Source organism: Neoarius graeffei, chromosome 19 (genome assembly GCF_027579695.1).
Source record: "Neoarius graeffei isolate fNeoGra1 chromosome 19, fNeoGra1.pri, whole genome shotgun sequence".
In the NCBI taxonomy this organism is placed as follows: domain Eukaryota; kingdom Metazoa; phylum Chordata; class Actinopteri; order Siluriformes; family Ariidae; genus Neoarius; species Neoarius graeffei.
The window spans coordinates 19,395,082-19,457,684 of record NC_083587.1 but is presented as its reverse complement, the minus strand read 5'-3'; the positions used below and the strand labels follow the sequence as shown (position 1 = coordinate 19,457,684).

Below are 62,603 nucleotides of genomic sequence, written 5' to 3'. Positions count from 1 at the left end.
CAGGAACACTTTCAATATTTTAATAATAATTTTAGACAAGATCCCCTTAAGGTCAGACAAGGATTAGTTTCACTTTCCCAACCAGCCTTTAACAGTGGCTTTGTTTGTCTCTTAGGAATGGAACTCCATCCATCCATCCATCCATCCATCCATCCATTATCTGTAACTGCGTCGTAGGCAAGCTGGAGCCTATCCCAGCTGACTACAGGCGAGAAGCCGGGTACACCCCGGACAAGTTGCCAGATCATCGCAGGGCTGACACATAGACACACACAACCATTCACATTCACACCTACGGTCAATTTAGAGTCACCTAATCTGCATGTCTTTGGACTGTGGGGGAAACCGGTGCACCCGGAGGAAACCCACACAGACACAGGAAGAACATGCAAACTCCACACAGAAAGGCCCTTGTCCGCTTTCCAACTTAAGGGAAATGGCCTAATGCTTAGAGAAACAGCTTTAAGCTCAAAAGGTTGCTGGTTCGATTCCCTGGACCAGCAGGATTGGCTTAAGTGCCCTTGAGCAAGGCACCTAACCCCCAACCGCTCTGGCAAGAGTGGTGGCGTACCTTGTGTCTGATTAGCCAAAGAAAAACTGATGATGTGATTAAGATTGAACCTGACTGACTGACTGCATGTCTTTGTGAGGAAACCCATGCAGACACAGGAAGAACATGCAAACTCCACACAGAAAGGCCCCTGTCGGCTGCTGGGCTTGAACCCAGAACCTTCTTGCTGTGAAGGGACTTCACTATGCCGCCAGGAATGGAAAATTGTGTGAAAATAATCTCATCTCATCTCATTATCTCTAGCCGCTTTATCCTTCTACAGGGTCGCAGGCAAGCTGGAGCCTATCCCAGCTGACTACGGGCGAAAGGCGGGGTACACCCTGGACAAGTCGTGAAAATAATCTCATCTCATCTCATTATCTCTAGCCGCTTTATCCTTCTACAGGGTCGCAGGCAAGCTGGAGCCTATCCCAGCTGACTACGGGCGAAAGGCGGGGTACACCCTGGACAAGTCGTGAAAATAATCTCATCTCATCTCATTATCTCTAGCCGCTTTATCCTTCTACAGGGTCGCAGGCAAGCTGGAGCCTATCCCAGCTGACTACGGGCGAAAGGCGGGGTACACCCTGGACAAGTCGTGAAAATAATCATAGAAGAAATTACATATGAAAAAAAATCACAGCTGGAAACAAATGAATCATGTAGACAAAACAAAATCACACATGAAACACTAAAAGTCCACTAACATAACTTGATTTTTTTTCCTCTAATGGTCAGTAAATTCTAATGAACTAATCTGGTTACAGTTGATTCAGTTAAACACAGTAATTCACATTACAATATTATTTGTTTACTATAATTCAGTTTCTACCCACTGAAACAGAAATAAACTAGATTTTGACATTAGGGTGATTCAGCCAGTAATTTCATGCCATTAGAAGACTATTTCGTCAGTGCCGCCACGGAGTCTTGAGAACAAATGAAGACACGTGTTGAGTTGGCTATCTAAGGCTGTGATGTACAGTACTGACATCAGATGTATGAGGGTGGATACACTTTGAAACTTTCACTGAGAATTAAAGTTGAGTTTCAGTATAGGAGTACGTCACACTAGGAGCTGAAAGCCATCAGTAAACACCCAAAGAGAAATGGGTGAAATCATCATCATCATCATCATCATCATCATTATCATCTTCCTTTTATCATCAGGTTTCCCCAAGTTCAGGGGGACAGACTTTTGATTCGATGCTCCCATTCTCTTTGATCTACAGTATCTTCTTCAACAGTATTCAACTCTTCTAGATCTTCTTCAATGCATATTTTCCAGGTCTTCCTTGGCCTTCCACAATTTCTTCGACCATCAACTTCTAATCTGTAAACTCCACCAAGTGCCTCGTCTTCTCTAAAATGATCAGATTAATAGTTTAGGTGGGTTAAAAGTAGAAAGAACACTAAGTCCTTAAGTATTTAATGCAAATGGATTCACATACAATAGAGGGGGCTATTACCATCTCCCACTTCTGTAACTCCAGATTGACTGATATTAACATATTTACCAGCTTTCCGGATTTAAGACAAGTACATAATCTCCAGATCTGATCTGAATCTGTGTTCTCAAACCTTGTAATGAAACACTCCTACACTGCACACTTTAGTGTTTACACAGGACTAACACTCATGAATGATCTCATCAGATGATTACCGACACTTTATTACTGTGAATCATGATTATGAAATGTTGCCCAAACTCTAGGAGAAAGATTCTTGCCCATTAAATGGGTTTCTCTCAATCCAGACACATTTAACCACTTTATGATGTCTCATTGGGATTATTCCAGATTAGAAAATAAAAGCATATGGTATGTATTCTAAATCTAGACAGTCAAACTCTGCTGTAAGAAAATCAGTTTTATAATGATTTCAGTTTTTTAATGGAAAGTCCTTCTGTCTCCAGCCTATAGAGTTTAATGAGCGAAATATATTAATTCATTTTGCGCAGAAACACTGGAAGTCATTAATTACATTTTTAAGCATACTGTGATGGGCCAAAGGTCCCAGTAAAAAATCAAAATGTCACTACATGCCCAAAGGAGCGTGCGCGCACACACACACACACACACACACAGAGTAGTAGAATGGTAATAAATACCCTAACTCAGTGTAGTAGCAGTTAATCATTATTTTCTAAAGAATTTTAGGACTGGAGTAGGTATAAACATAAACACATGAGGCCACACCTCATTCACTGGGCTTGATACACATTACATAAGAGGCATTTAGCAGACACTCTTCTCCAGTGTGACTAATAACATACCAAGACCAGCCAGGGGTTAATTGTCCTGCTCAAGGGAATTTCAGCCATTCCTGCTGTTATAGGGAATTGAACCAGCAACCTTTTGATTCCAAAGCTACATCGCTAACCTTCAGGCCACGGCTTCCCTTACATAGAGGGCACACCTCATTCACTGGCACTGACACACCAAAGCCACACCTCCTTCACTGAGACTGACACATCAAGGCCACACCTCCTTCACTGAGACTGGGACTGATAGACAGAGGCCACACCTCCTTCACTGAGACTGACACATTGAGGCCACACCTCCTTCACTGAGACTGACACACAGAGGCCACACCTCCTTCACTGAGACTGACACATTGAGGCCACACCTCCTTCACTGAGACTGACACACAGAGGCCACACCTCCTTTACTGAGACTGACACATCAAGGCCACATCTCCCTCACTGGCACTGACACACAGAGGCCACACCTCCTTCACTGAGACCGACACATTGAGGCCACACCTCCTTCACTGACACTGGGACTGATACACAGAGGCCACACCTCCTTCACTGAGACTGACACACAGAGGCCACACCTCCTTCATTGAGACTGACACACAGAGGCCACACCTCTTTCACTGAGACTGACACACAGAGACCACACCTCCTTCATTGAGATCGACACACAGAGGCCACACCTCCTTCAGTGAGACTGACACATTGAGACCACACCTCCTTCACTGAGAACGACACATCAAGGCCACACCTCCTTCACTGAGATTGACATATCAAGGCCACACCTCCTTCACTGAGACCAGGACTGACACACAGAGGCCATACCTCCTTCACTGGGACTGATACATCGAGGCCACACCTCTTTCACTGGGACTGACACACAGAGGCCACACCTCCTTCATTGAGACTGACACACAGAGGCCACACCTCCTTCACTGAGACCAGGACTGATACATCGAGGCCACACCTCTTTCACTGGGACTGAGACATTGAGGCCACCCATCCTTCACTGAGACCAGGACTGACACTCAGAGGCCACACCACACCTCCTTCACTGAGACCGACACATCAAAGCCAGGCCTCCTTCACTGAGACCAGGACTAACACACAGAGGCCACACTTCCTTCACTGAGACTGGGACTGATAGAGGCCACACCTCCTTCACTGAGACTGGGACTGATACACAGAGGCCACACCTCCTTCACTGAGACTGACACACTGAGGCCACACCTCCTTCACTGAGACTGACACATCAAGGCCACACCTCCTTCACTGAGACCAGGACTGACACACAGAGGCCACACCTCCTTTACTGGGACTGACACATCAAGGCCACACCTCCTTCACTGAGACCAGGACTGACACACAGAGGCCACACTTCCTTCACTGAGACAGGGACTGATAAAGGTCACACCTTCTTCACTGAGACTGGGACAGATACACAGAGGCCACACCTCCTTCATTGAGACTGACACACAGAGGCCACACTTCCTTCACTGAGACCAGGACTGGCACACAGAGGCCACACCTCCTTCACTGAGACTGGGACAGATACACAGAGGCCACACCTCCTTCATTGAGACTGACACACAGAGGCCACACTTCCTTCACTGAGACCAGGACTGACACACAGAGGCCACACCTCTTTTACTGGGACTGACATCAAGGCCACAATCACAATTAGCCTTGATTTAAAAAAAAAACTGAAAGATGCAGGTATTTTGTATTTATTAAGGTGGGAAATACACTCAGTATAATATGTATTTATCACAAAAATACATGCATGTATTTATTATTTTGAAAACCCACCAGCCGGCTGATCTGGCACATTTTAATTGTGTGACAGTAATGACGTAAATACCACCGCAACGGACAAGTGTCCGAAAGCATTTTTTTCATTTTACCAATGAGCTCACTATATAGTCCTCTTTATAGTAATTCCCTATATAGGGAGTAGGGAGTAGTGAATGAGTGAGCGATTTCGGACACAGGGCAGGACGGACACACAGAGGCCACACCTCCTTCACTGAGACTGGACTGCTACACAGAGGCCACACCTCCTTCACTGAGACTGGACTGCTACACAGAGGCCACACCTCCTTCACTGAGACTGGACTGCTACACAGAGGCCACACCTCCTTCACTGAGACTGGACTGCTACACAGAGGCCACACCTCCTTCACTGAGACTGGACTGCTACACAGAGGCCACACCTCTTTCAATGGGACTGGACTGTTACACAGAGACCACACCTCCTTCACTGAGACCAACAGAGGTCACAGCCCTATAAATTTATTTGTACATAATAAACATAATAGAGCAGATCAAGGCAGCATGGTGGTGTGGTGGTTAGCGCTGTCGCCTCACAGCAAGAAGGTCCGGGTTTGAGCCCCGTGGCTGGCGAGAGCCTTTCTGTCTGGAGTTTGCATGTTCTCCCCGTGTCCGTGTGGGTTTCCTCCAGGTGCTCCGGTTTCCCCCACAGTCCAAAGACATGCAGGTTAGGTTAACTGGTGACTCTAAATTGACTGTAGGTGTGAGTGTGAGTGGTTGTCTGTGTCTATGTGTCAGCCCTGTGATAACCTGGCGACTTGTCCAGGGTGTACCCCACCTTTCTCCCGTAGTCAGCTGGGATAGGCTCCAGCTTGCCTGCGACCCTGTAGAACAGGATAAAGCGGCTAGAGATAATGAGATGAGATCAGATCAATTCAGACACATTTTCCTCCCAACTTATTCCAATATACACTGTTTTAAATTAGTATAGCCACACTATCTTACAAACGAACGTGGCATTTATGTGAAATTGTGAGCCCTTACACCCCTATAATAAGTCAAACTGTATTTTGAATTATTTCATAACTTTGGAAGGCATAAAAATGCACTGAAAATCCACAGCAAATAATATGAAAACGTGTTCCAAGTACTAACAAGTGGATGGTGACTCCTGTTAGTTTTGCCTCTGTCTGAAAAATAAACTGCAATTTAATTAATTTTTGGAGTTGTTTTAAAATCCACTATAGTCCTGTGATGGAGATCTCCACTGGGTTTTGCTGCGGCTGTCTCGCTTTTATACATCTGCTGTCTGACACTAAGTGTGGCGACCAATGTGGGAAATAGATCACGAGAATTCCTACGTATTTCATAAGCTGTTTGTTGTGCTACATAAATTCGAGCCAATCACTACAAAACGTATTATCTCCTGGGGAAAGTAAGACAAGGCCAATTCATAACTGGGAATTGATTTCCTTAAAGAGCAGTTGCGTCAAGGCAAAGCATTCAGAGCACGTACTGTTGTGGTTAGCATAATTGAGTTTTTATACAGCTCTAAAAAAGTAATCACAAGACATGATCAGCAAATTTGCAAGTGCTCAATTTATCAAACACACAACATAAAAGCATGTTACTCTAAACAGTTAGACTGGTTTGCTTTTAAGAGCATATAATAATGTCAACCAATTCAGTACTGGTGCAGCAAATATTTCAGTTTAGGGGCTCAGATCAAGCAAAAGGGATAAGCAAAATATATAACAATATTATAAAAGGATAAACTGTAGATAGATAGCCTTGAGAGGAAGAACAAAAATTGTTGCAAAGATGTTCAAATTAAAAGTATTTAAAATGATCATAAATTCTGCTTACAAGCAAGCAATAAGGCAGAAGGAAGACGCTGTAAAGGGTGATTGATGTCATGTTGAATCACTCATCACATTGCATTATTACTTGCGGTTGTGGTTTACTTCAGATATTTACAAAATGAATATATCATAGTGCATTTTCAGTACAGATGAATCACTTTATTTATACAGTGGTGCTTGAAAGTTTGTGAACCCTTTAGAATTTTCTATATTTCTGCATAAATATGACCTAAAACATCATCAGATTTTCACACAAGTCCTAAATGAGACAAAAATATTATACTTGGTCATTTATTTATTGAGGAAAATGATCCAATATTACATATCTGTGAGTGGCAAATGTATGTGAACCTCTAGGATTAGCAGTTAATTTGAAGGTGAAATTAGAGTCAGGTGTTTTCAATCAATGGGATGACAATCAGGTGTGAGTGGGCACCCTGTTTTATTTAAAGAACAGGGATCTATCAAAGTCTGATCTTCACAACACGTTTGCGGAAGTGTATCATGGCACGAACAAAGGAGATTTCTGAGGACCTCAGAAAAAGTGTTGTTGATACTCATGAGGCTGGAAAAGGTTACAAAACCATCTCTAAAGAGTTTGGACTCCACCAATCCACAGTCAGACAGATTGTGTACAAATGGAGGAAATTCAAGACCATCATTACCCTCCCCAGGAGTGGTCGACCAACAAAGATCACTCCAAGAGCAAGGTGTATAATAGTCGGCGAGGTCACAAAGGACCCCAGGGTAACTTCTAAGCAACTGAAGGCCTCTCTCACATTGGCTAATGTTCATGAGTCCACCATCAGGAGAACACTGAACAACAATGGTGTGCATGGCAAGGTTGCAGGGAGAAAGCCACTGCTCTCCAAAAAGAACGTTGTTGCTCATCTGCAGTTTGCTAAAGATCATGTGGACAAGCCAGAAGGCTATTGGAAAAATGTTTTGTGGATGGAGGAGACCAAAATAGAACTTTTTGGTTTAAATGAGAAGCGTTATGTTTGGAGAAAGGAAAACACTGCATTCCAGCATAAAAACCTTATCCCATCTGTGAAACATGGTGGTGGTAGTGTCATGGTTTGGGCCTGTTTTGCTGCATCTGGGCCAGGATGGCTTGCCATCATTGATGGAACAATGAATTCTGAATTATACCAGCGAATTCTAAAGGAAAGTGTCAGGACATCTGTCCATGAACCGAATCTCAAGAGAAGGTGGGTCATGCAGCAAGACAATGACCCTAAGCACACAAGTCGTTCTACCAAAGAATGGTTAAAGAAGAATAAAGTTAATGTTTTGGAATGGCCAAGTCAAAGTCCTGACCTTAATCCAATGGAAATGTTGTGGAAGGTCCTGAAGCGAGCAGTTCATGTGAGGAAACCCACCAACATCCCAGAGTTGAAGCTGTTCTGTACGGAGGAATGGGCTAAAATTCCTCCAAGCCAGTGTGCAGGACTGATCAACAGTTACCGGAAACGTTTAGTTGCAGTTATTGCTGCACAAGGGGGTCACACCAGATACTGAAATCAAAGGTTCACATACTTTTGCCACTCACACATATGTAATATTGGATCATTTTCCTCAATAAATAAATGAGCAAGTATAATATTTTTGTCTCATTTGTTTAACTGGGTTCTCTTTATCTACTTTTAGGACTTGTGTGAAAATCTGATGATGTTTTAGGTCATATGTATGCAGAAATATATAGAAAATTCTAAAGGGTTCACAAACTTTCAAGCACCACGGTAGCTGTATGAGAACTAAGGCAAAGCTCAGAGCCTTGACTAAAAGATCATGAACGTAGTTACTGGGTGAAATAAATACTAAAATCTACAGTTAAAGCTATTTTGACTGTATATGACATTGAGACGGGTTCTCAGCTCCATGCGTATAAACACACTGAAGACAGTCTGCAGTTCTGGTCAAGTGAATTATACACAACAAACAGCTTCATTAATTGATGAGACAATTATTTAATTACTTGCCCAAAGCCTATCAATCTGCATTGAGGCTGGACACGGGAAGCTTCCAGCCGGTGACGCAGAGGTTAACTGTAGCAGTGAGTGTGCTGCAGTATTGACTGCTGGGTAATTACACTTAAGTGGTGACTGGCAGAGGTGAATGGCAGTAACGGATTATCTGTTTTGAGGAGAGGCATTCTTAAAATCAATAAGAGTCCATTTGTGAAAATATAGCAATTTGGGGAGAAATACGTCTGGTTTCTGGCTCTCCTAACGGTGTGGTCTCTTCCATAATGACTCCACCCCCATCTTCAGGGCACTAAGGCTAACTGAATGGTTTGATGAAGACGAAAATTATGTAAATGATATGCTACAGCCTTCACATTCACCATATCTCAACCCAACTGAACACCTATGGGAGATTGTTCAGACTTGTAGAGAATTAGAACTGATGTTAAGGTATATTAAAGCCATTGTGGTAGCTTTTGGTTGCCCAGCTCATTACTACCTGTTGCTTTTCCTTTAATTTGTCACCCATCAGGGATTAAATTATGTGTTGTTATTTAATGGTGACGAAATACACTGATATGGTGTGTAAGTTATGGAAGGAGTCTCCAGTGTCACTGCTTTGTATCAATCAGGGGTGGGTTTCCCAAAAGCATTGCCGCACAAAGATCATCGCAAAATAGTAGAGCAAGCAGCACAATAAACACTCTCTCTCTTAGTTAAGATGTTCTAAGCTTTTGGGAACCCCACCCCAGTACGTTTTCATGAAGTCTTCAGGATGGAGAAATTGATAGATAGAGTGATGGATGGAGTACAGGATGGAGCTAGCATTCTTTATTGCCTTTATTCTATCACTAATAATTAATATAATGAATAAATGGCAGCAGGAATTGTAAAAAGTAAGGAAAATGCATAACTACTGTCTTTATTGGATCAGTTTGATTGTATTCAATTTTCAGGTGTTTGATTGTCATGCTCCAGCAATGTTGAGCCGATCCTCTGGGCAGTACTGTAATTACTGATTACATTTCATGAATGAGGGCGGCACGGTGGTGTAGTGGTTAGCACTGTTGCCTCACAGCAAGAAGGTCCTGGGTTTGAGCCCCGGGGCCGGCGAGGGCCTTTCTGTGTGGAGTTTGCATGTTCTCCCCGTGTCTGCGTGGGTTTCCTCCGGGTGCTCCGGTTTCCCCCACAGTCCAAAGACATGCAGGTTAGGTTAACTGGTGACTCTAAATTGACCGTAGGTGTGAATGTGAGTGTGAATGGTTGTCTGTGTCTATGTGTCAGCCCTGTGATGACCTGGCGACTTGTCCAGGGTGTACCCCGCCTTTCGCCCATAGTCAGCTGGGATAGGCTCCAACTTGCCTGCGACCCTGTAGAAGGATAAAGCGGCTAGAGATAATGAGATGAGATGAGATTTCATGAATGCTTGTCATGAGCGGATGTCAGACCAAATAGAGCAGCAATGCATGCTGGAGGAGTTACTGACCAATTTGAGCTCGGAGACATTAAGTCTCAGAACAGCTGTAAATAGGCAAGCTCTTTAAATGGGTTCAGTTCCAATGTACTTTTATTGCACTTTCACTTTTTTAATATTTTACAAAGGTCCTATTCAGAGTTCTTCCTCAATTTCCTGGAACAAAATCCCTCAAGAGATCTTAACTCGTCAATCGTATTTACAACTACTGCCCCGGGACGGATTTTTCTAAAATCATTGGACACCAACTTGTCTTTGTGTGCAATATGACTGCATGTCCATATAATATTCAAGATGTGAAAAGATCACTTTATTTTTATATGTAATGGAACCGGGATGGAGAGTTGGACTCAACTCATAGATCTGAATGCAGTATCTCTTTATTAGCTTTCTGTTACCTTTTCTTAAGGTTCTCCTAATCTCACGTCACTCTATAATCCAATCAGGGAAGAACAGATTGTGTTCATTTACCCTACCCAGGTCCTCTTTGGGGTCAAGTCATCTTTCTCCCAGCATGTCCTGCAGTGCCATTTTTTGTGGACATCCATTTCCATGCTTTCAGAGAAATGCAAGAAAAAAAAGAAGACAAAGATCACTACCTCTAATAAACAGAATGCATGGATATCGAGATGTTCCAGTTTCCTAAAATCTTTCCCAGACATGTTTTTTTTAATCTCATGAATAAAAATTCTCAAATCTTGTCAAGCTGTCTTTATAACATGGCTATGATGAACGTCACTTAGTCAAAAGTCAAAGGTCAAAGGTCTATGTCCTCAGGAAGGCACTTCCACACTCCATTCTTTCATTTTAGACACTCCAGATGGCTCCCTGCTTTCAAACAGGATATGAACATTCATCAGTGTCAGAGTCTGAGCTGTCACAGCAGGATTTCAAAGTCTTTATGGTCAATCATTTATAATGTCCCTCAGCACAAAGGCATATAATAAGCACATGACTGGCTGCTTCTAAGTGCACTATCAAAATAATTTCCTCAAAACCAAACCATGCTCCAGACATTTCAAATCCGATCAATAATATCTCAGATTTTGTTGCTTGCAATAAACTCCTCGTGCTGAGTTTTATGTTTTTAGATGCTTTGCTGAAAAGAGGTCACAGAGCACTATAAGGAATATTATCATTATCAATTATCATTAAAAAAGGATTCCTGTTCTTGGCTGCGGGACTGGAACCCAATGTGTTCTTCTGCTGTTGCATGCGGAGATGCTTTTCTGCTCACCATGGTTGTAAAGAGTGATTATATGAGCTGCTATATCCTTCCTGGCAACTCGAACCAATATGGCTATTTTCCTCTGACCTCTCTAATCAACAAGGCGTTTGTTTCCACCCACAGAACTGTCGCCCATTCACTCAATGTTTTTGTTTTTCGCACCATTCTGTGTAAACTCTAGAGACTGTTGTGTGTGAAAACCCCAGGAAGGAGATCAGCAGTTTCTGAAATACTCAAACCAGTCCATCTGGCTCAATCCAACACCCATACCACAGTGAAAGAAAGTCACACTTTGAGATCACAATTTTTCCCAGTCTGATGTTTGAAGTGAACATTAACTGAAGCTCTTGATTTGTATCTGCATGATTTGATGCATTGTGCTGCTGTCAAGGAATTGGCTGATTAGAGAACTGCATCAGACAGCAGGTGGATGGGTGTTCCTAATAAAGTGGCTGGTGAATGTACAGTATATGAGTGCTCACATGTCTATGTTTATCTACATGCTCATTTCACTGCTCCATGCTTGCAAATGCCTCTGTGTGCACACAATTCCTGGCACCTTGCACTTGTTTTTAGTGATCACGCTTCCTGATGATAAAGCTCTAGAACTCTCAATTAAAGATTCTGTTTAAGTGCCATAAAGATGTTTTGTCAGACTACTTGCACTTTGTAGTCTGCTTTTCTTTCTTTATTAACTGTGAAATACTTCCTGATTGCTGTTATTAGTGTGACAAGGTGTGATAGGTTTATGTCAGTGTCATGTGGTGCTATTTTAGAAGTATCAGTAAATGAGCATCCCTGATTTGCATGTAGAATTTAACTGAATTGCAGCACAAAAATTATGATACTAAGGCTTTAATGGAAAAAAGCAAAGACACACTAGCTCAACCCTGTGTGCAGGTCTGCAGAATCAGCATCGTGCTGTCACTTAGCATAGCTAAGGCCTTTCAGCACACTGGCCTTTTTCTGACCCTGCAGCCCCATTTTTAGCTGCCACTTTTTTATGATTACCCAACATTTCCGCTATCTGTTGCCAGTGCTCCTTGCCAGATCTCTTTAATATCCTTCTTGATGACTGTTCCTGCAATAACGCAGTGTCTCACAATCTCTTCCAGTCATTATCGAACCGCCTAGAAGCAGAATGGCATTTACCAGGGAGAAATAAGAGATCAATACCCAACAGTAAATTAAGTAATAGCATTTTTGTGTCTGTGCATATTGAAGCTATGTTAACAGCACCGAGATCAGCACGGCTCCACATCGATGGACGTTCAGATCAATCTGAGCACAAAGCAGGTATGTCTCTGTGACAACATAATCAGTCCTGAAATCACTTCATCATTCAGAAAGTGTGACCCGACAATGAATCATGTCTGTGGATATTCAGCTTCAGACCATTTAAACCTTCTTTTTCTGTTTTTAGCTGAATATGATACACTATAACACTTGATCTTTATTTCTCCCATATACCATTAGTGAGGTTGAGTGAGGAAGCCTGGGGTGCACTTGGTGTTCCAGTTCATCCCAGTGGGGTTGAGGTCAGGGCTCTGTATGGTGTCAGGACACTTGTTTTTCCACACCAACTTTGGCAAACCTATACTTGCCAACCTGACCAATTTATGCAGTCGTCTACAGGTTTTGACAGGTAAATCCTGCCTACCAGTTTTACTTCCAAAAAATACCACATTACAAAATAATCAGCAAACACTGTTACTCTTCTGACATCACTTCAGCTATTTTTGGCACTAGGGATACAAGTATTTCGCATCAAATAGTCACATTAAGTGATGCCGAGAGCCAATGGAACAGCACGATAATGATGTTGAATCTATTGCATCGCTCTATATCACCATTCCACTGTTTTTTCGTTATGGTTTAAGCCAATCGGCAATGAGGCGACAGATTACAACAAATCACAGTAGTATTTGCAAAAACCAAACATGCTTTGGTGATCATGAACAATGAAAACTCCAAAGAAAAAAAAGATTCGCTATGACAAGTTCAAGGTGACTTGAGTGTTGGATCATCCAGCATCAAAGCATTGAGGCAAGGTGAGAAGCATGCTTTGTGAAGTACATCGGTCTGATTTCTTGATCAATTTTCTTCAAATATGGTACTCAGAATCCAGGAGAATGTCCGATTTTATACCATAATGTTTTTTTTCCCAAAAACTTTCTGGGGAGGGGGGCCTGCCCCCAGGCCCTCCTAGAAGGGCATGAGTGTGTCACGCAGTCTGATCTACCACTTTTCATTCTCAGGGGGTTGTTGAGTATGCAAACTACGGTATGTCTTCATGGAGCTTGCTTTGTGCACAGGGGGATTGTCATGTTGGAACAGCCTTAATTCCACTAAAAGGAAATTGTAAAGCTACAGCATACAAGAACTTTCCATGCAGTTGTGTGCTTCCAACATTGCTACAAATTTTTGGCAGTATAGTTAGGCATATCAAACGCTCGCTGCTATCAAACCAAATCAATGAAACCCGCTAGAAGGGAATAGAACACGTTTTTATTCCATTGAAAAAGTGTCCTGGATGTATAATAATATAGTATATTATACAGTCAGAATTTAGAGGTGAAGCTCTAAGGTTTCCACCATGGGAAGGTTGAGCAGTTTGCACTGTTTTTGGTTTCTCAGCAACATAAAAAGCTGCATTTTCTTCTTTTTTTATCTTCAAAAGTGAGAAAACAAGAGAGACTGGCCTCTGATATTTAAACATCGAAACTGATTATTTCGCCCAGTGTTGGTTTTTATACCATTATCAGCAGCCTAGACCTGGCCACCGGAAGTTCCCAACCGCACAGTGGATTGTGGGATATATGAAAGGGGTGAATAATTGATTTGGTCGTAGAAAGAGAAGAATAACCCCAAGGGTGTGTTTTAGTGACTCAAATCATAATTTTTATTTATTTATTTATTTATTTATTTATATAGAAACTAAATATTTATTAAAATTTAAGCTGGTTGATAATGTGAACTATGCCCTGTGTGAGTGTTATGGTTATGAGGAGATGAGGTGTGAGGTAAGTTGTGCCCTGTGTGAGTGTTATGGTTCTGAGGAGGCGAGGTGTGAGGCAAGTTGTGCCCTGTGTGAGTGCTACGGTTATGAGGAGGTGAGGTGTGAGGCAAGTTGTGCCCTGTGTGAGTGTTACGGTTCTGAGGAGGTGAGGTGTGAGGCAAGTTGTGCCCTGTGTGAGTGTTACGGTTCTGAGGAGGTGAGGTGTGAGGCAAGTTGTGCCCTGTGTGAGTGTTACGGTTCTGAGGAGGTGAGGTGTGAGGTAAGTTGTGCCCTGTGTGAGTGTTACGGTTCTGAGGAGGTGAGGTGTGAGGTAAGTTGTGCCCTGTGTGAGTGTTACGGTTCTGAGGAGGTGAGGTGTGAGGTAAGTTGTGCCCTGTGTGAGTGTTACGGTTCTGAGGAGGTGAGGTGTGAGGTAAGTTGTGCCCTGTGTGAGTGTTACGGTTCTGAGGAGGTGAGGTGTGAGGTAAGTTGTGCCCTGTGTGAGTGTTACGGTTCTGAGGAGGTGAGGTGTGAGGTAAGTTGTGCCCTGTGTGAGTGTTATGGTTATGAGGAGATGAGGTGTGTGGCAACTTGTGCCCTGTGTGAGTGTTACGGTTCTGAGGAGGTGAGGTGTGAGGTAAGTTGTGCCCTGTGTGAGTGTTACGGTTCTGAGGAGGTGAGGTGTGAGGTAAGTTGTGCCCTGTGTGAGTGTTATGGTTCTGAGGAGGTGAGGTGTGAGGCAAGTTGTGCCCTGTGTGAGTGCTACGGTTATGAGGAGGTGAGGTGTGAGGTAAGTTGTGCCCTGTGTGAGTGTTATGGTTCTGAGGAGGTGAGGTGTGAGGTAAGTTGTGCCCTGTGTGAGTGTTATGGTTCTGAGGAGGTGAGGTGTGAGGTAAGTTGTGCCCTGTGTGAGTGTTATGGTTCTGAGGAGGTGAGGTGTGAGGTAAGTTGTGCCCTGTGTGAGTGTTATGGTTCTGAGGAGGTGAGGTGTGAGGTAAATTGTGCCCTGTGTGAGTGTTATGGTTCTGAGGAGGTGAGGTGTGAGGTAAGTTGTGCCCTGTGTGAGTGTTATGGTTCTGAGGAGGTGAGGTGTGAGGTAAGTTGTGCCCTGTGTGAGTGTTATGGTTCTGAGGAGGTGAGGTGTGAGGTAAGTTGTGCCCTGTGTGAGTGCTATGGTTACACTGTAAGAAGTGATTTTGGAGAGTGGTAAATATAATCTATGCAAACCAGATAAAATTTACTCGATTATTGCAGTCAGCCAAGGAATTATAAAGTAATGGGCAAATTATACATATGCTACCTATTCGTTAACAGTAACAACCGTTACATGGAAAAATACAGTAAAATATATCCCAAAGCCGTGAGTCCTGTGCTCCAAATTGCGCATGCGTCAGCCCGTGCGTTTGAGTGAGCGGGACAGGGAACTCTCGGACTGCCATCTTCCTCTCTCCGGCTGTTAGTTTAGTGAGCTATAAAACAGGTTCATTACTTGAAATGTTGTGTGAAGCTGTTGTACTGCACTTTATTTTGTGTTTTTTGATCATTTGGTGCATCACTGCTGCATATAAACAAGGCGGTTCAGTTATTTGCTGTATAAATGCACCTGGACTGCAGATTTGGTCAGTCCAGAAACAACATTTGAAGCTGTTAGTTAGTGAGTTATAAAACAGGTTCATTACTTGAAATGTTGTGTGAAGCTGTTGTACTGCACTTTATTCTGTTTTTTTTTTTTTTTGGATGATTTTATGGATTAAAAACATTGAGATGATGAACCGTCTGAAAGTCTTTTTTTTTTGGGGGGGGGGGGGGGGGTACATCTTAACTTCTCCGAATAAGTAATGGTTACTAAGTGATATTAATTACCTTTGATTAGTAATTATCAGGTATTACCTACTAGCAAACAAGAGATAATTTTACCCATTTTCAATGAGAAAGTAGCTGTTGAATAGATACATAAATGTGAGGTAAATTTTACCCAATTTATTTAAGTATTTCATAGCTTTTTATTTCAGTTATTTTATACTCAATATATGGAATTAAATCTACCCCAAACAAGTCATTGCAAATTGTTACCTCAGATTTATTGGATAAATTCTATAGGTTACTTTTTTCGGTGTATGAGGAGATGAGGTGTGAGGTAAGTTGTGCCCTGTGTGAGTGTTACGGTTATGAGGAGAGGAGATGAGGTGCGAGGTAAGTTGTGCCCTGTGTGAGTGTTACGGTTATGAGGAGATGAGGTGTGAGGTAAGTTGTGCCCTGTGTGAGTGCTACGGTTATGAGGAGATGAGGTGTGAGGTAAGTTGTGCCCTGTGTGAGTGTTACGGTTCTGAGGAGATGAGGTGTGAGGTAAGTTGTGCCCTGTGTGAGTGCTACGGTTATGAGGAGGTGAGGTGTGAGGTAAGTTGTGCCCTGTGTGAGTGCTACGGTTATGAGGAGGTGAGGCGTGAGGTAAGTTGTGCCCTGTGTGAGTGTTACGGTTATGAGGAGGTGAGGCGTGAGGTAAGTTGTGCCCTGTGTGAGTGTTACGGTTCTGAGGAGGTGAGGCGTGAGGTAAGTTGTGCCCTGTGTGAGTGTTACGGTTCTGAGGAGGTGAGGCGTGAGGTAAGTTGTGCCCTGTGTGAGTGTTACGGTTCTGAGGAGGTGAGGTGTGAGGTAAGTTGTGCCCTGTGTGAGTGTTACGGTTATGAGGAGTTGAGGTGTGAGGTAAGTTGTGCCCTGTGTGAGTGTTACGGTTATGAGGAGATGAGGTGTGAGGTAAGTTGTGCCCTGTGTGAGTGTTACGGTTCTGAGGAGGTGAGGTGTGAGGTAAGTTGTGCCCTGTGTGAGTGTTACGGTTATGAGGAGGTGAGGTGTGAGGTAAGTTGCGCCCTGTGTGAATGTTACGGTTATGAGGAGGTGAGGTGTGAGGTAAGTTGCGCCCTGTGTGAGTGTTACGGTTATGAGGAGATGAGGTGTGAGGTAAGTTGCGCCCTGTGTGAGTGTTACGGTTATGAGGAGGTGAGGTGTGAGGTAAGTTGTGCCCTGTGTGAGTGTTACGGTTATGAGGAGGTGAGGTGTGAGGTAAGTTGTGCCCTGTGTGAGTGTTATGGTTCTGAAGTGGTGAGGTGTGAGGTAAGTTGTGCCCTGTGTGAGTGTTATGGTTCTGAAGTGGTGAGGTGTGAGGTAAGTTGTGCCCTGTGTGAGTGTTATGGTTCTGAGGAGGTGAGGTGTGAGGTAAGTTGTGCCCTGTGTGAGTGTTATGGTTCTGAGGAGGTGAGGTGTGAGGTAAGTTGTGCCCTGTGTGAGTGTTATGGTTATGAGGAGGTGAGGTGTGAGGTAAGTTGTGCCCTGTGTGAGTGTTATGGTTCTGAGGAGGTGAGGTGTGAGGTAAGTTGTGCCCTGTGTGAGTGTTATGGTTCTGAGGTGTGAGGTAAGTTGTGCCCTGTGTGAGTGTTATGGTTATGAGGAGATGAGGTGTGAGGTAAGTTGTGCCCTGTGTGAGTGTTATGGTTCTGAGGAGGTGAGGTGTGAGGTAAGTTGTGCCCTGTGTGAGTGTTATGGTTCTGAGGAGGTGAGGTGTGAGGTAAGTTGTGCCCTGTGTGAGTGTTATGGTTCTGAGGAGGTGAGGTGTGAGGTAAGTTGTGCCCTGTGTGAGTGTTATGGTTCTGAGGAGGTGAGGTGTGAGGTAAGTTGTGCCCTGTGTGAGTGTTATGGTTCTGAGGAGGTGAGGTGTGAGGTAAGTTGTGCCCTGTGTGAGTGTTATGGTTATGAGGAGGTGAGGTGTGAGGTAAGTTGTGCCCTGTGTGAGTGTTATGGTTCTGAGGAGGTGAGGTGTGAGGTAAGTTGTGCCCTGTGTGAGTGTTATGGTTCTGAGGTGTGAGGTAAGTTGTGCCCTGTGTGAGTGTTATGGTTATGAGGAGATGAGGTGTGAGGTAAGTTGTGCCCTGTGTGAGTGTTATGGTTCTGAGGAGGTGAGGTGTGAGGTAAGTTGTGCCCTGTGTGAGTGTTATGGTTATGAGGAGGTGAGGTGTGAGGTAAGTTGTGCCCTGTGTGAGTGTTATGGTTCTGAGGAGGTGAGGTGTGAGGTAAGTTGTGCCCTGTGTGAGTGTTATGGTTCTGAGGTGTGAGGTAAGTTGTGCCCTGTGTGAGTGTTATGGTTATGAGGAGATGAGGTGTGAGGTAAGTTGTGCCCTGTGTGAGTGTTATGGTTATGAGGAGATGAGGTGTGTGGCAACTTGTGCCCTGTGTGAGTGTTATGGTTCTGAGGAGGTGAGGTGTGAGGTAAGTTGTGCCCTGTGTGAGTGTTATGGTTATGAGGAGATGAGGTGTGAGGTAAGTTGTGCCCTGTGTGAGTGTTATAGTTATGAGGAGATGAGGTGTGAGGCAAGTTGTGCCCTGTGTGAGTGTTATGGTTCTGAGGAGGTGAGGTGTGAGGCAAGTTGTGCCCTGTGTGAGTGTTATGGTTCTGAGGAGGTGAGGTAAGTTGTGCCCTGTGTGAGTGTTATGGTTATGAGGAGATGAGGTGTGAGGTAAGTTGTGCCCTGTGTGAGTGTTATAGTTATGAGGAGATGAGGTGTGAGGCAAGTTGTGCCCTGTGTGAGTGTTATGGTTCTGAGGAGGTGAGGTGTGAGGTAAGTTGTGCCCTGTGTGAGTGTTATGGTTCTGAGGAGGTGAGGTGTGAGGTAAGTTGTGCCCTGTGTGAGTGTTATGGTTCTGAGGAGATGAGGTGTGAGGTAAGTTGTGCCCTGTGTGAGTGTTATGGTTATGAGGAGATGAGGTGTGAGGTAAGTTGTGCCCTGTGTGAGTGTTATGGTTATGAGGAGATGAGGTGTGAGGTAAGTTGTGCCCTGTGTGAGTGTTATGGTTATGAGGAGATGAGGTGTGATTTAAGTTGCTCATCTTGTGCGCTTTTGAAGCTGAATGAAATGCTGAGGTAAACAGCTCGCGCTCGATTCAAATCAGCAATCCGCGCGTGAGGGTGATGCGCGCGCTCCCCCTCCCCCCCGCAGCACTGCGCCGGTGTGAGAGCTGAATGAAGATGTGCAGATGTGCAGTGTGCAGATGTGCAGTGTGAGCCCAGAGTGAGTGCCGCTGAACTCCAGCAGTGACGAACAGGAAACAGCTTCTCCGCGTCGGCGCTGCACTTTGAAGTAAACTGTTAAGCGGAGAGGATGCGCGCGGGGTTGACGGCGCTCGGGATCCTGTACGGCTGGACAGTTTGGGTCGCGAGCTGCCGCGGTGCCCGAGTGGTGAGCGGTGAGTTTATTACAGAACTCTAACCTCTTAAACAATTAACTAACTTACTGCCTCTTAAACAATTAACTACCCTACTGCCTCTTAAATTCTTAACTACCCTACTGCCTCTTAAATTCTAAACTAACCTACTGCCTCTTAAATTAGAACCTACCCTACTGCATATTAAATTATAAACTACCCTACTGCCTCTTAAATTATAAACTAACATACTGCCTCTTAAATTCTAAACTACCCTACTGCCTCTTAAATTCTAAACTAACCTACTGCCTCTTAAATTAGAACCTACCCTACTGCATATTAAATTATAAACTACCCTACTGCCTCTTAAATTATAAACTAACATACTGCCTCTTAAATTCTAAACTACCCTACTGCCTCTTAAATTCTAAACTACCCTACTGCCTCTTAAATTCTAAACTAACCTACTGCCTCTTAAATTAGAACCTACCCTACTGCATATTAAATTATAAACTACCCTACTGCCTCTTAAATTATAAACTAACATACTGCCTCTTAAATTCTAAACTACCCTACTGCCTCTTAAATTCTAAACTAACCTACTGCCTCTTAAATTAGAACCTACCCTACTGCATATTAAATTATAAACTACCCTACTGCCTCTTAAATTATAAACTAACATACTGCCTCTTAAATTCTAAACTACCCTACTGCCTCTTGAATTATAACCTACCCTACTGCCTCTTAAATTCTAAACTAACCTACTGCCTCTTAAATTCTAAACTAACCTGCTGCCTCTTAAATTCTAAACTACCCTACTGCCTCTTAAATTCTAAACTAACCTGCTGCCTCTTAAATTCTAAACTACCCTACTGCCTCTTAAATTCTAAACTAACCTGCTGCCTCTTAAATTATAAACTAACCTACTGCCTCTTAAATTATAAAATACCTTACTGCCTCTTAAATTATAAACTACTCTACTGCCTCTTATAACCTACCCTACTGCCTCTTAAATTATAACCTACCCTACTGCCTCTTAAATTATAAACTAACCTACTGCGTCTTAAATTATAACCTACCCTTCTGCCTCTTAAATTCTAAAATACCCTACTGCCTCTTAAATTCTAAAATACCCTACTGACTCTTAAATTCTAAACTAACCTACTGCCTCTAAAATTCTAAACTAACATATTGCCTCTTAAATTCTAAACTAACCTGCTGCCTCTTAAATTCTAAACTAACCTGCTGCCTCTTAAATTCTAAACTACCCTACTGCCTCTTAAATTCTAAACTACCCTACTGCCTCTTAAATTCTAAACTAACCTACTGCCTCTTAAATTATAACCTACCCTACTGCGTATTAAATTATAAACTAACCTACTGCGTCTTAAATTATAACCTACCCTACTGCCTCTTAAATTATAAACTAACCTACTGCCTCTTAAATTCTAAAATACCCTACTGCCTCTTAAATTATAAACTAACCTACTGCCTCTTAAATTATAAACTACTCTACTGCCTCTTATAACCTACCCTACTGCCTCTTAAATTATAACCTACCCTGCTGCCTCTTAAATTATAAACTAACCTACTGCGTCTTAAATTATAACCTACCCTACTGCCTCTTAAATTCTAAAATACCCTACTGCCTCTTAAATTCTAAAATACCCTACTGCCTCTTAAATTATAAACTAATCTACTGCCTCTAAAATTCTAAACTAACATATTGCCTCTTAAATTCTAAACTACCCTACTGCCTCTTAAATTCTAAACTAACCTACTGCCTCTCAAATTATAACCTACCCTACTGTGTATTAAATTATAAACTAACCTACTGCGTCATAAATTATAACCTACCCTACTGCCACTTAAAATTATAAACTAATCTACTGCCTCTTAAATTATAAACTACTCTACTGCCTCTTATAACCTACCTTACTGCCTCTTAAATTATAACCTACCCTACTGCCTCTTAAATTATAAACTAACCTACTGCGTCTTAAATTATAACCTACACTACTGCCTCTTAAATTCTAAAATACCCTACTGCCTCTTAAATTCTAAAATACCCTACTGCCTCTTAAATTATAAACTAACCTACTGCCTCTTAAATTATAAACTACCATACTGCCTCTTTTAACCTACCCTACTGCCTCTTAAATTATAAACTAACCTCCTGCCTCTTAAATTCTAAACTAACATATTGCCTCTTAAATTCTAAACTAACCTACTGCCTCTTAAATTATAACCTACCCTACTGCATATTAAATTATAAACTAACCTACTGCGTCTTAAATTATAACCTACCCTACTGCCTCTTAAATTATACCCTACTGCCTCTTAAATTATAAACTAACCTACTGCCTCTTAAATTATAAACTACCCTACTGCCTCTTTTAACCTACCCTACTGCCTCTTAAATTATAAACTAACCTACTGCCTCTTAAATTATAACCTAACCTACTGCCTCTTAAATTCTAAACTAACCTACTGCCTCTTAAATTCTAAACTACCCTACTGCCTCTTAAATTCTAAACTAACCTACTGCCTCTTAAATTATAAACTACCCTACTGCCTCTTAAATTCTAAACTACCCTACTGCCTCTTAAATTCTAAACTAACATACTGCCTCTTAAATTATAAACTACCCTACTGCCTCTTAAATTATAAACTAACCTACTGCGTCATAAATTATAACCTACCCTACTGCCACTTAAAATTATAAACTAATCTACTGCCTCTTAAATTATAAACTACTCTACTGCCTCTTATAACCTACCTTACTGCCTCTTAAATTATAACCTACCCTACTGCCTCTTAAATTATAAACTAACCTACTGCGTCTTAAATTATAACCTACACTACTGCCTCTTAAATTCTAAAATACCCTACTGCCTCTTAAATTCTAAAATACCCTACTGCCTCTTAAATTATAAACTAACCTACTGCCTCTTAAATTATAAACTACCATACTGCCTCTTTTAACCTACCCTACTGCCTCTTAAATTATAAACTAACCTCCTGCCTCTTAAATTCTAAACTAACATATTGCCTCTTAAATTCTAAACTAACCTACTGCCTCTTAAATTATAACCTACCCTACTGCATATTAAATTATAAACTAACCTACTGCGTCTTAAATTATAACCTACCCTACTGCCTCTTAAATTATACCCTACTGCCTCTTAAATTATAAACTAACCTACTGCCTCTTAAATTATAAACTAACCTACTGCCTCTTAAATTATAACCTAACCTACTGCCTCTTAAATTCTAAACTAACCTACTGCCTCTTAAATTCTAAACTACCCTACTGCCTCTTAAATTCTAAACTAACCTACTGCCTCTTAAATTATAAACTACCCTACTGCCTCTTAAATTCTAAACTACCCTACTGCCTCTTAAATTCTAAACTAACATACTGCCTCTTAAATTATAAACTACCCTACTGCCTCTTAAATTATAAACTAACCTACTGCCTCTTAAATTATAAACTACCCTACTGCCTCTTAAATTATAACCTACCATACTGCCTCTTAAATTCTAAACTACCCTACTGCCTCTTAAATTCTAAACTAACCTACTGCCTCTTAAATTCTAAACTAACCTACTGCCTCTTAAATTCTAAACTATCCTACTGCCTCTTAAATTCTAAACTAACCTACTGCCTCTTAAATTCTAAACTAACCTACTGCCTCTTAAATTCTAAACTAACCTACTGCCTCTTAAATTCTAAACTATCCTACTGCCTCTTAAATTATAACCTACCCTACTGCCTCTTAAATTCTAAATTAACCTACTGCCTCTTAAATTCTAAACTAACCTACTGCCCTTTAATTCTAAACTACCCTACTGCCTCTTAAATTCTAAACTAACCTACTGTCTTAAATTATAACCTACCCTACTGCCTCTTAAATTCTAAACTACCCTACTGCCTCTTAAATTATAACCCACCCTACTGCCTCTTAAATTATAAACTAACCTACTGCATCTTAAATTATAACCTACCCTACTGCCTCTTAAGTTATAAACTAACCTACCGCCTCTTAAATTCTAAAATACCCTACTGCCTCTTAAATTATAACCTAACCTACTGTCTCTTAAATTCTAAACTAACCTATGGCCTCTTAAATTCTAAACTACCCTACTGCCTCTTAACCAATTAACTACCCTACTGCCTCTTAACCAGTTAACTAACCTACTGCCTCTTAACCAATTAACTAACCTACTGCTTCTTAAGATTTAAACTAACCTGCTGGCCCTTAACCAGTTAACTAACCTACTGTAGGCTTTTATCTTCATTCCAGTGTTTACCGTCTGGATAAAGTTCCCACCTGAGGACAACCTGTTGTAGATATAATAATAATAATAATAATAATAATAATAAAATTTGTAAAAATGCGTAGTGAGTTTACCTACCATTTTAACCCTTTCCTGTCCAGTGTTATGGCTAATTTAAGGCTCTTTTTTTAATTTAAGACAATATAAGATGTGAATCACCTTCAGATCAGATCACTGAGATCATTACTGTAAATAAATATAAACTTCTGTAGCTCTGTAAACTATTTATTCTCCTCAATCTTTATTAACTTTCTGCATAAAATAAAATTAAATTAAAATTAAAAAAGTTTTTCTTGGTTTTTGTTGTTGTTTTTTGTTTTCTTGATTTTGTTTGAAGATAATTTTTTCAGAGGCTCAGAAATTATATTTTCTAAAAAAAATCATTATATATTTTACACCCTAATGCAATAAATTATACATTTTGGAAATTGGAGTATTTATATGGTGGTTGTTTGTTTCGGGGGCACTTTTTTAGCCTATCATAACTCAAACAAATCTAACTGTACTTTTTTAATACTTGATATTTAGACAGAATCACATATGTAATTTTAAGTTAAAATTGGTCAAATCTAAAGAATCTGAATATGTGGATCAATAATTCATGCTCAAAGGTTAAGCTGTCCAAATGAATTCTACAGTGAGCACATCATTTTCTAATAAAGATAACAGTTGGTTTGTTTATTGATTGATTGATTGATTGATTGATTGAGACAAAAAGCCCACATGGGTTATAAAACACAGGTCATTAAATATGTATAAAATATACTCCGTATAAATGGTCAGTGATAAATGGGATGCATGGGCTAAACTATAGATTAAATTATTCATTCTTTAATTCACTAAACATTTTCATTTTTAATATTTTAATATTGAATTTTATTCATTTTAATTGCAATCATGTAAAGTGAACGTCGTTTTGTGATAATACAAAAATGCTCTGATTTTCCTTCCAAATGTCCAAACAGCCTAAATCCTAACAAGTGTGTGTGCGTGTTTATAATCTCAGTGCTTAAAACCCACAATGAATCCATTAAGCTGAATTTTCCGGACCGAACCGCTGGGCGTTTGAGAGTAAAAGAGCAAAACCGGGTCTTTAATATGAGTCTAGAATACTGTAGGAATAATATGATCCTGAAGGAGCGAGATTTATTGAGGATTAGAGGTCAGGAGTTTGTAGTGAGATAAAGAAATAGAGGAAAAGAAGAGAAAGTTATTGTGATTTTATTTATTTATTTATTTATTTATTTTTGCTGAGTCCAAATTTGCCCCAAGTAGCTCCAGAGCATTACTGGCTTTAAAGTGATGATAGTGCAGATCTGGACCAGGCAATTATTTAAAGTACCCCCCGGGCAGTGAGCTAATGTTGTTATTAGACTTTTAAGAGTCTATGGATTAATCACTGTTATCTTTCTCTTCCATGAGCACACCACCATCCTCAGCATTTTACAAGATGGTTTATGATTTATCCCAAATACAGTATGGCTTCTCTGCTATTCCAGTAGTTCTGAGAGTTAAATGCAATGAAATTTCTCCAGGTTGCAGGAGAATAAAAGCCACATGTAGGAAGATTCCTGCATCTCAGTGAGAGGTGATCACTGAAGTTCGTAATTCCTGCCTGTTTTAATGTATTTTAGTGATTCTTGTCTGTAATAAGGCAACAACAACAGAGTAAGAAATACAGTGTATAAGAACCCTAAAAATAAAGGTCCTTTTTGTTGCTGCTTATAAAGATAACTTTAGTTATTGTTGTTGTTTGGAGTAAAGTCATTGCATCTGAATGAAGTACAAAAGGAAATCATGTAAAAAGGTACTGATTATTTGGCATGAACGTGATATACAGAGGATATTACACAATCACACGAAGATATGAAGTTTATCTTCCAGTGGTGAATATATATATATCATGAGTGAACAAAGCAAAAAAGTGAACATATTTTTCAACACAAGAAGAGAAACTTCATATCTTTGCGCCACTGTGTAATGTTCTTTATATTATATGGACACATCCACAAAACAAAATAAAAAAAAAAAAAAAAGCAAGTTAATCAAAAGAATTTTAATTTTGAACCGGTTCACCATTTTGACAACGCGCATCTAGTCAGCGAGAAAACACTGGGAGTGACATCACTGGAGGGAAATATCGGGATTTATTATACCGGTACATACAGGCCACTTTTTCCATGGAATAAAAACATGTATTCTATTCCCTTCTATCGGGTTTATTGATGGCTTGCAATATTGTTATTGTATCGCTTATCTTCCGAGCATTACGCCACTCTCCCCAATGGAGAATGAGTGTGCAATATTGTTATAATATTGCACATTGTGAAGACAGCACAACGTCACACATTGGCACTCATGCGAAGATCCAGTGACAAAACTTTTCTGCTGTGCATGCGCACAATCATTTCTTTGTTGGGTGGGAGAGAGAGAAAACGGGGTTAATTCAGTGCTTGGTTTAAGCACTCATCATCTCATATCATCTCTAGCCACTTTATCCTGTCCTACAGGGTCGCAGGCAAGCTGGAGCCTATCCCAGCTGACTAAGGGCAAAAGGCGGGTTACACCCTGGACAAGTCGCCAGGTCATCACAGGGCTGACACAGGCAACCATTCACACCTACGGTCAATTTAGAGTCACTAGCTAACCTAACCTGCATGTCTTTGGACTGTGGGAGAAACTGGAGCACCCAGAGGAAACCCACACGGACACGGGGAGAACATGCAAACTCTGCACAGAAAGGCCCTCGTCAGCCACGGGGCTCGAACCCGGACCTTCTTGCTGTGAGGTGACAGCGCTAACCACTACACCACCGTGCTGCCCCTGGTTTAAGCACTAAATAAATAAACTGAAAACTGAAACTAAAGACACGCTAAACATCCGAAAGGCTACCAAAACTTCATTATATATTCTTCATGCATATTTACAAGAGAAAAACATACCAACAGACATCAAAAAACTGGAAAAGAGTCACGTCAGAGATGTAAAACTTCCATGCTAGTGAGTGACTGTGACTGTACACAAACATGGCCGTGAGGTTTACTTCATTAAAAGCGGAAGATTTAAAGCAGAAGATTTAAAGAGAAAGATGCGCTGAACACCCAAAAGGCTATCAAAACTTAACTGGATATTCTTCACGCATTTAATCTTCTGGATTAAATATATGGAAAAACTGGAAAAGAGACATGTCAGAAATGTAAAACTTCTGCACTAGCGAGTGACTGTAACAGTGTGGTATGTTCCCTATGTGTGGGTGGAGCACAGAGGACGGCAGGACAGAGATCAGGTTTACAACTCGGCTTTATTGCCACACTTTTCAGTCTAACAATCTCCAGTGACTAACACAGACACACACACACAACTGGCGTCTGGTTTAGGGATCAGCCCCTTCCGCTGTCGATCTCCCTCCTGATATAGGGCGCGGTCACTGGGAAGACACACAAACACAGGTTAATTGCTCTCAGGTGTAGTGATTCTGCCACTTACCTTCCCTGACTCCACCCTCCTGTCACAGACCGGTGCTTGACCACGCCCCCACTGCCACATGCCCCCATAGCCCGACTCAGGCCGGGCGGCCGTCCGGCCTGCAGCCAACTCCCCCCCCCCCCTTGATGGGAGAGGAAGTCCGCCACGACCATCTGCGCCCCCGGCCTGTGGACCACCTTGAAATTAAAGGGTTGGCGCGCCAGATACCAACGGGTGATCTGCGCGTTGGCATCTTTCATGCGGTGAAGCCACTGGAGGGGCGCGTGGTCCGAACAGAGGGTGAAAGGGCGCCCCAGCAGGTAGTACCGGAGGGCGAGAACTGCCCACTTGATGGCCAAACACTCTTTCTCTATGGTGCTGTAGCGCCCCTCATGCACCGACAGCTTCCTGCTGATATATAGGACAGGGCGGTCCTCCCCCTCCACCTCCTGGGACAAAACCGCCCCCAGCCCTCTGTCCGACACATCGATCTGCAACATAAAGGGGAGAGAAAAGTCAGGGGAGTGTAGAAGTGGCCCCCCACACAGTGCAGCCTTTACCTCTGAGAAAGCCCGCTGGCATTGCTCCGTCTACTGGACCGGATCTGGTGCCACCTTTTTAGTGAGATCAGTCAGTGGGCTGGTGACGTCTGAATAATTAGGTATAAACCTACGATAATAGCCAGCCAGCCCCAGGAACTGTCTCACCCCCTTTTTGGTCTTGGGCCTCGGGCAGGCCACAATCGCTGCTGTCTTATTAATTTGGGGACGCACCTGCCCGTTGCCCAAGTGGAAGCCCAGATACCGTACTTCCACCCGCCCAATCGCACACTTCTTTGGGTTGGCTGTGAGCCCCGCTCGCCTCAGCGACCTAAGGACGGCCCTCAGATGTTCGAGGTGCCGCTGCGAGTCATTACTATAGATGATGATGTCATCCAAATACGCGGCCGCATAAGTGGCGTGAGGGCGGAGGACTCTGTCCATCAGCCGCTGAAACGTAGCGGGCGCCCCAAACAGCCCAAACAGAAGGGTGACGAATTGGTGTAAACCAAACGGTGTGGAAAAGGCCATTTTTTCTCGGGATAGTGGAGTCAAGGGGATCTGTCAATATCCCTTCGTCAAATCCAGCGTCGAATAAAAGCAGCAGTGCCGAGTCGATCGAGCAACTCATCAATATGAGGCATTGGGTACACATCAAATTTAGACACCGCGTTGACTTTTCTATAGTCCACACAGAACCGGACCGACCCGTCGGCCTTGGGAACCAAGACCACCGGGCTGCTCCAGTCACTGTGGGACTCCTCGACGATGCCCATTTCGAGCATGGTCTGAAGTTCTTCCCGAACCACCTTTTTTTTGTGTTCGGGTAGCCTGTAAGGGCGGCTACGCACTACCACCCCCAGGTGCGTCTCTATGTGGTGCTCTATGAGGTTAGTGCGACCGGGCAGGGGCGAGAACACATCCGAAAACTCGGTCTGCAACTGGGCGACCTCCGTGAGTTGGGTCTGGGAGAGGTGGTCTCCACAGGGGACCGGAGAGGTACGTGATGCCAATGTCCCTTTTTGAACCTCCGGCCCCAGCTCCGCCTTCTCCGGAACCACCGACACCAATGCTACGGGGACCTCCTCGTTCCAGAGTTTAAGCAGATTGAGGTGGTAAATCTGTAGCGCCCCACCCCTGTCCGTTCGCCTCACCTCATAGTCGATGTCCCCGACTCGCCCTGTGACCTCAAAGGGTCCTTGCCACTTGGCGATCAATTTGGAGCTCGACGTGGGCAACAGTATGAGTACCTTATCTCCCGGTGTGAACTCTCTAAGGCGCGTACCCTTGTTGTACAGGCGGGCTTGCTGTTCCTGGGCCTGCCGCAAATTCTCCTGAGTTAGGTGGGTGAGCGTGTGGAGTTTTGCGCACAGGTCCATAACGTACTGAATTTTGTTCTTACTTTGTGAAGGTCCCTCCTCCCAATTTTCCCGCAGCACATCCAGGATGCCGTGCGGCTTACGCCCATATAATAATTCGAACGGGGAGAACCCCGTGGAGGCTTGGGGGACCTCTCGCACTGAGAACAGCAAGGGTTCGAGCCACTTATCCCAATTACGTGCGTCCTCACTTACGAATTTCTTAATAATATTTTTGAGGGTGCGGTTGAACCGTTCCACTAAACCGTCCATTTGTGGGTGATACACGCTGGTGCGGATCAGCTTAATCCCCAATAACCCATACAGTTCGCGCAGTGTTCGTGACATAAACGTAGTGCCTTGATCAGTCAGAATCTCTTTCGGGATTCCAACTCGGGAGATGATGCGGAAGAGTGCCTCTGCAATACTGCATGCTGAGATATTACACAGAGGCACTGCTTCTGGGTATCGCGTTGCATAGTCCACCAGAACTAATATAAAGCGGTACCCTTGTGCTGACCGATCTAATGGCCCGACAAGATCCATCCCAATTCTCTTAAACGGGGTCTCGATTAACAGTAGAGGGCGCAAAGGCGCTTTTGGAATGGCCGCTGGATTTACTAACTGGCATTCGCGGCATGCCGTACACCACCTACAGACATTGCCGCGAATCCCCGGCCAATAGAATCGGGCCATTATTCGGGCTAGTGTTTTATCCTGCCCCAAGTGTCCAGCCATGGGATTAAAGTGAGCCGCCTGGAATACCAATTCCCGGCGGCTCTTCGGAATTAAAAGCTGCATGACTCGCTCTTTAGTTTGAGTGTCCTGCGTCACTCGGTATAATCTATCCTTCATAATCGCGAAGTAGGGGAAGGACGGGGTGGCATTCGGCTGGAGCGTTTGACCATCGATTACTCTCACTTGGTCAAATGCATGCCGCAGAGTCTCGTCTCGCGACTGCTCTAATGGAAAATCCGCAAGGGATTCCCCAATAGAGAGAGTAGGAGCCGGTGGCTCCTCACTCTGACGCGGAGATGACGTAGACAGCTCTGTGACAGCTGCTCCCGCCAAAGCGACACCGGGACCTCCCCCTGTCAAATGGCAGGACCCACTCTCTACTAGGCGCGTCATTAAACCCCGAAATCCCGGCCAATCAGTCCCCAAAATTAAAGAGTGGGTAAGGCGAGGATTAACCACCGCCTTCACTATAAATTTTTCCCCTCTGAAAATAATGTGGACCGACACCAAAGGGTAGCGGTGAACATCCCCGTGCACACACAACACCTTCACCCCTTGTGCTCCCCCCAATGCCTCGTTTTGAACCAGGCTTTGGCGAATTGAGGTCTGATTACAACCAGAATCCACCAATGCCTGATATGTAGCCCCTTGGATACTCACCGGTATGCGATATGCTCCAGCCCGACCGAGGTCGGCCTCTGGCGTGTCGGGGATCCGAACCACTGCGCCCACTTCCATTGCTGTGCACTGCTGTTGAAGGTGGCCTGGCTCCCCGCAGCGCCAGCAAACCGGCCCGGGCTTTCCCTCTGCACCGGTGATCTGGGGATCACTCACCTGAGGTGGGGGAGAGACAGACACAGAAGGGAGAAACGGGAGGGCACCGCGGGTGCGGCGGACCGGCTGGGGTGGTGCCGGCCCCCGCCTCCGCGGTGGGGGAATGGGGCGAGGACGGGACACAGGAGGAGGGGGAGAGAGAGAGAGAGAGAGAGAGAGAGAGAGAGAAGAGGAGAGAAGGGAAGATGCCATCTGCTGTCCTGCCGCCGGGACAGCCGCCAGATGATCCTCTGCCAGCTCGACTGCCTGATCCAGCGACGCCAGGCGGTGGCACTGGACCCATTCCGCGGTTCCTGCTGGTAAGTGGGCGACGAACTGTTCCAGTACCACCTGGTCGATGATTCCCTCGGCGTCGCGATCGTTGGCCCTCAACCACCGCCAGCAGGTGTCCCGGAGCTGCTGGCCGAACGCGAACGGCCGGCCGACTTCCTCCAATCGCAGCGCACGGAAGCTCTGGCGCTGTTGTTCCGGTGTGCGCCCCACATGCTGGAGGACGGCCCGGCGGAGGTCCGCATAGGCCAGCCGGCGGTCGGCGGGGAGCTGTAGCGCGGCCAGCTGTGCCTCTCCCGTTAGCAGGGGGAGGAGGCACGCCGCACGCTGCTCCATCGGCCACCCCTAGGCTTCGGCGACCTGTTCAAACAACGTGAGGAACGCCTCGGGGTCATCCTGCAGGCCCATCTTGGTGACAGTGAGGGGAGACGGGCCCGCGGCCGGAGTGCTGGTGGACCCCGCCGACGCGAGGAGATGCCGGAACGCCTCGCGATCTTCCTGCTGGGCCAGCACTAGGGCTTCGAAGCGCCGCTCTTGTTCCTTTCGGAGTGTGACGAGCGCCTGGTGCTGGCTTTGCTGAGCCGTGGCAAAGGCGTGGACCAGGTCGGCGAACGGGGAGGATTCCCTGGGGCTGCTGGGTTGGTGCTCCATTTTCCCGGGTTTCAGCAACACTGTGGTATGTTCCCTATGTGTGGGTGGAGCACAGAGGACGGCAGGACAGAGATCAGGTTTACAACTCGGCTTTATTGCCACACTTTTCAGTCTAACAATCTCCAGTGACTAACACAGACACACACACACAACCGGCGTCTGGTTTAGGGATCAGCCCCTTCTGCTCTCGCTCTCCCTCCTGATATAGGGCGCGGTCACTGGGAAGACACACAAACACAGGTTAATTGCTCTCAGGTGTAGTGATTCTGCCACTTACCTTCCCTGACTCCGCCCTCCTGTCACAGACCGGCGCTTGACTACGCCCCCACTGCCACAAACAGTTTGTACACAAACATGGCCACAAGGTTTGCTTCGTTAAAAGTGGAAGATTTAAAGTGGAAGATTTAAAGAGACAGCTACACTGAACACCTAAAAGGCTAGCAAAACTTCACTGGATATTCTTCACGCATATTTACAAGAGAAAAACAGACCAACGGACATTGAAAAACTGGAAGAGAGAGCGTTAGTGGAAATATTGTCAAAGTTCTACTTGGAGGTGAGGAAAAGTGACAGAGACTTTTACAAGAAAACTTCACTCGTAGACTTCACTCAGCAAAGCTCTTTTGTTTTGAACAACTGTAATGTAACAATTAACTATGACCAAAAGTAACTTTGAACTTGAACTGTCTACCTGGATACAGCTTATATACAACCCCGATTCCAAAAAAGTTGGGACAAAGTACAAATTGTAAATAAAAACGGAATGCAATAATTTACAAATCTCAAAAACTGATATTGTATTCACAATAGAACATAGACAACATATTAAATGTCGAAAGTGAGACATTTTGAAATTTCATGCCAAATATTGGCTCATTTGAAATTTCATGACAGCAACACATCTCAAAAAAGTTGGGACAGGGGCAATAAGAGGCTGGAAAAGTTAAAGGTACAAAAAAGGAACAGCTGGAGGACCAAATTGCAACTCATCAGGTCAATTGGCAATAGGTCATTAACATGACTGGGTATAAAAACAGCATCTTGGAGTGGCAGCGGCTCTCAGAAGTAAAGATGGGAACAGGATCACCAATCCCCCGAATTCTGCGCCGACAAATAGTGGAGCAATATCAGAAAGGAGTTTGACAGTGTAAAATTGCAAAGAGTTTTAACATATCATCATCTACAGTGCATAATATCATCAAAAGATTCAGAGAATCTGGAAGAATCTCTGTGTGTAAGGGTCAAGGCCGGAAAACCATACTGGGTGCCCGTGATCTTCAGGCCCTTAGACAGCACTGCATCACATACAGGCATGCTTCTGTATTGGAAATCACAAAATGGGCTCAGGAATATTTCCAGAGAACATTATCTGTGAACACAATTCACCGTGCCATCCGCCGTTGCCAGCTAAAACTCTATAGTTCAAAGAAGAAGCCGTATCTAAACATGATCCAGAAGCGCAGATGTCTTCTCTGGGCCAAGGTTCATTTAAAATGGACTGTGGCAAAGTGGAAAACTGTTCTGTTGTCAGACGAATCAAAATTTGAAGTTCTTTATGGAAATCAGGTACGCCGTGTCATTCGGACTAAAGAGGAAAAGGATAACCCAAGATGTTATCAGCGCTCAGTTCAGAAGCCTGCATCTCTGATGGTATGGGGTTGCATTAGCGCGTGTGGCATGGGCAGCTTACACATCTGGAAAGACACCATCTATGCTGAAAGGTATATCCAGGTTCTAGAGCAACATATGCTTCCATCCAGACAATGTCTCTTTCAGGGAAGACCTTGCATTTTCCAACATGACAATGCCAAACCACATACTGCATCAATTACAGCATCATGGCTGCGTAGAAGAAGGGTCCGGGTACTAAACTGGCCAGCCTGCAGTCCAGATCTTTCACCCATAGAAAACATTTGGTGCATCAATACGACAGAAAAGACCTAAGACAGTTGAGCAACTAGAATCCTACATTAGACAAGAATGGGTTAACATTCCTGTCCCTAAACTTGAGCAACTTGTCTCCTCAGTCCCCAGATGTTTACAGAATGTTGTAAAGAGAAAATGGGATGTCTCACAGTGGTAAACATGGCCTTGTCCCAACTTTTTTGAGATGTGTTGTTGTCATGAAATTTAAAATCACCTAATTTTTCTCTTTAAATGATACATTTCCTCAGTTTAAACATTTGATATGTCATCTATGTTCTATTCTGAATAAAATATGGAATTTTGAAACTTCCACATCATTGCATTCCGTTTTTATTTACAATTTGTATTTTGTCCCAACTTTTTTGGAATCGGGGTTGTATAAGTTGGGTTGTTGTTTAGGCTTTTTGGACTTGTGAGAGAGTGCAGGCACTTACAAATGTATGCGTGGAGGAAGACAGATTGCAGAAAGACAACAAAGCCAAATTGAGGGTGTGGCAGCGGGGGCGTGGCTGAGCATTGGTCTGTGAATGGAGGGTGGAATCAGGGAAGGTGAGTGGTCGTGTCACTACACCTGTTGTCAAGTAACGTGTGTTTGTGTCTCCTTCAGTGACTGCACCCGATAAAAGGAGAGTGAGAAGGGGAGGTCGGCGCCGAAGGCTCGTTGACAGCCTGTACAGTATATGTGTGTGTGTGTGTGTGTGTGTGTGTGTGTGTGTGAGAGAGTTTTTTGGAGCCCTATGCTGAAAAGCTATTTGAATAAAACCCCTCTTCAATGTAAACAGCCGCCTGCCGTGTTTCTGTGCTCCACCCACACCTGAATCTCGCTACAGTGATGCTGAAACCCAGGACGAGTACAGAAGGGAACAGCCCCATGGAGTCCTCACCATTCAAGGACCTCATCCATACCCTCGCCACAGCCCAGCAGAACCAGCACCAAGCGCTGGCCGCCCTCTGGAAGGAGCAAGAACAACGGTTTGAATCCTTGGTACTGGCCCAACAGGAAGACCGCCAGGCATTCCAGCACCTGCTCGTGTCGGTGGGGCCCATGACCGCCACCGGAGCAGACCCTCCCCACCTCACCCTAACGAAGATGGGTCCGCACGATGACCCGGAAGCCTTCCTCATGCTCTTTGAGCAGGCAGTGGAGGCGTGGGGTTGGCCGGTGGACCAGCTCGCGGCATGCCTCCTCCCCCTACTGATGGGCGAGGCGCAGCTGGACATGCTGCAGCTCCCCACCAACAGTCAGCTCATGCACGCCGACCTACTGAGAGCCATCCTCCAGCATGTCGGGCGCTCCCCAGAGCAACAGCGGCAGTGCTTCCGCTCGCTGCACTTGGAGGAGTTTGACCAGCCATTTGCGTTCGGGCAGCAACTCTGGGACGCCTGCCGGCAGTGGCTGAGGGCAGACGACCGTAATGCTGAGGGAGTGATCAACCTGGTGACACTGGAACAATTCGTCACGCGACTTCCGGAAGGAACAGCGGAGTGGGTCCAGTGTCATCTCCCGGCATCGCTGAACCAGACGATTGAGCTGGCAGAGGACCACATGGCGGCAGTTCCGACGACAGGAAGGCATACCTCCTTTTCTCCTCTCTCTTCTCTCTCCCCCTGCTTCCCATCCTCACCCCATTCCCCCACCGCGGAGGCGGGGGCCGGCTCCCCCCCAGCCGGCCCGGTGCACCCGCGGTGTCCTCTCATTTCTCTCTTCCTTGTCTGTGTCTCCTCCCCCTCAGGGAGTGACATCTGTAACACTGCTGCAGAGGGAGAGCCTGGGCTGGTGTGCTGGCGCTGCGGGGAGCCGGGACATCTCCAACATCAGTGCTCCGTGATGGAGGTGGGCGGGATGGTCCAGGTCCCCGACACGCCAGAAACTGCCCTCGATTGGGCTGGAGCATATCAAATACCAGTAAGTGTCCAAGGGGATATGTATCAGGCTTTGGTGGATTCCGGCTGTAACCAGACCTCAATCCACCAAAGCCTGGTGCAAGGTGAGGCATTGGGGAGAGCACGAATGGTGAAGGTGTTGTGTGTGCACGGGGATGTTCACAACTACCCTTTAGTGTCTGTCCACATTCTATTTTGAGGGGAAAAAACATAGTGTAAAGGTGGCAGTTAACCCTCATCTCACCCACTCGCTAATTTTGGGGAATGATTGGCCGGGGTTTAAGGAATTGATGACGCACATAGTGAAGAGTGGGTCCTGCCGTAATTCAGCTAGGGGAAGCCCCGGAGTAGCATTGGCGGGAGAAGCTGTCACAGAGCCGTCTATGTCAGCACCGCGTCAGGGTGATACGCAGAGTGAGGAGCACCCTGCCCCTCCTCCCTCTTTCGGGGATTCCCTTGGGGACTTCCCATTAGAGCAGTCCCGAGACGGGACTCTGCAGCATGCATTTGACCAAGTGAGAGTAATCGATGGTCAAATTCTCCAGCCAAATGCAATGCCAGCCTTCCCCTACTTTGCTATTATTAAGGATAGGCTATACCGAGTGACGCAGGACACTCAAACTGGCAAAAAGATAACACAACTGTTAATTCCAAAGAGCCGCTGGGAATTCGTATTCCAGGCAGCTCACTTTAATCCCATGGCCGGGCACTTGGGGCAGGATAAGACACTAGCTCGAATAATGGCCCGGTTCTATTGGCCAGGGATTCGCGGGGATGTCCGTCGGTGATGTGCGGCGTGCCGCAAATGCCAATTAGTAAATCCCGTGGCCATTCCAAAAGCGCCCTTGCGCCCTCTCCCTTTAATTGAGACCCCTTTCGAAAGAATTGGGATGGATCTCGTCGGGCCATTAGATCGGTCAGCACGGGGATATTGCTTTATTTTAGTTCTGGTGGACTATGCAATGTGATATCCAGAAGCAGTGCCTCTCTGCAATATCTCAGCACGCAGTATAGCAGAAGCATTCTTCCGCTTTATCTCCCAGGTCAGGATTCCGAAAGAAATCCTGACAGACCAAGGCACTGCATTCATGTCACGCACACTGTGCGAACTGTATGGGTTACTGGGGATTAAGCCTATCCACACCAGCGTTTATCACCCACAAATGGATGGCTTAGTAGAACAGTTTAATCGAACCCTCAAAAATATAATTTGGAAGTTCATAAGCGAAGATGCACGTAATTGGGATAAGTGGCTCAAGCCCCTGTTATTTGCAGTATGAGAGGTCCTGCAAGCCTCCACAGGATTTTCACCATTTGAATTATTATATGGGTGTAAGCCACATGGCATTTTGGACATGCTACGTGAAAATTGGGAGGAGGGACCTTCACCCAGTAAGAACAAAATTCAATATGTTCTCGACCTGCGTGCCAAACTCCACACACTCATGCACTTAACCCAGGAGAATTTGCGGCAGGCGCAAGAACGTCAAGTCCAACTGTATGACGGGGCACGTGCATTAGGGAGTTCACACCGGGAGACAAAGTACTCGTATTGTTGCCCACATTGAGCTGCAAATTGGTCGCCAAGTGGCAAGGGCCCTTCGAGGTCACACAGCGAGTCAGGGATGTCGACTATGAGGTGAGGCGAACGGACAGGGGTGGGGCATTACAGATTTACCACCTCAATCTGTTAAAACATTGGAATGAGGAGGTCCCCGTGGCGTTGGTGTCGGTAATTCCGGAGAAGGCAGAGCTGGGGCCAGAGGTTCAAAAAAGAAAATTGACATTGCCCACTGCTCCAGTCCCCTGTGGAGACCACCTCTCCCCAACCCAGCTCACGGAGGTAGCCCAGTTGCAGAAAGAATTTTCTGGAGTGTTTTTGACCCTGCCCGGCTGCACCCACCTCATAGAACACCACATTGAGACACCCCCGGGGTGGTAGTGCACAGCCGCCCTTACCGCCTGCCCGAACACAAAAAAAAGGTGGTCCGGGATGAACTTGAAGCTATGCTCAAAATGGGCATAATTGAAGAGTCCCACAGTGACTGGAGCAGCCCAGTGGTCCTGGTCCCCAAGACCGATGGATCGGTCCGGTTCTGTGTGGACTATAGGAAAGTCAACGCGGTGTCTAAATTTGACACGTACCCAATGCCTTGCATTGACGAGTTGCTCGATCGATTAGGCGCTGCTCATTTTTATTCAACACTGGATTTAATGAAGGGATATTGGCAGATCCCCTTGACTCCTCTGTCCCGAGAGAAAACAGACTTTTCCACACCGTTTGGTTTACACCAATTTGTCACACTTCCTTTTGGGCTGTTTGGGGCACCCGCTACATTCCAGCGGCTTATGGACAGGGTCCTCCGCCCCCAAGCCACCTATGCAGCCATGTATCTGGATGACATTATCATCTATAGTAATGACTGGCCGCGGCACCTTGAACACCTTAGGGCCATCCTAAAGTCACTGAAGCAGGCAGGTCTCACAGCCAACCCAAAGAAATGTGCGATTGGGTGGGTGGAAGTATGGTATCTGGGTTTCCACTTAGGCCATGGGCAGGTGGATCCCCAAATTAATAAAACAGCAGCGATTGCGGCCTGCCTGAGGCACAAGACCAAAAAGGGGGTGAGACAGTTCAAGGGGCTGGCTGTCTACTATCGGAGGTTCATACCTAATTATTCAGATGTCACCAGTTTGCTGACGGAGCTCATTAAAAAGGGAGCACCAGATCCGGTCCAGTGGACGGAGCAATGCCAACAGGCTTTCTCTAGGGTAAAGGCTGCACTATGTGGAGGGCCACTGTTACACTCCCCTGACTTTTCTCTCCCCTTTATTTTGCAGACAGATGTGGCAGACAGATGGCTGGGGGCCATTCTGTCCCAGAAGGTAGAGGGGGAGGAGCGTCCCATGCTGTACATTAGCTGAAAGCTGTCGATGCGAGAGAGCAGGTACAGCACGATCGAAAAGAGTGCCTAGCCATCAAGTGGGTGGTCCTCACCCTCCAGTACTACCTACTGGGGCGCCCTTTCACCCTCTGTTCGGACCATGCACCCCTCCAGTGGCACCTCCACCACATGAATGGGTGATCCGCACATGAAGGATGCCAATGTGCGGATCACCCATTGGTATCTTTGCACTCCAGCCATTTAAATACGAGGTGATCCACAGGCCGGGGGCACAGATGGTGGTGGCGGACTTCCTCTCCTGTTGAGGGGGAGAGTCAGCTTCAGGCCAGACGGCTCCCTGGCCTGAGTCTGGCAGTGGGGATATGTGGCAGCGGGGCCGTGGCCGAGCATCGGTCTGTGAATGGAGGGTGGAGTCAAGGAAGGTGAGTGGTCGTGTCACTACACCTGTTGTCAATTAATGTGTGTTTGCGTCTCCTTCAGTGACTGCGCCCGATGAAAGGAGAGTGAGAAGGGGAGGTTGGCACTGAAGGCTCGTTGACAGCCTGTGTGTGTGTGTGTGTGTGTGTGTGTGTGTGTGTGTGTGTGTGTGTGTGTGTGTGTGTGTGTGTGAGAGAGTTTTTTGGAGCCCTATGCTGAAAAGCTATTTGAATAAAACCCCTCTTCAATGTAAAAAGCCACCTGCCGTGCTTCTGTGCTCCACCCACACCTGAATCTCGCTACAGAGGGACTGGAATCGGTGTCAGTAAATGAGCGAGGGTCAAGCGATCAGCGAACAACGTAACGTAGGAATGACAAAGAGTGAGAAATGAGAAGAAAGTAGCAAGGGTCAAAAAGTAAGAGGTAGTCAGAAAGATACAAGGCTTGGTATGAACTGAATGTTCAGGACTATACTTTGCAATGGTGTGTCTGAGAAGGGAGCTTAAATAGAGGGACAGGTGATTGAGGAAATGAGAGCCAGCTGTGATTCAGTAGGCGGGAGACAGAGGGCATTGTGTGTTTTGGGAGTTGTAGTCCAGAGTGTCCATGTTTGTAATTTGCTCCTTCTCAGCAGGTTTACTGACAGAGACCCCCAGGAGCTACCTCTGGGAGCTACATTCTTTCTGGGACAACCCCTACTTCTGGGTGCTGGTTTACTAGGATGCTGGGCATGGAACTCTTGCTTCAGAAGGGGGTCGAGGATGTCTCTGGACTTGACCCAGCTTTGTTTTTCTGGTCCGTATCCTTCCCAGTCTCCCAGGTACTCGACTTGGCCTCCTCTTTGTCTTGAATCAAGGATCTTGTTGACCTGGTAGATGGGCTCTCCCTCTAGATTAAGTGAAGTGTTCTTAGGTCAGTGAGTTGCTGGCAAGGGGTCCTGGGATGGCAGGTTTTAGGTGTGAGACATGGAATGTGGGTGATACTCGGCTGTGAGGAGGAAGTTTGAGATGGTACGATACTTTGTTGATATGACACAAGACTTTAAATGGCCCGATGTAGCGTGGCTGGACCTTTCTACAGGTGTTGGCTTCTCTTACATTTTTAGTGGCCACCCATACTCTGTCACCAGGGAGGAAGTCAGGAGTCTCTCCTCTACACTTATCTGCATATTCCTTGTATTTGGCGCAGACTGATTCTAGTCGCTGGTGAACCTCCTCCCAGATGGTTTGACTGTGCTTGAATCAGTCATCGATGGCTTGTACCTGGCTGGATGCATCGTCCCAGGGGAACAAGGGTGGTTGATAGCTGAGTATGCACTGAAACGGTATCAGTTGGGTGGCAGAGTGTTTCAGTGAGTTTTATGCATACTCGGCCCAGGGCAGGAAGCACACCCAGTCCCCCTGGTTGCACATGCAGTAGATCCTAAGAAAGCAGCCGATTTCCTGGTTTGCTCTTTCTACTTGACCGTTGGACTGGGGGTGATAGCTGAAAGTGAGGCTCATGGATACTCCCAACCTTTCCATGAAACTTGTCCAAAACTTTGAAATGAATTGGGGTCCCCAGTTGCTAACTATCTTCGGGGATACCATAGTACCTAAAGATTTGCTGGAACAAGAGCTCTGCAGTCTGAGAGGCTGTGGGGATGCCTGGCAAAGGGATAAGTTTCAATGCTTTCGAAAATCTGTCTATGGTTACCATTATCGTGCTGCTGTCTTGAAAGGGAGAGAGATCAGTGATAAAATTAATTGCCAGGTGTGACCATGGCCTTTGGGGAATTGGTAGAGGGCATAGTTTACCGGGGGGGGGCTCTCGGAACCTTTGCTTGAGTGCATTCAGAGCAGGAGGCGATGAACTGGTTGATTGCAGATAGCATATTCTCCCACCAGTACCTGTTCCTTAACATCTGGTGCGTGCGTTGGCTATTCGGATGTCCAGTGGCAGGAGATGCATGTGCCCAGGTGATGAGTTTGCTGTGAAGATGCTTCAGCACATAGAGAATGCCAGGTGGGAGGTGAACAGGCAGAATTTGAGGCTGTGACTTGTTTATTTCCTTGTCCAGTTCCCAGGTGATGGATTGCACGAAACACTGTGGTGGGATGATGGGACCTGTGTCATGGTGGGATGGTCTGAATGCCCTGGATAAAGCATCTTCCTTGATATTTTTGGAACCTGGACAGAATGAAATGGTGACATCAAAACGTGTGAAGAATAGTGCCCACCTGGCCTGACGTGGATTCAATCTTTTGGCTTTTCTGAGATATTCTAGATTTTTATGATCAGTGAGGATTACAAAGAGGTGAGTGGCTCCCTCTAACCAATGCCGCCACTCTTCAAGAGCTAGTTTTATAGCAAGCAGTTCCTTATTGCCCACATCATAATTCCTTTCTGCTGAAGTTAGTTTCTTTGAAAAGAAGGCTACAGGGTGTAGCTTCTGTTTTTCCCCAAAATGCTGGGACAAGATGGCCCCTACTCCAGTGTCAGACACATCAACCTCTACAATGAACAGCTTTGTAGGGTCAGGGGGCTGGAGTATTGGGGCTGAAGTGAAGGCTTGTTTTAGCCGGTTGAAGGCTTCCTCTGCCGCTGGGTTCTAATGTAGGCCTTTGGGACCTTTCTTCAGCAAAGTGGTCAGAGGGGCTGCCAGAGTGCTGAAGTCTCGAATGAACCAGCGGTAAAAGTTTGCAAAGCCTTAGAAATGTTGAAGATCTTTGATAGATCTGGGTGTCAGCCAGGATGTTACAGCAGAGACCTTAGATGAGTCCATGCTTACTCCTTTGGCACTGATGATCTAACCCAGGAAGGAGATCCTGCTTTGATGAAACTCACACTTCTCAGCCTTCACAAAGAGGTTGTTATCCAGTAGTTGCCTAAGGATTGCTCTGACGTGTTCCTGGTGATGGTGGACATCTGAGGAGTATATCAGGATATCGTCAATGTAAGCGATGACGTATTTGCCCAGCATGTCCCGTAGCACGTCATTGATGAAACATTGGAACACACTGGGTGCCAAAGAAAGGCCATAAGGCATGACCCAGTATTCGAAGTGTCCAGCGGTGATGCTGAAAGCGGTTTTCTACTCATTACCCCTTTTGATCCAGATCAGGTTATACACACTGCACAGGTCAAGCTTGGAGAAGTTTCTAGCAAACCGAAGTTGTTCTAGAGCTGCTAGAACTGGGGAAGAGGATAAGGACACTTGACAGACCTGGTTTAACCCTCTGCAATCGATGCAGGGCCTCAGTCCGCCCCCTCGTTTCTCCACAAAAAAGAAACCAGCAGATGCAGGAGATTTGGACAGGTGGATATATCCCTGTTTGAGGACCTCCTGAATGTACTCTTCCATGGCAGCGTGTTCCTTCTGGGATGGGGATAAATGCGACCTTGGGGCAGAGACATACCTGGCAGTAAGTCAATGGTGCAGTCGTATAGCTTGTGTGGTGGTAGTCTGCGGGCCTTCCCCTTGCTGAAGACTTTGGAGAGGTCCCGATAGTAGTCAGGAACGTTGTCCATTGAGTCAGGTTGAGGACTTTCTACTGAGGTGGAGGATACCTGGACCTGGGGATGAGAGAGACAGCTCTGGAAACATGTAGGTGACCACTGGAGAATTTCCTTGTTTTGCCAAGAAATGAGAGGGTTGTGAAGTTGTAGCCAAGGGTATCCAAGAATAATATTATGGTTAACGGTCGTTGTTACATAGAGAGAGATGAGCTCCTTATGTAATGCGCCTACTTCGATCTGTACAGGTTAGGTGCGTGAGGTGACCAACCCGTCACCTATGGGTCCTCCATCGATGGTCCTAATGCTGAGTGTGCTGTGCAGAGGTGTGATAAGCAGGTTGAGCTTCTGCATGATGGTTTTACTGATAAAGCTCCCCTCTGCCCCTGAATCAATGAAAGCAGATAGGACGTGAATGGAGGATGCAACCTTCAGTAAAACTGGCATCTTGAAGGATTTTGAGTAGAGCTTTCTCACCGGACTTGTAGATTTTACAGGTTTCTCTGATGGGGTTTCACGGGCTGGTCTGATCGGACAGTGCCAGATGTTATGTTCAGAGCTCCCGCAGTAGAAACATAACCCCTCCTTGCATCGTCTAGCGCACTCAGCATGGGTGAACCGAGTGTGTGAGACCTCCATAGGTGAGCTGTTCTCCGACAGCTGAGCAGCCCTGGTACACTTGTGGATAGAGGGTCGGTGCTTTAACAATTCGTCGAGACGAATAGCTAGACTATGAGGGAGTCGAGAGAGAGGTTCTCATCTCTACAGGCTAGTTCACTGATGATTTCAGGACATAAACCTTGGTGAAAGACTGCTTTCAGGGCTGGATTGTTCCATCCACTGGCAGTTGCGAGTGTCCTGAAGTCCAGGGCATATTCGGCGACACTACGATTGCCTTGAGAACTGGCGAGTAGGCTCTCTCCAACCTCTATCCCCTTGGTTCGTGGTCAAACACTTTCTTGAATAGAGAGAGGAGCCATTTGTAAGACTTATTTTGCTCACCACACTTGTTCCAGATAGCAGTAGCCCAGCGGAGCGCTTTGCCAGTGAGAAAAGACAGAAACTTAGCGATTTTATGCTCATCTAATACGGTTGGCATGGTGGCAAAATACATAGAACATCGCAGTAAAAAACCTTTACATGTGATGGCGTCTCCAGTGAACTTCTCTGGAGTGGGGAGTTTCAATACTGGGCTAGGAGGAGACTCAGGCCATGCTAGGAGGGCCCACGACATCACAGTTGCGAGCTGTGTCATCCGGGTGTTGAGATTGTCGAGTATCTGTTGATGTTCTCCTAGCAAACGCCCCTGTGAGTTGAGAGCAGTCTGTTTAGAATCCTCTGCTACATCCATGTTGGCGAAGTATCCTGTGAGAGTGCAGGCACTTACAGATGTATGCGCGGAGGAAGACAGATTGCAGAAAGACAACAAAGCCAAATAGAGGGACTGGAATCGGTGTCAGTAAATGAGTGAGGGTCGGGCAATCAGCAAACAACGTAACGTAGGAATGACAAAGAGCGAGAAATGAGAAGAAAGTAGCAAGGGTCAGAAAGTAAGAGGCAGTCAGAAAGATACAAGGCTTGGTATGAACTGAATGATCAGGACGATACTTCGCAATGATGTATCTGAGAAGGGAGCTTAAATAGAGGGACAGGTGACTGAGGAAATGAGAGCCAGCTGTGATTCAGTAGGCGGGAGACAGAGGGCGCTGTGTGTTCTGGGAGTTGTAGTCCGGAGTGTCCGTGTTTGTAGTTTGCTTCTTCTCAGCGGATTTACTGACAACTTGTACCATTTTTATTGTTAGGAACTTTGACTTTGTACATTGGATTGACAAAACACTGAATTACATTCGATCAGAATCAGCATTCAATATTGGTAAGTTACCCCCCTGTTCTTAAATTTTATAAAATCTATAATTGTTCCATCGATTGTGTATGTATATATGGCAGCGGGAGCTTGATCAAGCATCGGTCTGTGAACGGAGGGCGGAGTCAGGGAAGCTAAGTGGCAGAATCACTACACGTGATGTTAGTTAACCTGTGTTTGTGTGTCTTCCCCAGTGACCACGCCCTATAAAAAGGAGAGAGAGCAGAGGAAAGAGGCTCTCCCCAACCAGAAGGTCTGTGTCTGTGAGAGCAGTAGATAACAGCTGAAAAGTGTACATATTGATCATCACTGAAAAGTGTAAAAAATAGAGTTTGAGAACTCAGTTCTAGCCTGCCGTGCTTCTGTACTCCACCCACCTTAAACCTTTGCAACAGTGGTGCCGAAACCCGGGACCGAAGTACAAAAGAGAACAGCCTCATGGAGTCCTCCCCCTTCAAGGACCTGATTCATGCCCTCGCCACGGCCCAACAGAGCCAGCACCAGGCACTGGTCACCCTCCGGAAGGAGCAGGAAGAACGGTTTGAAGCCCTGGTGCTGGCGCAGCAGGAAGAGCGCCAGGCATTCCGGCACCTGATTGCATCGGTGGGGTCCACCATCACCACCGCCGTGGACCCTCCCCACCTCACCCTAATGAAGATGGGTCCGCACGATGACCCCGAAGCCTTCCTCGCTCTGTTTGAGCAGGCAGCAGAGGCGTGGGGTTGGCCGGTGGAACAGCGCGTGGCGCGCCTCCGCCCCCTGCTAACGGGCGAGGCGCAGCTGGCCACGCTACAGCTCTCCGCCGACAGCCGGCTGGCCTACGCTGACCTACACAGGGCCATCCTCCAATGTGTGGGGCGCACCCCAGAGCAGCAACGGCAGCGCTTCCGCACGCTTTGCCTGGAGGAGGTCAGCCGGCTGTTCGCATTTGGCCAGCAACTCCAGGATGCCTGCCGGCGGTGGTTGAGGGCCAACAACCGTGATGCCGAGGGAATCCTCGACCTGGTGGCACTGGAACAGTTCAGCGCCCGACTTCCAGAAGGAGCAGTGGAGTGGGTCCGGTGCCATCGCCCAGCGTCACTGGATCAGGCCATCGAGCTGGCGGAGGACCTTATGGCGGCTGTTCTGATGGCAGGACAGCTTCTCTCTCTTTCTCTCCTCCCTTCTCTCTCTCTCTCCCCTTCTGTTTCTTGTCCTCACCTCATTCCCCACCGTGGAGGCGGGGGCTGGCTCCACCCCACCCAGCCCGCCGCACCCTACCGTTTCCTACTTCCATGTCTGTGTCTTCCCCCCTCAGGTGAGTGAGCTCCGAAACACCGGTGCAGAGAGAGAGCCTGGGCCAGTTTGCTGGCGCTGCAGGGAGCCGGGGCACCTCCAGCATCAGTGCTCGGCAATGGAGGTGGGGGCGGTGGTCCGGATCCCCGATGCGCCAGGGACCGCCCTCGATCGGGCTGGAGCATATCGCATACCGGTGAGTATCCAAGGGGATATGTATCAGGCTTTGGTGGACTCCGGCTGTAATCAGACCTCCATCCACCAAAGCCTGGTGCAAGACAAGGCATTGGGGAGAGCACAATTGGTGAAGGTGTTGTGTGTTCATGGGGATGTTCACAACTGCCCTTTAGTGTCGGTCCACATTCTATTTCGAGGGGAGAAATTTAGAGTAAAGGTGGTGGTTAATCCTCGCCTTACCCATTCGATAATTTTGGGGACTGATTGGCTGGGATTTTGGGAGCTAATGACTCATTTAGTGAAGAGTGGGTCCTGCCGTAGTTTAGCAGGGGGAGGTCCCAGTGTGGCATTGGCGGGAGCAGCTGTCACAGAGCCGTCTACATCAGCACCGCGTCAGAGTGAGGAGCCGCCGGCTCCTCCTCCCTCTCTCGGGGAATCCCTTGCAGATTTTCCATTAGAGCAGTCGCGAGACAAGACTCTGCGGCATGCATTTGACTAAGTGAGAGTAATCGATGGTCAAACACTCCAGCCAAACGCCACCCCATCCTTCCCCTATTTCTCCATTATGAGGGATAGATTATACCGAGTGACGCAGTACACTCAGACTAAGGAGCCGATAACACAACTTTTGATCCCAAAGAGCCGCCGGGAATTGGTATTCCAGGCGGCTCACTTTAATCCCATGGCTGGATACTTAGGGGAGGATAAGACACTAGCCCGAATAATGGCCCAGTTCTATTGGCCAGGGATTCGCGGTGATGTCCGTAGTTGGTGTACGGCATGCCGCGAATGCCAGTTAGTAAATCCAGCGGCCATTCCAAAAGTGCCTTTGCGCCCTCTACCATTAATCGAGACTCCATTCGAAAGAATTGGGATGGATCTCGTCGGGCCATTAGATCAGCCAACATGAGGGTATCACTTTATAGTTCTGGTGGACTATGCAACGCAATATCCGGAAGCAGTGCCGCTTCGCAATATCTCCGCACGTAGTATTGCGGAAGCACTCTTCCACGTCATCTCCCAAGTCGGAATCCCCAAAGAGATTCTGACTGATCAAGGCACTAAGTTTATGTCACACACACTGCACGAACTGTATGGGTTACTGGGAATCAAGCTGATCCGCACCAGCGTTTATCACCCACAAATGGACGCCTTAGTCGAACGGTTTAATCGCACCCTCAAAAATATAATTAAAAAATTTGTAAGCGAGGACGCACGTAACTGGGATAAACTGCTCGAGCCCCTGCTTTTCGCAGTGCAAGAGGTCCCACAAGCCTCCATGGGGTTCTCCCCATTCGAATTATTATATGGGCATAAGCCGCTTGGCATCCTAGATGTGCTGCGGGAAAATTGGGAGGAGGGACCTTCACCGAGCAAAAACGAAATTCAATACATTATTGACCTGCGTGCAAAACTCCACACACACACACACCTAACCCAGGAGAATTTGCGGCAGGATCAAGAACGGCAAATCCGCCCGTACGACAGGGGCACGCACCTTAGGGAGTTCGCACCGGGAGATAAAGTGCTCGTGCTGTTTCCCACGTTGAGCTCCAAATTGATCGCCAAGTGGCAAGGACCCTTTGAGGTCACACGGCGAGTTGGGGACGTCGACTATGAAGTGCGGCGAACGGACAGGGGTGGGGCGTTACAGATTTACCACCTCAATCTGTTAAAATTTTGGAACTAGGAGGTCCCCGTGGCATTGGTGTCGGTGGTTCCAGAGAAGGCGGAGCTGGGGCCGGAGGTTCAAAAAGTAAAATTGACATCGCCCACCGCTCCGGTCCCTTGTGGAGACCACCTCTCTCCGACCCAACTCACGGAGGTCGCCCGGTTGCAGACAGAATTTTCTGATGATGTATTCTCACCCCTGCCCGGCCGCACCCACCTCATAGAACACTACATTGAGACGCCCCCGGGGGTGGTAGTGCGCAACCACCCTTACAGACTGCTCGAACACAAAAAAAAGGTGGTTCGGGAAGAACTTGAGGCCATGCTCGACATGGGCATCGTTGAGGAGTCCCACAGTGACTGGAGCAGCCCGGTGGTCTTGGTTCCCAAGGCTGATGGGTCGGTCCAGTTCTGTGTGGACTACAGAAAAGTCAACGCGGTGTCTAAATTCGATGCGTACCCAATGCCTCGTAATGACGAGTTGCTTGATCGACTAGGCACGGCTCGTTTTTATTCGACACTGGATTTGACAAAGGGATATTGGCAGATCCCCTTGACTCCATTATCCTGAGAGAAAACGGCCTTTTCCACACCGTTTGGCTTACACCAGTTTGTCACACTTCCTTTTGGGCTGTTTGGGGCGCCTGCTACCTTCCAGCGGCTTATGGACAGGGTCCTCCGCCCCCATGCCACCTATGCGGCCGCATACCTCAACGACATTATCTATAGTAATGACTGGCCACGGCACGTACAACACCTGAGGGCCGTCCTTAGGTCGCTGAGGCAAGCGGGTCTCACAGCCAACCCAAAGAAGTGTGCAATTGGGTGGGTGGAAGTACGGTATCTGGGCTTCCACTTGGGCAATGGGCAGGTGCGTCCCCAAATTAATAAGACAGCAGCGATTGTGGCCTGCCCGAGGCCCAAGACCAAAAAGGGGGTGAGACAGTTCCTGGGGCTGCCTGGCTACTATCGTAGGTTTATACCTAATTATTCGGACGTCACCAGCCCGCTGACACCTCACTAAAAAGGGGGCACCAGATCCGGTCCAGTGGACGGAGCAATGCCAGCGGGCTTTCTCTGAGGTAAAGGCTGCACTGTGTGGGGGGCCACTATTACACTCCCCTGACTTCCCTCTCCCCTTTGTTTTGCAGACGGACGCGTTGGACAGGGGGCTGGGGGCCGTTCTGTCCCAGGAGGTGGAGGGGGAGGACCACCCAGTGCTGTACATCAGCAGGAAGCTGTCGGTGCATGAGGGCCGCTATTGCACGATAGAGAAGGAGTGCCTTGCCATCAAGTGGGCAGTCCTCGCCCTCCGCTACTACCTACTGGGACGCCCTTTCACCCTCTGTTCGGACCACGCGCCCCTCCAGTGGCTCCACCGCATGAAAGATGCCAATGCGTTGATCACCCGTTGGTATCTGGCACTCCAGCCGTTTAAGTTCAAGGTGATCCACAGGCCGGGGGCGCAGATGGTCGTGGCGGATTTCCTCTCCCGTCGAGGGGCGAGTTGGCTGCAGGCCGGACGGCTCCCCGGCCTGAGTCGGGCGGTGGGGGTATGTGGCAGCAGGGGCATGGTCAAGCATCGGTCTGTGAACGGAGGGCGGAGTCAGGGAAGGTAAGTGGCAGAATCACTACACCTGATGTTAGTTAACCTGTGTTTGTGTGTCTTCCCCAGTGACCACGCCCTATAAAAAGGAGAGAGAGAGCAGAGGAAAGAGGCTCTCCCCAACCAGAAGGCGTGTGTGTGTGTCTGTGAGAGCAGTAGATAACAGCTGAAAAGCGTACATATTGATCATCACTGAAAAGTGTAAAAAATAAAGAGAGTTTGAGAACTCAGTTCTAGCCTGCCGTGCTTCTGTGCTCCACCCACCTTAAACTTTTGCAACAGTATAATAATAATATTGGCTTGGTTTTTTCATGGTAGATCAGATATATTCTATTCAGCTACTCGTCTTCGACTCATTCAGTATCATGCTAGCTGAATGGAATATATTTGATATACCCCTCAAAGCCAGCCAATGTTATTTAAATATGTCACTCAGATCCACGATGAATTTCATATAAAAAAATGCAAGTTTTTCAACATGAGAAGATAAACTTTATATCTTCAAGCAAACGTGTGATGTTCTTTTTATTATATTGACACATTCACAAACAAAAAGTCCCCAAATTTATCAAAACAATTCATCAATTTCCTCACAAGTGACATACATAGAGATTTGTCATGCTTTTGAATCTCCATGTCCCAGATGGAGCGCGTCTGAAAAATACGAGTGGCGTATTTCCCAATAAAACACTCTTGTGTCTGTAATATTAAATCATTAAATAAAAGGTTTGCTTAGCTACACATTATAACTCCAGCAATCCTGCCCAGGTCCAATTAGCTAATGGTTCTGTTATGAGAAAAAATTACCTTGAATCAATATTTCTTATTGTTTCTGATACTTTTTACATTTTATATATATATATATATATGTTTTGTATTACTGCCTGTGCAGAATTTCCATGCATGTTCTCCCAATGTGGGTTTCTTCAGGGTTCTCCGGTTTCTTTCCAGCTCCCACAAACACACCTGTAGCGGGTGTGGTGATCCTGAATTGTCCCTGGGTGTGAACAAGTGTGTGAATGTGTGTATAGGTATATTACAATGGACTGACATCCTATCCAGGGTGTGTATTCCTGCATCAAGCACAGTTTTCCTGGGATAGACTCCAGATCCAAATCTGAAGTAGTTATTAAAGATGAGTTAATTTGCTTTTTGTAATAATGTGAATGAATTAATTGGGTGCTTTGGTTAAAAAATAATAGACCAAACCAATCAGTTAGTATGATGAATTGATGATGATGATTATTATTATTTTATTATTATCATCTTCATTATGTGTTAGCTAGATTAGGATAACAAAAAAAAAATCAGCCATGTTTCATTTCAAACAAGTGGAAAATTGTAAAGGAGCTCATTTGATTTTTCATGTTAAAGCATTAGGTGCTTGGGACTCCCTCTAGGTCAGACTGTGTGTCATGGCGGTCCTGAGAAGCCGTGCTATAAAATCGCATACTTCAGCGATGTGTCGAGCCGCGTGGCCTTCTCGGAAGCTCAGCAAGTGTGTGAGGTGGACGGTGGTTCTCTCCTGAGCATAGAGAATGCTGCTGAACAACAGCACATCGAACAGCTTCTGAAGAATCTCAGTAGGACCAGTTCAGGTCCAGGTATTGCCGATGGAGATTTCTGGATTGGTCTGACTCGTGTGGAGAGCAGGAGTCCAGGAGAATACATGAGCTACACTTCCTGTCCAGGTCTGTACAGGTGGAAGGACGGAAGTGTATCTCAGTTCAGGTGTGTGGATTAGATGTTCTTCACCTACTCCAGTATAAGTCTGTGTTGAGGTAAGAGTATTGTGTTTTATTCCTTATCACACTCTTGGTCTAATAGGAACTGGTATTTCGATGAGCCGTCCTGCGGAGGGGAGGAGTGTGTAGTGATGTACCATCAGCCCACTGCTGAGGCTGGTTTAGGAGGACCGTACCTTTATCAGTGGAACGATGACAGGTGCAACATGAAGCACAATTTCATCTGCAAGTACGAACCAGGTACAGCAGCACGTACACGGGAATACACAGTCTGGAAAACATGCAATGAAACAACACATGCTGAAGAACTTATCAAGGACTTGGAACCAGAGAGACACCTCATCTCATCTCATTATCTCTAGCTGCTTTATCCTGTTCTACAGGGTCGCAGGCAAGCTGGAGCCTATCCCAGCTGACTACGGGCGAAAGGCGGGGTACACCCTGGACAAGTCACCAGGTCATCACAGGGCTGACACATAGACACAGACAACCATTCACACTCACATTCACACCTACGGTCAATTTAGAGTCACCAGTTAACCTAACCTGCATGTCTTTGGACTGTGGGGGAAACCGGAGCACCCGGAGGAAACCCACGCGGACACGGGGAGAACATGCAAACTCCGCACAGAAAGGCCCTCGCTGGCCACAGGGCTTGAACCCGGACCTTCTTGCTGTGAAGCGACAGCGTTAACCACTACACCACCGTGCCGCACCAGAGAGACACAAGTTACATTATTGGGGAAAAACAGATAAATGTTATTGTTTCCATAGTAACAGCTCATTGACAGGGACTTGTATGGCAGATAAGCCATGTAATCTAAGCCTAATGATGAACTGATTAAAAAAAGTGTTGTTATTTAACAATCACTGATATGGTGAAGGGCGGCACAGTGGTGTAGTGGTTAGCAGTGTTGCCTCACAGCAAGAAGGTTCTGGGTTCAAGCCCAGCGGCCGACGAAGGCCTCTCTGTATGGAGTTTGCATGTTCTCCCTGTGTCTACATGGGTTTCCTCCGGGTGCTCCGGTTCCCCCCCACAGTTCAAACACATGCAGGTTAGGTTAATTAGAGGCTTTAAATTGACCGTAGGTGTGAATGTGAGTATGAATGGTTGTGTGTGTCAGCCCTGTGATGATCTGGTGACTTGTCCAGAATGTACCCTGCCTCTCACCCATAGTCAGCTGGGATAGGCTCCAGCTCGCCCGTGACCCTGTACAGGATAAGTGGTTACAGATAATGGATAGATGATATAGCCAAACTTTCTGTAGGGAAATGTACAGTTAAGGAAGGAGTCTCCAGTGTAAAATTCAGTACATTTTCTACCACAGGAAAGGAAAGTGTTCAGGACAGAAGGCTTCATGCTTTCCAGTTTCTCTATAACATGGTGAAGCAAGCTGGTGAAGGAATGACTTTATAGATGTTAAAACATAAATGATAACAGGAGCTATCTTGTTTTGCTGACATTCCACGACATTAAACGTGTGTGTGTGTGTGTATATATATATATTTTTTTTAAGTCATTGTCTAAAAGCGGAGCTTCTTATGAGTTTATGAGCAAAATATTTACAAGGGCACAAAATCACCCTGAATAGAGTAATAATATTATAACACCATGAATGAACCATCGAATTGTGTAGCGTTGTTTATTTCACCTCAGTAAATCACTGCATTGTCTTGTGACAGTGATACAATAATGAGATACACATCACAGTTATGATACATATTTATTCCTTTCTTTGACACCACATGCCATGCACCAGAAACAACACCACCACGTTTATTATGGTGTGACTCTGCTGGGTGCCTGGTGGACAGCAGTGAATCAGCACTTTCACATTACATCAATACTGTAGTGTTACCATCCGATATCAAACTTGATATGTCAAACAGCTGTCTGATCCGTCACATCCACATGCACACAATGCCATTAGGACTAATTACCATGCACCTGTTCCTGATTAGAGCTCAATCACAGCGCATATATATAAGGACTCTGAGTAACACACAGAATTTGTGAAAGCCTTGTATTTTTTGTCACTTTTCTGGTTTTGATCCTGTTTGTGTTTTTGGACTGTGAGTATTATATTCCCTCTGATATCCTGTCTGTGCCTCACTGCCTGTTTTTTGACTCTGTCTGCGTTTTGGATCTGTCTACTAGCATGTTTTTAATGAAACTCCTCCTGCACTTACATCCGTCTATCGCCCTTACATGACAGAAACTATAAACTGTCCAACATGATAGTGGACTAATAAATCTGCTTTAGCTTGTTTTATATGAAACCATCGTCAATATTTTCAGTAAAATGTGTTTGTAAATAATCCAACGTTATTTTTTAAAAAGCAAATTAAAAATAACTGCTGGATAAAAACCCATCTATCTTAGGTGTAACTCTGACATGAGCAGATTGTTTGCCTTTCCTGTAGATTCTGATGCAGAAACTCAAAAGAACTTGAGCTGACAAGTTGTTATCTTAATTTCCATTTCAGTGCTGGAGTACTGACAACAATTTTCAATTCATAAATCTGCTCATACATGCTCACTAACAAGACTCATCTTTTCACCACCACTTTGTCCTCCATGTTATGACCTGAAAGGTCAGGAGGTGAAAAAGAATATTTTATCTGTTTCGAGCTCCATGTGCTGGCAACAATAAATAAATAAATCAATCAATAAATAAATCAATAAATAAAACAAAAAACAAATGCAAACCCTGCCTGAGCATGTTTTGAGGTGGAATCAACATTAGGTGCAATTTTTGTGCATTTGCGCAATAATCGGTACACACACAGAGTTGGTGCTCTGGATGTGAACAGAAGTGGCAGTCTGGTTCTCCTTCTCAAAAGATCAACTGGTGAACTTTCTAATGGGCAGTGGATAGTTTTTGTGCACCAGCATGTGTATGTCTATGCTGTCCATCAACTAATCATTTTCATCAAAATCAGTGGTTTGTTTGTTTGTTTGTTTGTTTGTTTTTTGGACAAAAACACTTTGTCAATGTGGCTTTAGCATCCTGTGTTAATTCTTACATTTTTAGACTCCAACCAGTTTACTTATCAAACAGCTTTACTTGGATAACATACTGTATACTGAAATACTCATACTGAAGCACCACTAAAATACTAAGTCTTAAGAATAAAACACTTGGGAGTGTGCTGTTTCAGGAAAATAATCCATGACAGGGTGTTGTGATAGAAAATACAAGTTACTGTTATTGATTATTTTCCAATAACAGCATGTCCTGAAGTGTTTTATTGCTCCCATACAACAGTAATTTGCTGATGATTACAATCATTATTTATTAATGAACAGCTACTTTTTATCCCTTTAGAGTTGTATTTATTTTTGTAAGAATATCTGTGAGACAAGTTATTATTTCCCGTTATCATTTATGTCATAGCAGCATCTTTTTTGCTTTCTTGAAGTCAAAAAACGCCAGTCATGTTACTGAGAAACTGGAAAGCGCCCCGGGAGTTTGAAGACTTTCCTGGGGCAGAAAAATTCCTGCTGTGCTTGAAAATGAATCAACCCATTCTGACCAATCAGATTCTCAAATTCATCAGTGCTGTGGTATAAATGTTGTTAATACAGAGAGCCACCTAGTGAAGGAGCATGGAGATATACCTGTGAGTCGCGATGTAGGTAAGCCAAGGTCGAATCTTTGATTATGTGACTTCATGTACATGCATATTAATTTACACCAGGTTGTGCTGGCTGATCTTTCAACAGAACATGAAGCAGAGACGAAAACTCCTGATGTTCATGAGGAGGAGAGCTTTTATGTCACCGTGGCAGGACACTCAAGTAATATCGCTCATTAGCGTTTAACATTAGCGTTAAAACGACCCTGTCTCAAATATGTATCGGAGAATATGAATGTGTTCTTATTTTTGAAGGTATGCTGCTGATTTATGTGATCATCCCGACCATTCCTCTGCTCCTGCTCATCCTCGTGGCCTCGGGGACATGCTGCTTCCAGATGCTGAGCAAGAGGTGATTATAAATAACGTACTCATGTTACAAACAGCACAGCCTCGCAGTAATTACACTCTCAAAGTGTTAACCAAATACCGCAGCACATCTGGCAATTAGTGGAGCAGCAACGCGATGCTTAGCAAACATGAATGTACCACTTCCTGATTGATCAGCCTGACAGAAAAGTCCCAGGAACTCAGCACTGATTTTTAGACACGTCACATGTTATGGTTTACGCATTTTCACATGACTGAATTATTTATGTGATTTCTCATAAGTTCTCATGTTGTGCTTTCATTTTTGGATGTAGTTCTACACATGATTAATTTATTTTCAAATGATATGTTTCACACACTTTTATATGTGGTGGACTTTATAGATGTAGTGCATGTGATTTTCTACAGGATCCATTTATTTTCATGTGAATTCCACATTATTTATTCACACTTAATTTTGGCATGATTCTTTATTTTCATGTGATTTCTATATAATTTGTTTATTCAAAAATGTGATGTGTTCATGATACATTGATTCTCACGTGTGATTTCTACATGATTCGTTTATTTTCATGTGATTTCTGCATGATTCATTTACTTTTGTGTGATTTCTACATGATTCATTTATTCACACGTGATTTGTACATGATTCGTTTATTTTCATGTGATTTCTAGATGATTCATTTACTTTTGTGTGATTTCTACACGATTCATTTATTCAAACGTGATTTGTATGATTCTTTTCATGTGATTTTTACTTGATTCATTTTATCCACATGTGATTAATACATGATTAATTTATTCACACGTGATTACTACATGATTCATTTACTTTCATATGATTTCAACATGATTTCTGCATTATTAATTTACTTTTGTGCGATTTCTACATGATTAATTTCTTCACACGTGATTTCTGCATCATTTGTTTATTTTCATGTGACTTCTACATGACTCATTTTTTTCGTGTGATTTCTACATGATTCGTTTATTCACACGTGATTTCTACATGATTCGTTTATTTTCATGTGACTTTTATGCAATTCGTCTGTCCGCACACGATTACTACGCCATTTGTCTGTCCGCACACGATTACTACGCCATTCGTCTGTCCGCACGCGATTACTACGCCATTCGTCTGTCCGCACGCGATTACTACGCCATTCGTCTGTCCGCACACGATTCGTCTGTCCGCACACCATTCGTCTGTCCGCACACCATTCGTCTGTCCACACGTGATTACTACCCGATTCATCTGTCCACACGCCATTCGTCTGTCCACATGCAATTACTACGCCATTCGTCTGTCCGCACGCCATTCGTCTGTCCGCACGCCATTCGTCTGTCCGCACGCGATTACTACGCCATTCGTCTGTCCGCACGCGATTACTACGCCATTCGTCTGTCCGCACGCGATTACTACGCCATTCGTCTGTCCGCACGCGATTACTACGCCATTCGTCTGTCCGCACGCGATTACTACGCCATTCGTCTGTCCGCACGCGATTACTACGCCATTCGTCTGTCCGCACGCGATTACTACGCCATTCGTCTGTCCGCACGCGATTACTACGCGATTCCTTTATTCACACGTGAGTACTACGCGATTCATTTATTCACACATGATCTCAACGTGATTTCTGCATTATTCATTTACTTTCATGTGATTTCTATGTGAATCATTTATTCACAAGTTATTTCAACATGATTCATTTATTCACACATGATTTGTACATGATTCGTGTGTTGATTTCTCACCTGCAGGATGCATGGTTTTATTTATCCCTTATCATTCTCGTGATCTCATGTGTTTACTTCAGAGCAGACCATGCTGAAGTGTTTGCCGTCGACACTCCAAATTGAATTAGAGCCAATTTAGAAAGTTCTGGAATCAAACAACCAAATCCTCCTCTCTCCTTTGTAATAGTGCATAAAGCAGAGTCTGTGAACCCCCTCTAACCCCAAGAGCCCCATGCTTGGCAGGACATTAGGGTTTTATTTATGTAATTCATTATATATATAAAATCCAGCATCTCCCACAGCGTGATGCGATTTTAACTGATTTCTAATCACTCAGTGAGTCTGAGTCAGCAGTAAAAGGCTTGCTGGAGTTCGTTCAACTCATTGGGGTAAACGCCTTCAGCTCCGAAGCAGATGTGAGGCTTCAGTTTTACAATCCCTGTCACTCTCAAGATTCAGTGTAATAATCAGAGTCTATTAAAGTGACAGCTGGATTTATTTCTCTGGTTTAATTTAAAACTGAGTTGTGTATTATTTCTAGGAACTGAAACGTACATATGTTTATAATCTCATCTCTAGCCGCTTTATCCTGTTCTACAGGGTCGCAGGCGAGCTGGAGCCTATCCCAGCTGACTATGGGCGAAAGGCGGGGTACACCCTGGACAAGTCGCCAGGTCATCACAGGGCTGACACAGACAACCATTCACACTCACATTCACACCTACGGTCAATTTAGAGTCACCAGTTAACCTAACCTGCATGTCTTTGGACTGTGGGGGAAACCGGAGCACCCAGAGGAAACCCACGCGGACACGGGGAGAACATGCAAACTCCGCACAGAAAGGCCCTCGCCGGCCACAGGGCTTGAACCCGGACTTTCTTGCTATGAGGCGACAGTGCTAACCACTACACCACCGTGCCGCCCATGTTTATATCGCATGATCGTGTGTTTTTCATGTGTGACTGTGAATTATGTCTGATCATGTGAAAAATGTAATATAACCAATTTATGATTGTGGCCTCACTTCATGTCAGTAGTTGCCTCTTAAATCAGTACATCAGTCCAAATCATTTGATTGCTCCACCCCTACAAACACAAGTGTACATTTCACATATAAATCAGGCGATTAGCTATTATGTAACAGCAGAAACCTGACAGCAATTGAGCTACAAACTTAAGACAAATAATAGGTATGTGTTATAAATGTACTTTTCTCTTTTATCCACACTGGACAGAAAACCACGGACGAAAACGAGTGTGGCCCAATCAACACTCTGGATCTCCAAGACGCCAAAATCAGACAGTGCAATGGAGGTGTAAAAGAAACTATGTTCTATGGTTAACGCAAATGCTACATCGATGTCGTCTCCATACATGTACGTGGTCTTCTAATGAAAATCTTAGTGTTAACGTCGTGATACACTTGACTCCTGTGCTATTTTTTTATGACAGCTTTTGCTGCTGTGTGCTGAAACGAATCCTGCTAATTATTTCATTAATCTCGGTTTCCTCTTTGCCTAACAAGCCAAATCTGTAATCATGCCTTCGTTCCTGCATATCCTCTCTCATCCTGCTCTCTGCTTCCTTCCCTCCCTCAGAGGGAGCCATCAGAAGGAAATATTCAGCTAATTGACAGCAAACACAGAGAGTGATTAAATTACTGTCATTAAGATGGGTGAAAGCCATTACAGGAGCCACGTAAAGAGATTAGCTTAAAGTGGCAGCTAAAATGAAACTGAGTCGTGCCAGTTTGAAAATTCCTCTGTGCCAGAAAAAGATTAAAACTGTTTCTATATCAGGATTGGAGCTTTTATTTTTCATTTTAAAGTCCCAGGGAATAAAACAGAGGCTTGGTAACTATAAACATCAAAGCCTAAATTGTAAATGAATAAAAGAATGAATGGCGTTTCAGTATGAAACATTCACAGTTAATTGTCATATATTAAGAGACAGAGAGAGAGAGAGAGAGAGACACACACACAGGTGGCATGCTGTTATAGGAAAATAATCAACTGATAGTGTGCTAAGTGGATTTACTCTTGCCACCACAAAGTTTATTATTTTCCAATAACAGCATGTCATGAAGTGTTTTATTACTCTTACACCACAGAAATTTGTCAGTTACAATTGTTTCATTTATTAAAGAACGATACATGACCGTACTATTTATCCACTTATTGTTACATTAACAATCGAGTTAGCTCAAAATGAGTTTAAACAGTCATTCGTGCGCCAGTCTCTCGTTTTTTTGTCTGTTTTTAATAATAAGGCAAAAAAACTGAAACGCGTAAACTCCATAAACTCTGTGATCGTTCTAAAGCACCAACACTGGAGACTCCTCCCATGAATAATATTAAATTGAAGTGAATGAAGTCAAGGTCATGTGATCCACCAAACTGTGATTAAAAAAAAGAAAAAAGTACAGAATTACGCTAACACACTGTTAAAAGCCAGCTATAATTAGTTAATCAGACTGATCTGAGATCTGTCGGGTAGGGTGGCTTAATATCTAAATGCACATTTGATTGATTGACAGCGAGAATCTTCAAGCTTGCTAGGCCACGAAAGTAGTTTATATGATATGGAGTCAGCATTTAAGCTATGCATTCTAGCTTTGTGTTTGTTCACTAGCTTTCGTTTGCTAAGTTAGCTTTCATAAAAAAAAAATTCAAGCAGGATTGCGTAGTTTTGCAAACTGTTTCAAGGAAGGGACAAGTTACCATCAGGTTTGAATCATATGCATGATTTCCTCAAGATTAGCTCCACCCACTTTGCATCCAAAGAGAAAGGAACGATGTAGACATTACGAGTCATCAGTAATTGACGCTCCACCGACACACATCTTGTTTCTTTGGAAAAATTTACATTAGCAGCATTACAGTAGATTACACATTTAGGTTCCCTGGGGCTTTAAAAGAACCGCAAACAAGCCGACACATCCGCCATTATCCCCCCGATCTTCTCAGTGAGAGCATCATTAGCATAGCATGGTTATGCGACTCTGAGTCGCCTACACAAAGCCTGAGCAGATGTTGATATTTTTATACGATGTGTTTGAAATTCTGACATCTTGCTTATTCTTATATATGCAGTTTCTGCTTATAATATCGATATATAATTGATCACGAAAACTGCATATATAAAAGTGGCAAATCTGTGAAATTTCAAAATGAGTGTGGTATATAATGTGGATTAAATTCATCGCTCGTACAGTATATACCTATAGAAACGTGTCTGCTTGTAAAGTACAGGTCTATGGGTTTATTGTACAGGATGTCTGTTTGATTCAGATATTCTGTTTTCATCTCTATTTTTGGGTCAGATCACGGGTACAACCGTTAAATAAAGGGATGATTGTGAAGATGTTCGAGTGTGGAACTTAATTTGTGTTAATTATCCCATTCAATCTGGTCATAGATGGATAAAGTAGTTGTGAGTGTTTATATATAGTCCTGTGCAAAAATCTTAGGCACATGTAAAGAAATGCTGTTGACCAAAAATGGCTTAAATATAATGAAATGTTTCAACATTAAAAAAAAAACAAGCAAACTATAAATCAGTAAACCATAATAAATGAAACAAAGCCAATATTTGGTGTGAGACGACCCTTTGCTTTAAAAAAAAAAAGTCTGAGGTCCAGTGAGTGCAGTTGTATGTGAAAATGAGCTGTAGGTTTTACTGAGCATCTTACAGAACCAGCCACAGTTCTTCTGGACTCTGTCACACTCGCTTCTTCATTTTGCACCAAAACCCAGCAGCCTTCATTATGTTTTCTTTTTTAATCTGAAAAGTGCTCTTTTATGTAATATGCTGCTCAGATACAAACTTTTTTCTGTAACAATTTTGTGCTGGGAGAAAAAAAAAAAACCACGAAACGTTAGGACTCTAAAATGTTGTTTTTGTACTGACTCGATAATGTCGAAGTCATAAAATAGAAATCTATCACAAAGTTTGTATGAAAAAAATAGGAGGACTAAGACTTTTGCACAGTACATTAAGATAGAGAAAAATGCAGCTTCTGAATACAGTACACTCTCAGAAAATAATTAAGTTATTCCATGAAATCGAGTCGTACATGAGCCGATAGCTGACAAGGCACGTAGCAACGAGTTGTCTATAAACTGTGTATAATGAGATTGAGTGGAATAACTTTTATTCTATCCACCTTCACTGGATTTTAAGAAACAGAGTGTTTCTATTTTTATTTTTTGCAAATTTGATAGAGACTTTATACAAAACGTCCAACAAAATCATTTCCACTTAGAACGTAAACAAACCGGTGAAATGACAGGAGCAATTTGTGAAAAATGTGATAATTCTTGAAAAATGAGGAAAAAAAACCCTGTTCTTACCATCAAATACTTTCATTCCATATTTTGTTGCTTTTTTTGTATTTTTTGGGGTTTTGTTTTCGAGTAGTTTTTATTTCATCCTCTGTTGGTTCAGCAAAAACGCTACACTATTTTGTTTCTCTACTCACGGTATATATGAGCTGATATCCTAGTAGTAGAGTAGCCAGTCAGAGTGCATGATTGCTCATATCCAGTGAATGTGGATAGAATAAAGTACATTGTTGTACCTTTAGGGGTACACCAACTTGTCACTGGATCAGTACCCTATAAGGTACTTATTGGTACCCTTTATATACTGCTTGGGAACATACATGTATAACCCCGATTCCAAAAAAGTCGGGACAAAGTACAAATTGTAAATAAAAACAGAATGCAACGATGTGGAAGTTTCAAAATTCCATATTTTATTCAGAATAGAACATAGATGACATATCAAATGTTTAAACTGAGAAAATGTATCATTTAAAGAGAGAAATTAGGTGATTTTAAATTTCATGACAACAACACATCTAAAAAAAGTTGGGACAAGGCCATGTTTACCACTGTGAGACATCCCCTTTTCTCTTTACAACAGTCTGTAAACGTCTGGGGACTGAGGAGACAAGTTGCTCAAGTTTAGGGATAGGAATGTTAACCCATTCTTGTCTAATGTAGGATTCTAGTTGCTCAACTGTCTTAGGTCTTTTTTGTCGTATCTTCCGTTTTATGATGCGCCAAATGTTTTCTATGGGTGAAAGATCTGGACTGCAGGCTGGCCAGTTCAGTACCTGGACCCTTCTTCTACACAGCCATGATGCTGTAACTGATGCAGTATGTGGTTTGGCATTGTCATGTTGGAAAATGCAAGGTCTTCCCTGAAAGAGACGTCGTTTGGACGGGAGCATATGTTGCTCTAGAACCTGGATATACCTTTCAGCATTGATAGTGTCTTTCCAGATGTGTAAGCTGCCCATGCCCCACACACTAATGCAACCCCATAAAATCAGAGATGCAGGCTTCTGAACTGAGCGCTGATAACAACTTGGGTCGTCCTTCTCCTCTTTAGTCCAAATGACATGGCGTCCCTGATTTCCATAAAGAACTTCAAATTTTGATTTGTCTGACCACAGAACAGTTTTCCACTTTGCCACAGTCCATTTTAAATGAGCCTTGGCCCAGAGAAGACGTCTGCGCTTCTGGATCATGTTTAAATACGGCTTCTTCTTTGAACTATAGAGATTTAGCTGGCAACGGCGGATGGCGCGGTGAATTGTGTTCACAGATAATGTTCTCTGGAAATATTCCTGAGCCCATTTTGTGATTTCCAATACAGAAGCATGCCTGTATGTGATGCAGTGCCGTCTAAGGGCTCGAAGATCACGGGCACCCAGTATGGTTTTCCGGCTTTGACCCTTACGTACAGAGATTCTTCCAGATTCTCTGAATCTTTTGATGATATTATACACTGTAGATGATGATATGTTCAAACTCTTTGCAATTTTACACTGTCGAACTCCTCTCTGATATTGCTCCACTATTTGTCGGCGCAGAATTAGGGGGATTGGTGATCCTCTTCCCATCTTTACTTTTGAGAGCCGCTGCCACTCCAAGATGCTCTTTTTATACCCAGTCATGTTAATGACCTATTGCCAACTAACCTAATGAGTTGCAATTTGGTCCTCCAGCTGTTCCTTTTTTGTACCTTTAACTTTTCCAGCCTCTTATTGCCCCTGTCCCAACGTTTTTGAGATGTGTTGCTATCATGAAATTTCAAATGAGCCAATATTTGGCATGAAATTTCAAAATGTCTCGCTTTCGACATTTGATATGTTGTCTATGTTCTACTGTGAATAAAATATCAGTTTTTGAAATTTGTAAATTATTGCATTCCATTTTTATTTACAATTTGTACTTTGTCCCAACTTTTTTGGAATCGGGGTTGTACTTTTTGGTCCTAAAAGGGCGCACAGTTACCTTGAGGTTTAATAATCAGCCCTAGGAGCTACATTAGTGTAGATTATACCTTGGGGAACAGAAATTGACTCCTACAGTACCCCTATTTCTGACAGTGTGTGTGTGCATAAACAAAAATGTTCTTGCT

The 62,603-nt window shown here is 44.7% G+C and overlaps 2 protein-coding genes across 2 annotated transcripts; one reads left to right on the top strand and one right to left on the bottom strand.

Annotated features, from left to right (window-relative positions):
* Positions 1 to 14,063: 14,063 nt before the first annotated feature.
* LOC132867578 (uncharacterized) lies at positions 14,064 to 18,984 on the bottom strand. The gene is made up of 3 exons (XM_060900569.1): positions 18,981 to 18,984; positions 16,271 to 17,382; positions 14,064 to 15,287 (listed from the first exon to the last, which is right to left on the bottom strand). The coding sequence occupies exons 1-3, from the start codon at positions 18,982 to 18,984 to the stop codon at positions 14,064 to 14,066; spliced, it is 2,340 nt and encodes a 779-aa protein (XP_060756552.1).
* A 217-nt stretch (positions 18,985 to 19,201) lies between these two features.
* On the top strand, positions 19,202 to 59,557 carry chodl (chondrolectin). Its single transcript, XM_060900835.1, has 7 exons — positions 19,202 to 19,341; positions 50,117 to 50,447; positions 50,544 to 50,701; positions 54,051 to 54,101; positions 54,189 to 54,263; positions 54,356 to 54,452; positions 57,407 to 59,557. The coding sequence occupies exons 1-7, from the start codon at positions 19,257 to 19,259 to the stop codon at positions 57,489 to 57,491; spliced, it is 882 nt and encodes a 293-aa protein (XP_060756818.1). The 5' UTR covers positions 19,202 to 19,256; the 3' UTR covers positions 57,492 to 59,557.
* The last annotated feature ends 3,046 nt before the right edge of the window (positions 59,558 to 62,603 follow it).

Bases quoted from the DNA above. Each gene is read 5' to 3' on its own strand.
- chodl (XM_060900835.1), top strand. From the start codon at position 19,257: ATGCGCGCGGGGTTGACGGCGCTCGGGATCCTGTACGGCTGGACAGTT. The intron at 19,342-50,116 runs GTGAGTTTATTA...GACTCCCTCTAG, and splicing joins CGGTGCCCGAGTGGTGAGCG to GTCAGACTGTGTGTCATGGC. The intron at 54,453-57,406 runs GTGATTATAAAT...CACACTGGACAG, and splicing joins TTCCAGATGCTGAGCAAGAG to AAAACCACGGACGAAAACGA.
- LOC132867578 (XM_060900569.1), bottom strand. The intron at 15,288-16,270 runs GTAACACTCACA...CACTTCTTACAG, and splicing joins CATCTCCTCTCCTCATAACC to TGTAACCATAGCACTCACAC.